Source organism: Anabas testudineus, chromosome 9 (genome assembly GCF_900324465.2).
Source record: "Anabas testudineus chromosome 9, fAnaTes1.2, whole genome shotgun sequence".
Lineage (NCBI taxonomy): Eukaryota > Metazoa > Chordata > Actinopteri > Anabantiformes > Anabantidae > Anabas > Anabas testudineus.
The window spans coordinates 27,781,865-27,853,953 of record NC_046618.1 but is presented as its reverse complement, the minus strand read 5'-3'; the positions used below and the strand labels follow the sequence as shown (position 1 = coordinate 27,853,953).

At 43.6% G+C, this 72,089-nt stretch overlaps 1 protein-coding gene across 3 annotated transcripts; it reads right to left on the bottom strand.

Annotated features, from left to right (window-relative positions):
- Positions 1-24,525: 24,525 nt before the first annotated feature.
- On the bottom strand, positions 24,526-70,127 carry LOC113151343 (transcription factor COE3-like). Of its 3 annotated transcripts, none has more exons than XM_026344285.1 (10): positions 70,049-70,127; positions 69,847-69,964; positions 65,297-65,430; positions 64,106-64,232; positions 47,778-47,866; positions 35,976-36,041; positions 35,193-35,367; positions 31,075-31,257; positions 28,000-28,089; positions 24,526-27,380 (listed from the first exon to the last, which is right to left on the bottom strand). In XM_026344285.1, exons 1-10 carry the CDS (start codon positions 70,061-70,063, stop codon positions 27,349-27,351), a joined length of 1,029 nt encoding a protein of 342 aa, XP_026200070.1. In that variant the 5' UTR covers positions 70,064-70,127; the 3' UTR covers positions 24,526-27,348. The 3 variants fall into 3 exon arrangements, with proteins under 3 accessions (XP_026200070.1, XP_026200071.1, XP_026200072.1); XM_026344286.1 differs by having other exon boundaries at positions 65,297-65,427; XM_026344287.1 differs by lacking the exon at positions 28,000-28,089.
- Positions 70,128-72,089: the final 1,962 nt, after the last annotated feature.

The following is a 72,089-nucleotide window of genomic DNA, read 5'->3' as shown; positions in this document are numbered from 1 at the left end:
AAGCTGAGAGAAAGGTTGTGGTGCGTTTAGAGGTTAATGAGGCCGCTGAGAGTCTGTCTGTCTCTCTGTATCTGTCTCCCCCCCCACCCTTCACCAGCTCTCCTGTCTCCACCCTGGTATCCCCCCCCCTACACACACACCAACACTGTTGCCTCCACCCTGGTATCCCCCCCCCTACACACACACCAACACTGTTGCCTCCACCCTGGTATCCCCCCCCCACCAACACTGTTGCCTCCACCCTGGTATCCCCCCCCCACCAACACTGTTGCCTCCACCCTGGTACACCACCTGTGACGTTTCTTCTCATTAACATTCATCCTGAGCTCGTGGAGTTCGGGGAGTCTTGGCCGACGGACCACTTCACATTATGGCCGTTATGTTGTCGACATCCTGTTACGGGTCCGACTTTGCCAAGACGGTGTCAACAATGCCCAGAATCCACTGCTGCCTGTAATGAATGCACTCCAATATGTAATGACTGACTAATCACATTATTTGCAGCCTCGACTTTATTCTGACGGAGCGACCGCCCGCATCTGTGCTCCGTCGGTAATTGCCAGGCCGGGGCGTCGAGCGCGAGCAGCATTTGCATCCTGCACTTGGGGAGTTGCATTGCAAATGATTATGCTGAATTGTTTTTGCAACAGGAATGTCCAATCCAATAAAGTTAATGATCTTGAAAGAGATGGAGGCAGGAGAGGAGGAGCAGGAGGGAGGAAACTAAATCGATTAAAATGCAGATGTTCGCCATCCGACGCAGGCCCTGATGCCGCGTTGTGTCGATGTAATTAAGCCTTTTTTTAAACTTTTCAGGATCAGCTTCAGCTTCTTGTTCACATTCATCAGAGTCTGCTCGCTTTTAGACGTCAAAAGCAAATAATCCTGCAAGTTTGTTCCTCGCCTAATGAGAAGTATCATTATGCAGCACTTTGCAGCCGAGTAGCTGTTATTTCCTTATCAATCTTAATTTGGAAACATCCAGTTCATCACAGTCTTGACGTTACATGGACACATTCAAGTTGATTTTATTTAAACAGCCCAAAAATCTGAACTCACAAATTATCCTCAGAGAGATTCAGAAAACCTGGTCTCATGTTAAAGGGAGGAGAGGGGAGATGTGGGGGGGCAACGTGACTTCAATTAAACAAAGAAAGAGGCAAAGAAAATCAAACTGTCTCCCTTTAGGTCAACAACTGATATACTGAGTATTAAATAAGGAAACACAGCTGACCTACACTTTGTGCTGCACATAAACGCCTCCTGTGCAGAAGGAGGTGCTGGTTTTAAAACCCAACTGTATCCTGCAAACAGCCTTGACTGTAGGTCTGAAATAAAAAGAATTCAAAGTACTAATACTACACTGAAGAGATGCTGTTACTAGTAGTATTTGTTATACATGATGTGTTAAATCCTGGTATTACACATGTGGTTGTTTTAAATACTTCAGTAACTGTTTAATCTACAGAAATGCAGTAATACACATCCACTGCACTAAATTCAGATACACGTAGCTCTACAGTACTTCATGCTGTACTCAGATGTACTTCCCAGCACAGCCTCTGAACACTGTGACTGTGACTGTGTGTTTTTCTGTAGAAAACAGTTCAGCAAACGTTCTCATGGTTCAAAGTCGGTGATCTGGATTTGAATGTCGGACAGTTTGGACTGAAACGTGATAATTCTGCAGTCTTAGTGTGATCATTTAATATTTGACAGCTGGCAAAGCAACATGTGGACAACATCTGCACCTCTGCTGTTGTTTCAGATGTTTCAGGGAAAACTTGTTTTAATTTTACAATCACAGCGCTGCCTCCGAATTTTACGCCAAATCAAATAAAACAGTTCACTCAAACCAAATGTTGTCTTCATTAAACATTACATCATGTGTAAACTCCTGTCTCAGTCTGATTCTGATTTGTCAGCTTCATTTAAATCCACCCTGAAGTTCCCACTCCAGACGTTTTCATTGTCTTAATTTAAACCTTGGATGATGCGGCTTCTGTTCGAGCCACTTCCTCAGTGTTTTTATTATTAGAGGCAGAAAGAAGAAGCTTCATTCTTCTTCATTTAATGAGTTGAGTGAACTTTAAGCCACGATGTTCAACTTCAACCATCATGAGACTCTGCTCTACCAGCCCTGCCTCTCCCTGCTCTGCTCTGCTTCGCTCTGCCACACTCTGCACAGCCCTTCAGGTAGTCGTCATTAAATGCAGAAGTTCTACAGCTTTTTAAGCAGAGATTCTCTGAAGGAGCCTGAGTCATAGGAGGCTACGACAGCTCCTCTTCGTGTCGAACTTCTAAATATAACCAGTGTGTAAGTTAGAGCAGCTCGTTAAATAGATATTTAAGATGGTGGGTAGATACTGGATTTTCCTGTTCGATGGTTTTCAGTGTAAAACAACAAAATCGTATCATATCCCCCATAAATCGGGTTCTAATCGGTTTATTTGTGTAGTAAATCTCACACAGCCACATCTTCATCAGCACCACCGACACTCTTTATTTTGACTCTTTTCTATCACAGCTCTGCTGCCACAGAAATCCACAGGATGTGGATTAATCCGCTGCTGAAAATAGTCCCCAACAAAATCTGAGCACATTACTGGTAAAATTAAACTACATACTTTGTAACTGCTGATTAATAACCCACTGGCTCCTACTGAAGACGTTGGTCTTTCAAATACACAGAGTGACCATAACCAAGATAAAGGACCAAAGACAAAGTGATGCGTGGTGGCCTGATCGTTCAGTCTGGGGTCTTATTTTGGAGGGGTGGGGGGCCTGATCCTATCGCAGTGAAGGGCGACGTGGACGGAGACGCCTGCGGCTCTGCACATGGGATTTGTTGACAGTAAGAAAGATGTGTAGTAAAAGCAGACTTGTGCTTTAACGGGGAAATAAAATGATCCAATAAAAACAAGATGCTGCATGAAAATCCTAACACATTAACATCTGAATATTCCATGAAAGTGAAATCAGTTTGTATAAAATTACATTTTTATGCAGCATTCATCACCATAACAGCCAGTCTGTGTAGTGCCAACACACACTTCCTGTTTGCACATGTAATTAGCTGGCCTGTGTGATTACCAGGTAAAACAAATTATGTGTTTTGTTGGCAGCAGATAAATCTGGTCTCAACTCGTCGTAATGACCCGTGTAATTTTTAAGCAGCGCCTACACTGCGGCTCTTTTAACACGTATCATTAGTGAGGTTGTATATTAGATATACATTCTGTGGCTTAATTTGGTCTCCCAGGAGCACTTGTAATGATGCAGCTGCTGGGTACAGGACACCTTTAATTTATTTATTTTAAATGTTGAGAGTAATTGAGTTCTTGAGAGATGTGAGGCAGGCCTGCTGCTGCTGCTGCTGCTGCTGCTGCTGCTGGTGGTGGTGGCGGGGCTTCTTCTGAAAAATGCATTAATTCCAAGCTGCAATCTGTTGTGAAAATTAATACGAGGAGAAGCGTCTAATGTGGAGGGATGAGGAGGAAAAAGCAGGCAGGGGTTTCTCCTGTTCACAGAGAGAACGATGGAGGAGTTATTTATCTCCCTCTGAAGGGTTATTTATTACAGACAATCAAAACGACTCCTGCGCCCTCGCAGCGTCGCAGCAGCTGCAGGTGATGATAGAAACCATTTGTTCTGCAGATCTCATCACGACGTCGCCCAGACGTCACAAACTGTTCGTCCGAAACAAAACGGTCAATAAAGGAGGTGATGAAGGTGGTTCAGCCCTCTCTGATGACGCTGCTGCTGCTGCTGCTGCTGATGATGTCACAGGTCCTTCACCTCCCTTTAGCTGCTAAACCGATCCTGGAACAGCAGCAGGTCGAGTCTGAAGAAGCTTGACACAGTCAGAGTGAGGGAGTGTGAGTGTGCACGAGTACAAACTTTGTCTGACTGTCTGTAAAAAGAAGTTGTCGCCGTGTAGCACCGACTATCTGACTTTATGAATTAATACGATTTTACTCCAGGCAACACAGAAACACAGCAGCAGGTCTTTGAATTCAGAAACTGAAATATTTAGTTTATCTAAATGCTGTATCTGCCTGCACGTTGTTCACTAACCGTCGCCCTACACTGACTTTTGTCTTCGGCACCGTTAGATTGTTTATTGCTGTATTATTGTAGCTCTTTATCTTCCTTCGTATATGACCTCAAACCTGTGTGTGAGATGCAGGTAAAGACCTCTATAGTAAATAAAGTCCTTCTCTCTGAGATGCACAGTTAAAGTTTAAACTCTGTCGCCTCGGAGCCAAAGTCACATTTCCTGTGTAGTTTCTAACCCACACTTTGACCTCAGTTCTCAGCAGCTCAGCATCAGTCCACCGTCACAGTCCATCATGTCCAGACCTGCAGAGCTGCAGCCTGTTTGTGGGCTGAAGACTCTCCACGTCGCCGCTCGACCACAGTGAGAGGAGAACGACCACAGTGAGGAGGAGGAGGAAGGGAAGCGAAGATGCTTCCTCTCTCTGGCTGGCAGGCTGCTTGTTGGCTGGTTGGGATCCTCTGGGTCTGGGCTTTGGATGGAGGCCCAGATCAATGTGACCTAAATTCAAATGCGAATTAGAGGCTGTCAGTTGGAGAGGACACTGTAAATGAGCTCAGACAGTGTGAGGTCTCTGGAGGATGTGGGAACCAGGGCCCTGTGTCCGCTGGAGATCTTTAATGAGTTCCAAATGGATATCCAGGACCCGGGTCCAGTCTCCACGCTCTTCCTGCAGGCCAGAAGCCAAGTGAATCCTGTGAGGGCCCCGGGGTCCAGCGCCTGGCACCCTGGGAACTTTCAGTAGGAAGTCAAATGGCGTCCAAATGATTCAAATTCTTCAGCAGCGTTTGTCACATCAGCAAACAAACAACATGATCCCGATCAAATCATTTTCATCCGATCCTGCAGCAAACACTGAACCAGTTTCAGAGGAACATGTTGACGAGCAGCAGCTTTACATTTAGACAAAAAACATCTGGCTGCAATAAAAAAGAGACCAGAGCTGCTCAGATAGATCCACCACATCATGTCTTAACGTCTCAACAGTTTGGTTCCTCTGCCATCGTGGAACATAGTGTTTCCAATATATTTTCATTAGTGCGTCTTTAGTTTACATTGAGTAAATTATATCTAGTATGTTTCTACAGTAGCCCAGAACAGACAAACCACAGGGAGGATCTTTCACCTTATACTTGGAAAGTGAATAGAAGAGTAGGTTGTGTTCAGATGACTGAGGAGAACTTTAATCAGTTCTCACAATCAAATGATTGATATACGACAAGTTTTTTATTTTGACTTCCTGCTACGTCTGAATGATTAATTCACGAGCAGGTGGGTGAGCTGGACAGAGGACGTCCAGAGGGAATGAGTCCACAGTCCTGTTGTGGTTCTGGGAACTAAATCAGTTTGGCTGATTACAGATTATCAACAGCTTACCCAATCAGGTGGCAGCAAATATTCAAATGGGCCAATCATAAGGCTCCAACCGCTGCTCACACACACACACACACAAACACACCGTCACAACAGTCGCGTCACAGGTAACGAGGCGAATTAACAACAGGTCAGAATCTTTTTCTGTTTTCAACACAAACCAAGAGACGCACAAATGTAAAAAATGATTAAAGAGAGTTTGAACAGTGATTAAGGAGAATTTAAAGAGACACACAGACACCGACGATTCCCAACACGACACAAACCTCTGAACCATGACTAAAAGCGTGACCACAAACTATGTGAGGGTTGTCGTCTTGTGTCCGAGGGGACACAGGAACCTTTACCTGTCTGTCTGCAGCGCTCCATGTTCTCTGAAGCTTTTAAATAGACACAGGACGAGTTTTCAGCAAGGAGCAAAAAGCTATTTCAGTCAGCAGCTACTGTCTTCACAGAACAGGACGCAGAGACACCCGGGAAGCTGCCTGAGGTGGGATCTGAACCCAGATCCACAAGCAGTGATCTGCTGGTTGCGTTTCCTCCTCGAAGAGACGCAGCTGGACAAACTGTAGAGGTCACGTACAATAAAACCTGACGAACTCCTCCTCTTTGTGTTCCCTGTATAACAGGGTGGTTGTGGAGTGTGCGCCCCCTCCCCCTGTAGAGCTGCAGTAATTAGCATGCTGATTCTGCATGTAATCAGATCACCTCGGCATGCTCCGGCCTGCTTCTATACATCAGGCCGAGTGTCGGCGTGGGACTGCAGCAGCTTCTGATTGTCTTCAACGCAGCATATGCTAATTGTTGATTGTCTCCAATATTATATGCTAATTGTTAGGAATTAGCATAATTCATTAACATTTGGGCCCTAATTACACAATGAAAAAAGACTGAGAAACACTCGGCTGTGCTCTGACTTCCTAATGTGTGATGCGATTAATGCTGCGCTCATTTGCATCCGGAGGAGCCTGAAATATTAAAAGTGCTGTTAGAAAATCCTGACTAGTCCCTAATCAAATGTTGTTTCTGCCGTTTTAAAAGGTGTTACAGTGTTGGCCCTCAGGTGAGAGGAAGCATCTTTCTTCACTTTGAGAGACTTCCCCGACATGCAAATGAGCTGCAGATCCAAATCTGCAATTAGCTTGTTTCTTTTTGGAGGAGATTTAGAGAAACAAATGAACAGAGACGCTCTTCATGGTTTGATTGTGGATTCTCTTTGATGCCTGCGCGATATCTCATATTAATAAGACAGTCAAACAAAAAGAAACAACCAAATTGCTTTGATTTCATCATAATTGTAGTCGTGGGTCTGACAGCGGCGGGAAAACATACACAAATACTTCACTGGCATACAAGTACTAAATACCACAGCAGAATAATACTAAAGCGCAAGCGTGGATGAACGGGCCTAACAGGCACAGGCCCACGAGTCAGTGAAGACGAAACAACAACCAGAAACAGAGACAAGATAAAAACAACTACATATGAACAAAATGAGCACAAGGAAAGAAAGAGACAAGGGTGGCATCAAGCAGGAGACACTGGGACCCAATGTACAGTCCTCATCATACGTATATGTAGTTTGTTTTATTTATACATATTGTCTAAATCTTGATCTTGTAAATAATTGTGAATTTGTAATATGTTTAATATTTTCCCCACTGTGGGATCAATAAAGATTTATATCTTATCTCATCTCATTTCCCTCGTCGTGGAGAAAGAGCGGAAAGTCCTAAAAACAGAAACATAGAAGAATGAGCCAGAACCTGTGAGCGGCAGTAACCTGACGCTGGTTCCTGACAAACCCCAGCACTCTAAATGACACATGACGGATGCCAGCCTGTCCAACAGTGGGGTGAAGCCCCGAGTTCAGGTTTCTCCTGTTTAACAGAAGCGGGGGCCAGACGAGGCCGGGGTCTCAGGGCCACACGTCGGGAAACGGGGCCCCTGGATGTGAACGCGGAGGCCGGGTTAAATCGGAGGTAATTGAAGCGGGCTTTTGTAAGAATCTGCTCCCAATCCACAGGAGAAGGGGAAAGAGGGAAGAATGAGAGTTTTAATGAATGGAGGCCGTCATTAAAATGATAACTATTTCCTCAGAGATCACTTCCAATTTAAATGCGGCGAAAAGAGAAAAGACGTAATTGAAAGATCTTTTTTTCTCTTCTGCCATTCAAACTGCAAATTTGAATCTCTGGGAGAAGAGGGAGGTTGTTTGTAGCTATAGCTCACGACTTCCAATTACTCGTCGCTCTGCTGCACTTAAAGCCGCGAGGGAGCGCTGGGACCGGAACGTTTTAACCCCTCAGCCAAAACCAGACGAGCAGCCGTGTTTTCTTTGGATCAGCAGCGGTCAAAGGGAACAGATCAGATAGTTAGAAAATAGATTGAAACCAACATGAAGAGTGACTCAACTGATCAGCAGTGAGGTCGACAGGGCTTGTTTTATCACAGTGGCTCATATTAACTGCACATACAGTCACATCTCAGCTAAGGTGGTGGAGGAGACATCAGGAAACACTGGCAGCAGGACACAGTCTCTGGTTCTGGTGGGAACATGGGGCCATTGTTGACGCCAAGTTATTTCAGGAGTGGAGCAAGAAATGTGTTGAAGGGGGGACGTGTCTGGGAGGTGAAGGGGGTATGACGCTGTGACTCAGCTACCAACCACCTGCTTCTCCTCTAGCAAATGGAGCACGGAGGGAAGATGGATTCCCACATTTATCCTGCAGGTGACGTAAAGCTGAAGAAGCTGAGTGAGGCTGCAGGACGACGAGCCTAAGTGAAGTAAATGTACTACAGTACTACAGTACTCCAGTACTCCGGTACTCAGGTACAACACCGGGATGACAGGGACGGAAATGGCATCTACATCTGAAATCTCCCGTGGACCAGTGAAGAACCGCCACACGTGCTGCTGATTTTTCACAGTAACTGTTCAGACGTCAGCTTTTTGAAATGCTTCTCTCCTTCGGTCTGAACTATACTAACTGGTGTCACTGGTCCTGTTCTCTCTTCATAGAGAACATTGTGTTTCACAGCTGAAGCACACACAGACACACACGGAGGGATCCTGGCCTCCACAGCTCGGAGGGAGTTCAACAAACAAACACAGGAGTGTTTTCCACATGCAGAGTTCATGAGTGTGCTAATTGTAAAAGTCATTACGGGTCACATTATCATACTGTCACAGTGCAGGGAAGCAGCGCTCGCTCTGCAGTCTGAGCTACAATCAGAAACCTGCACCAAGTCCAGAATCCCCGTTTACAATTCGGTCAAAGAGATGTCAGAGAGGAACCTGCGACACCACACACGTACAGAAGTATTGTACGAGAAAGTATTTACCAGAAAACATGAGAATGCATCAACAGAAATGATGCAAGAGCGTGTGAGAGCGCGAGCGTCTTCATTTAGCTCAGTATTCCTCACACAATCGAGAGCTCGGGCGTCGGCGTGTTTATCAAAGAAATGACTGATCATAACATCAGCCTTATTGGTCTCAACTGAAACGCCACAACCATCTTGCAGATTACTCCTTGATGAGGAAAATGCAATTAAAACGTCAAGTGCGTTTTATTAGATTCTACCCACCCTGCAGGGTTTTAGCAGCCCCGGGAGTCCCTGGATGCTCGGGCAATGGATGGCATATATAGAGCTGTGAGCAACATTAGGAGAGTCGTGCCAAAATAACAGCCGCTCGCTCCCCGATGATCCGCCTTTCATCACCATACAATGCTGAATATGTACATGCAGGAGGGCTGTGTGTGCAGGCTCATATGGAGAATTAACTGTCTCCATACAGACACTGATGGCTGAGGAAACGCGTTGTGTTTATCGTATCTTCATACAGTACACAGCACAAATACAGTTCTCTTCTCTTTCTGTGTTTCTCAAACTAACCCCAACCAAAAAAAGGCAACGTGAGCAAACACGAAGAACAAGATTTAAATTGTCATAGTTTAGTTTAAGGCTGACAGATGACGTCACAAATGTGGTGAATATTCATCCCCGTAGTTACTTAAAACACTGTTAAAACACAGATCAAACCTCAGGCCTCTGTCTCCTCGGAGTTCGATATTGCGACTCCACTGTCTGATGGGACAACATTTAGCCCTGTCTCAATTCTGCCACAGCCCTTGGAAGAATGTTTTACGGACTGATGAGTCTGTCCACTGAGAATATTTGTTTTACAGCAGCTGTTCTGTAAAATCCCTGTCTTCCAAACACATAAGTCATCGGGGCTACGGTCGAGCGTGGAGGTGGCAGTGTAATGCTGTTCTGTTCTGTAGCAGAGAATCCCGACAGAAAACGTCAGGTCATCAGATGGAACTCAAACATAACGGGGTTAAAGTTGTGGAGGGACCTGCTGTAGTCAAAGTCCAGACCTGCACTGGACATTAAAAACTACCGCTCCTCTTAAAATCCTGTGTTTAGTGTTTGTTCAGGCTGATTTCGATTTTCGCCCAGTAGTTTTCCACAGCACTGTAGGAAAAGAAAAGAACAAATATCAGCTGGAACTGACACAGAGGTCGCACGGACCGACCAGAAAATCGTTCTTCCTGTTGGTTGAAAGCTGCTGCGACAGTTCACATTCACACAACAGAAAAACAGCGCAGATGTATTTTAATGCTGAATCCACCCAGAAGCAGAGGATCTCTGTTGGACCAGTTTTTGGCCTCTTAGTGACCCACACACAGAAACACTGGACTCTGGTTCTCTACCTGTGCTGTTAAGGTCAGATATGACTCGACTACTGTGAGTGAAGATGAACCTCGTCCACACACACACACACACACACACACACTTAATGATGAGCGGTTTCTCACAAACACAACACACAGTGAAACACAAATACATTTGCAACATTTATGTCAGACTTAATTTTACATTAATTACTGTATTTGGGTGTCGGCAGCGTCCTGACCTTTAAAACAGGACTGTGTTTGGTTGCTCTCTATAACATGACGCTGACAGTGGAGCAGGAAAAGACACAAATAAAAAAGGAGAAGGAAAATAGATCTTTTTAATGGAGTTTAACAATCGGTCTCTGGTGGACTCATTAGGATGACCAGTTTGACTTATTTTACAGCCACTGGTAATTAGTATCTGCAGGAGTTATAGCTATAATCAGCCAAGTTTTCCTTTTGACTTTCTCTCCGTTAGCCATTAACTTTGGTGTTATACTTGCTCCAGGAAGGCGGTCAAATGTGTAAAAAGACAGCAGCCGTAAAACTAATAAAACTGTAGGGTTCCTTCTGGGGAACTTTAATACTTCCAGCGATATGATAATACTTTTTACTTCAAAGCAGCCATTAAAAAAAGGACAATTTTCACTGCCGTTCACAGGTTTGATGGAGCTGTGAAGGCCTTGTTGGATTTGACGGGTATTTGGGGTAACGGAGCTGGATCCTATTCGCTCTACAGGGGGTTTAATGTTCCTGAGAAATAATAAACAGCAGCAGCATCAAGAGGCTCAGAGTCTCATCGGAGGATAAAGACAAATATGTTAAATTGTTTACCAGCGGAAACATTTCGCTGTCTTATTAGTATTCTTCCTGATCAAACCAATTCACAATGGCACATGAGAAAACACTGATCTAATCTTCAGATGCGAGCTGAACGTCACTGAATGTACTGATTTACTGCAAAAATACAACTACTGCAGTATAAACAGAAACGTGTGTTGTAAGTGTAACAGGAGGAAAACCAGCTTTTACCCCAAGTCTGCCATTTAATCCACTTTAAAAAGTCACAGAACAGAAAGTGAAACGTTTCTTTTAAAATAATCGTGAAATGATCCAAATTATAGTGAATTTTCTGTTAACCTGCTTTTTAATTATTGGACTAATTAAAGTAAAACTGTCACCGAGTTAAAAAGAAGTGACGTGAACATCTTTACAGATGAACGTCTGAAGAATGAGGAGCAAAGAGCAAAACTCGTCACCTTGAGGTGGTGGACGGATCTTGTCTGAGTGATCCCGAGGAAAGACCAGACTGAGAAGTTCAAAGAACCTAAATGATTTTGACCGCTCTGGATGTTTTTGGCTTTCTGAAAAAATGAAACTACTTTTTAAAACCACGTAGACAAATTCACACGGAGCCTGAGCTGGAAAATAAATCTGTGTGGTGGTGAGGAGTGAGGGGAACTTAAAAAGGAACAGGGAGACCAGGTGAAATCAATGAGAGACAATTAAAGGAAGCTGCAGAAACAAAAGCAACGCAGGGACCGGAAGGGGCTGTCAAAATAAAAGCCAGGGACAGGAAGTGCAGGGCAGGATCGTGACACGCACATGTCCGATCATGGAGAGCTGCTGCTGATCAGAGGCTCAAACGTGTCAAACAATCGAAGGGACTGACGCTGCCGTGTGTGAGGTTCAGGTGAAACTGAACGCAGCTCCTTAATGCTACAGGTGAGAATCAGTTGTTCTACACTCCAGAAGTCGTGGTTAACATTTACATTAAGTCACAAACTATTTCATGTGCTAGTTAATGGGCAGCGACAAAAGACCACTGAGTCTCTTCGGTGGGTAGAGACAAATACTTTAAAAGCACATTTCATCATCTTCTCAGTATTGTTTCTTATTAAACCAACTCACAATGGCACATGAGGAAACAGCTGCCAATTGCCATCAGCAGGAATTATGATGCATGCTGCAGGCTTTTAAAGTATCCGCATTATAGGTGTCAGAACTCATGTTTCAAACAGGTTTGACTCCCAAACAAACACTGGGAAAGGTCGAAAATAGAAACTTCTCCAAGTGCTCATCAAGAGACAACAAGACCTGTCTGAACTCATTTCAGCGTTGTTGTCTTTTTTTATATCCTCCTCTTTTTACTGCCCATCTAATGGCTTATTTATTACGTTCATTCTTTATAAGCCGGCTCCTGTGTGGCCTCATTACGACTATAGCACTGCTTTGGAATTCCAGGATAATTATGAGCTTCATTGTTTTAATAAGAGTCTCGGTCAGCCCGGATCGCTGCTACATCTTCACAGTTCCCAGAGGGAAATATAAGAGGGCAGCACCAGTGCTGGACAGATGGAATCAGACGCACTGCAGGTAAATATTTATACGCTGCTGTGTGAAGGAGGATGCTTGAATCTCATCAACTGTCTTGTAAAAGTGTTCTGATGTGGTGTAAATCTATGCAGCTGTGCATCCACAGCCTTAATAAGTCTGTGATGCAACTTCAGCTCGTCTGCTAGCGCTTAAATCAAAGCAGCACTTTTCTTCTTATCATGAGGTAACGTGTGGAAACTCTTGGGTTCAACGTCAGTGAAGCTCATATGAAAGTTAACACAGCACAAAAGTAACATGCACATGTTCTTTATTAATTGTAAAGTACAGTAAATACCTGTGGTTTGGGAATAAATATTTAACCTAACTCCAAAACCTCTGCAACGCAGAATGTGAATAATGTGTAAATACTAATAGAGGAATGTAACGGAGTAACGGAATACTTGGACTACGTTTATCTGTAGCTACAGTATTGAAAATAAAATTCTGGAAAATAATAAAAAAAAAGTGCTAAACTGTATTTTTCAAAGGCTTTTAATAAAACTTCTGAACACAGTACTTTTTTATTTTCACAGTGTGTTATTTCTATTTTTACTAGGAAGTATCTGATTACTACTGATACCCTCACAATTTCAGATTTACTAGGAGGAGAATCATTACAATTTATAAATTACACATTAGGTCTGGGATAACCAGCATCTTCCAGCTACTGGCAGCAGCTGCATTCACAGGGGCTGTAGGTTAAACAATGTGCAGATATCTGCAAAGTAACTCACTGTTGCATTGACAAACAGCACTGGGACGTCCCCCTGGTGATGTGGAGTGCTGCATTAAAGGGGATGTTCATCCGAAACAGCCGCCCAGTGCAGCTCAGCAGGTTATGGCCTTGCTGCTCCCTGTGGAAGCTGTAAACGGTCGTTGGCGCTGAAGGACATCACCTGTTGTCCATAATGGAGAGCCCAGAATCACAGAACGATGAGTTTCTTACATGAGCTCAATGGCTGTATTATCTAACCAATTACTTACAGTGAGCGGTATTGTTTGCAGAGGTCATCTTTGAGTGGATAATGGACATCAGCCAGCTGCCCCCAGAATCCATTTGTGCCCTCCGTTATGTTGCTTGAAGCCTTTATCTGTGATCGTGTGCTCTCCTGTGACATCTTAGGAAGCTCAGGCAGAGTCTTGTGGGAGAAACGGTCCACTCCTACGCCAAATTCTTCACCAAATATCATCACTTGAAGCATAATCCTTTAAAAACAAACTCTTTTACCCCAAAGACCAAGTAGATAATCTAAACAGGAAGAGTATGCACCAGCACAAGGTTTGTTCTACTGAAGTACTGATTATGGAGGTGCTCATTAAGTGAAGGATTTGTGCTCAGGTAGATATCAAATCCCCCTTTAAGTGGTTGTTTTGAAGCTTTTCTACAGAGCTGAGGTAGAAAAAACCCAAAGCAAACACGGCTACTGCACTGACTTGGTCCGTCTGTATTTTTGAGGCAACGTGGGCGCTCACATGTTGCATATATATATGTAAATATAACTCAGCAGTTAACTCAACCAAACTGCTAACTAACATGAACTATTTTTATTATATTTATTTCATTTTTATTATGCTATTTTTATTTTATGTAAAGCACATTTTTACCAAGCCGGTGTTTTCTAACCCTTGGAAAACTGAATTATTGTTTAACTTGGAACAAACTGTTTTAGCTCATAAATGTGCAGATTGTGTCCTGATCATAGTTATTCAACATCACACATAGAAATGATCCAATTCTACTTCAACAAAATGTTATTTAAACCAGCTTATGAAAACAAAATTGATCAGGAATTACTGAGCTGTTTAATGAGACAGACTTTTATTTTGAAAAGTAAACTCTAACACTGTACTTTTGTAGTCAACGTGCCTTATTATTGGTATTGTTGTTGTTGTAGTACGTATGTTGAAAACACTAGAATAGTTTTATTTCGATTGTCTCGATCTCACTTCCTGCGGAGGTGACCACTGTTTTCCATGCTCTGCTTCAATGTTTGCGATGTGACGTCACGTCAAACGACCATAAGCTCAACGTGTTGGTCGTTGATGTTTTAGATGCTAAAACCTGTTAATGAAATAATGCTGTTGTGCAGGTGAATCCATGTTTTATTTTATCATTATCATTTTAGGGTCTTATTTGTGGCTGCTTTCAGTTCTGTTATTTTAATGACGCTGCAGTTTGCTTTTATTGAAATTGACTTGTTTAGTTTATTAGTGTCTTTGTGTTAGTAGCCACGATCCTGTATGTTGGTTTTGGGCTGTAATTGCTGAAAGACAGAACCCAGGAAGTGAGCTCAAAAGCAGATGCTGTTTTAAGAATCAAAAGAAAATGACAAAGAACAATGAGTAAAACCACTGTCAAAGAGACGACAGAGAGGTAAAAATATCTTGTCATTGTTGTGTTCTGGAGATTGTTCTGTACTGAGAAAGGCCTTCTTTCCTTCCTGTCATCTGGCAGAATTTTATCTTCAAATATTTGAAAGTTAAGCCATAAAAACCAGCAGGGGAATAATGTTTCAATAACTTTGAGAAACATGGTCCAGTTCCTGAATCGCCGTCTGCCTGCGTTGTCACTTCACTGACTCCAGACACCATTTAACGTACGGTACCACCCAGGTTTCACTGAGACCTCAGTGGTGCTGTGATTTCAGTGTGTGGCCCGTTTCACCGCCCCAACTCACGACAGCACTTGGCTGTAAATTTGCCAAAACTAGAGCATCTTCATCCATGAGGTACCTCTGTCCAGAACATGTCCGAGACCGCTCGCTCTGGGCAGGTGCCAGAGCTTTTGGTCTGTTGAGATCGTTAAAGGTGTTCGTCGCCTCCACCTCCTCCACCCTCATTAAACCTGCTGAATCCATTTGTTTAGCAAGCAGCTGAGGGAGCGATGGAGAGCTCACCCAGGCTGAGGATTGATTTATTAACACTGATTTTGGCCTCTGAGACCGTTCTGATGATGATCGCTCCGCCTCAGGAATGTCAATGGAGACGAGGAAGATTCACATCAGCAGCCGTTTGGACTTTAATGGACGATAATGTGAAGGACGGAGGATAAATCAGTCAAAAGGCCCAGTGTTTGTTCCAAAGTGCCAACAAAAAGTGTACGGAAGCTCCGTTGTGCCAGAAAAAAGGAAACATTTATACGACTTTTACACATTTATTTTTTTATGATAGTATTTCATAATTTCTTAATTAGATGTATACAGGGTACTTTCATGTACTTTCATGTTAGAATGTAAAATTTCACTTTTATTTGTCTAAAAAATCTTAGTAAATGACAAAATGTGACTTAGTTAGTTTATCTATCTTCATTTTTGACATATAGATTAGATTTCATCATTCTGACATACTAGCCTATTTCCAGTTCGGACTGAACGTCCTAACATTTAGTCAAAATCTGATTACATTATATATTATACCTGTTATATTTCCATTTTATGACTTTTTACTTTCAAACTTTTCACACACTATGGTAACTAGATTATATTATGAAGGAGTATCTGATATTGTTCTACATTATGTTAATCATTATCATTGTCATTTTTATGTGGAAAGTTAGATTTCTTTTAAGTTTTTTCACAACTTGTCTGACACTACATGTAGAAAATCATCATGTGTACTTTTTTTGATTGCTCTTCTCAGAACTTTAACCAATGGCAATAATATTTCACGATTGTCATAGATGAATGCAAATATTTTGGATAAAAATAGAAGTGTATTAGTTTTGGGTTAGTGTCATGTTGTTTTTGTTTAATATGTAATAAAATGACTCAGTTTAACTGTACAATATTAGAATTGTCAGGTTTTTTTTAGCAGGTCAGAATTTTTCCTTGTGTAACTGTTGACACTATAGTGATAATAATGGTAATAATAATGGATAACCTTTGTTCTCATCACTAGCTTACTAACTTTACATTGATTAGTTTCTTGTTCGTGGCGGGAATGAGCTTCCATACGTGCGTCTGTCCATCTGGAGAAGGTGTTTACAGTTTGACTGTCAGGAGAGAAGCTTCGACATGAGCGATGAAACACTATCTGCTCGCTGCATCCACAGATGTTTGTGCGATATTATCTTGGAGGGCTGGAGGTGCCCAGCTGTCTCTGCTGATTTTCTCTCCTCTGTTACAGTCCAAGCGCTCAGATATGTTTTATGATGAATCTACATATTTCCTCTCTCCGGGGGGACACACATTATTGGGAAGCACTCGATCTCTGCCTCCATTTCCTGTCGACTCTAATAGCTTCCAGGTGAGAGGTGTTCCTCAGCCCTCGCCTGGGAATGCTTATTAAAACTGTTTTCCTATTGATACAGTTGGTTTGATACTTACCAGATTTGACAAAGTAAAGATCTCATGTTTGGCGTAATGTTACAAGGGAAACATAAGTGAGTTCTTTGGCCTCGACGTGCTGCAAACGTAACATTGTTAAAGCGCAGGCCCTGAAACCTGAAACTGCGTCCCTCCACCACATTTGGCTTTCATTATGTTTTTGCTCCAGAAATTTAACAATAGCACCCAGGGATTAAGTCATGGTGCAGGTCACAGCCAAGCCAAACATCCTGCCTTCTGCAGAAAAATGAAGACAGATGAAGAAGGGAAGCAGGTGTAAAGTGTACACTAGTTCCTCGCCTTTTAGTCCTCTTCAGGAGGTGTTGTGCCTCAAGTCTGGCCTCTTCAAACATCTCAGCTCTGAGAAGGCCGAAATGAAAGTTCTGCACGAAATGAACACTGTTCCAGGTGTGATGTGTGTTTAATGGGAGGGGACACGGTCTGTGCACGCCCCTGTATTTATTTGGCTGGTCCTACCTGTGTACGTGTGCATGGCCTGCTACATCCCAAAAGGTAAATGAAGTGGATTTTTGGATGCTTTGCAGTGTTGTGGGAGAAGCAGAGGCTCAATCGGATCTTCTCCTCTAAATCACTGCAAAATGTTGTAGGAAGGAAAAACAACTCACACCTTCATATCAAGCAGCCCCGCATCCTCTAACCAGCGGCAGGTCCAGACAAGACCTGAAACAAAGGTGTTGGACTCCAATTTACAGTTCAACTTTAAGGAGATGAAAGAACTAGAAGAGCCTGTTCAAATACACCACTTCCTCCACTCTGACATGTTGTGGTAGTAAATTAATGCCACAAAGTCCCAACAAATACACTGATGAAGCTCATGAAGGCGACAAAAGTTCACTTCACTGAAATAAAAGTTTTTTATTGTCAGGATGTGTTGATCATTCAAAACCATGTCGGTTCTCCATGTGCTCAATGTTCTACCTTCGTTTATAATCGTATGTCAGGTATGTACAGCTTCAGTCTGACAGGGGGGCACCAGGATTTTTTGAAGGGCCCGTGCCACCACTGGCCCCTCCTCTGGCCCCACCCCTGTATATTTATGCATTCGTTCATAGATTTACAGTATTTAATGTTTGTTTGACATGTTTCAGTCTGATGTTTGTCAGGTTGAATCTTCTGCAGATTTCTCCGTCAGCCTGACCGTCTCATCCACTTTCTCTCTCTGTTGTTTATGTTGCTAAGTCCTGGAGGTGGTTCAGCGGGGACAGACTCCACCAGAGACCAGGACCAAACCACAGCCACACCACACGAGGTGAGTGATTGAACCAACAGGTTTAAAGTAAATCTTTTAAAAGTCAACCAGAAATCATGAATTGATCTACAAATGTATCAAAAAAATAAAATTCCGATGAGAAAATAATGAAGGAAACAAATTCTCTGTTTCTCTCACTCCAGACTCTGAATATTTCTGATCCGTTTAAGAAAATCCTGTGAGAACTTGAAACCAGATTTCCCACCAGTCAAAAATATCAACCTCTCATTAAAAACAACTCATTAAGTTACCACAGTGTCTAAAAGGTTAAAGGTCGAAAAGCTCAGTCATTTCCTGCTGTAGTTTGTTCTCAAACAAACAGGAGGTAATAGTGGCTGGGGACTACTTTTAGCGGCGAATTAATCCACGTCCACATGTAGTCATTTACCAGAGGCTTTAACACAAAGTAAAGATATTTTAGGCAAATGGAAGAAGAAGAAATGTTTCAGCTGAATAAGGCAGAAGATTCAGTTAGAAAGAAAAATGTATTTTTGAGTGTTTAAAACGTTGGAGCTTGTTCCACCATCTACTCGATTACTTGTGTGTAGTGTGTGAAACCACCTGGTTAACAGTAACTATTTGTATTTATACCCTGACTGTATTTCTATCAAAAAGAGAACAGACAGTGAATCCGGAGCTGCTGTAGTTTTTGTTTTGGTGCTGAAGGTGAAATGACCCAGTCTGCTCCACCTCTTTGCTCCTGGAGCGGGGTCAAACTGGAAATGTGCAGGAATCTGGAGTGTGAACGTATGAAAACAGCTGACGTACATTCCTTTTTTTTTGCTGCATGGGATCATTTTATAACTTGTATTTGTTTGAAGCACCACCCATGGCACGGGACCCCCACACCGCTTAGATGTCAGTTTAGACGCACACTCAGTCAGAAACATCTGCTGCAGCAGCTGTGGAAGCTCAACACAGTTATGAACCACTTTTGATTGACAGCTTGTCCTGGATCAGTTACACTGTGAAAGCAACAGTTGAACCTGACGCACACTGACAACGATCCAGTAACACTTGTCAGACCTGAGTCTGCGTGTGTGATGGTGGCACAGATGTCAGACCTGGTTTATCACTCGGTGTGAACACGTTCATCGTTGAGAAGATTAGAAACAGTGTTGAAGTTGTTATTTCTGTATAAGCAACATTTCCTCATTTATTCATAAAGCTGAAAGCCGAGATGTGAGAAAATCAACAAGACCTGAAACGTTTAAAAACCAGTAAAGATGTCTCAACTGTTCATCTAGTCCAGCAATCACATATTCAAATATATTTACAGATATACCGTACAATAGGTCAGGGCGAAACATCGCTGTAATCGATTACCTCAGTTTATTAATTAAGCAGATTTCAAATTATTCTAACTTTAAAAGTAATTTAAGGTTGACAACGAGGAAAAAGCTGAGATATTAAAATGAATGGTTGTTAACATCAGAACGGACTGATTCCCAGTTAAATCACCAATAATCAGACCAGACGAGCAGAATATTCATAACCACCTGTCCTGATACCTGGAATGTAGAGAAGCATGAAACCAGGACAGAGGTGGAGGTGGGTGGGTGTCTTAACCACTCAACGTCCCCCCCATGCTAAAGACATTCATTTCACTGAGTCTGACAGACACCTGAACCAGGTCCAACAGGTAAAATCAGCTGACCTGGCCGTACCTGAAGCTTTTCTCCTACTCATGTGGATCCATCTGACCCACATTCTCAGCATCATTGGAGTCGATGTTGAGCAACACACAGTTTCTCTGTGTCCACATCAGAGTTCCAAAGCTCGTCCAAAGCCTCGTCCTTCCCAGGAAACTCGGCTGGCGAGCCCGAACCTTTGGACGAGTGATTTACATACCTTCTTTGCAGCTCCGAGCCGAGTTGGCGAGGGCTCCGATGTCATCATGAGGGCCGGGGCCTGGGTTCTTCCTGTGTGAGATGACTTACAGTCCCCCCAGTCCTGAGTCCTGCTTTCTAAAAACACACAGAGAGAAAGCTAGAACTGGGCCTGCAGTGGTATCGCACTGACATCATCAGCTCACAGGAAATGGAGTAATTCTTCAGCAGATGTACGGAGAGCAGCAGTGACTTAACGTCACTTAACTTCATTCCTCTCCCAAACTAAACACACCTGCACTAACTCGACATCACCTCCTCCTCCGACTGATTACAAAATATTTCAACTATTCATGAAGCCGAGACATCGGGAGGGGACTCTAGCTCGTGTTCTTCTCTTGTTTCTCACAGCTGTGAAACAGCTTTTTGTCCTTCTCTCCTCCCGTAGATCTCAGGAGATAGTGACGACTCATTTTCACATCTCTACCTCTGCCAGATTTCCTTGATCTCCTGGAGCTTGATCCAGTGAAGCTCACTGATCTGACCAAATCGTTAAAGCTTTGTGTGATGCTCCACTTGACCCTAAGCCCTGAACCCAATCAGCTGTCTCCATTTCTACCTCAGGATTTTCCCTCGGACTTGTTCCATAGGTGAAAAGCGACGCAGCTCTTCTCCTCTCATGAGTTGACTTGTCTTCAGCTACTCTTCTCTCCCTGACTTGGTCTGGTTCTCGCTGGCAGCCGCACTGCTGCTTTTGGCCGAGGATTTGCGGACTCAGGGAACTTTGCAGGTTTTCAGTTTGCTGCTGCTGCAGCCTCGGGGCGCTAGTCTCCACTAACGAGCGCTGCGCAGTCGAGGAACTGACATCACAACTCATCAAGGTCGGTGCTGACGGTGGAGTGAAAGTTAATTGTCTCTGTAATGTTGCCTGAGCAGTCTGAACGCTGCCAAACCCCCTCCCAGTCCCCTCCTCTCTGCTGCAGACTCTGATACCGGACCGTTCTGGTCCTTCAAGATAGAAACCAGACTTCCTGTTCAGAGTGGCAGGTCTGATAAAAACCGCTGGTGACCTTCAGAGTTTAAAAAGCCCTTATCACTCTCTCAGCTCAAGTTTTTCTGTGTCCTGGCCTGATGCTGCTGTTTGATGTTCATTTGACTTTTACATGTGACACTCGCTGAACCTGGACACATCCCAGCACATGAATAAAACAGTTTGGAACAAATACTGTCCAACTTTGAAAACACTTGTTGCTGTTCTGAAACTCCCAGTTCACACACGTCATGTTTAGCTTCACGTTTTCATAGCAGCAGATTTAACTGGTTCCTTGTCAGAAGGTAATTACCTGGTTGACTTGATGGTGATAAGTCCTTAGCCATTCAGCTGAAAGGATTGTTGCTCACTGAGGAGGGTGAAGTAGAAGCTGTGCTGATGTAAGGAAACATCTCAGTGATAGGAAGCTGTGCGCTCTATTTTCCTTCTTCGTCTGTATGAACCTCCACTTCGCATATTTGTCGTAGTAGATGAGAAAAATATTTGCAAAGAGGCAGCAGCAACTTGACGGCTTGCAGGTGCTGAGATATCGGCCTGTGGACCTTTCTGCAAAATATGATGTGCTGTTCACAATTTGTAGCAAATCCACCATCTTATCTCTGCAGAGTTTAGCATGACTGTTGGTTTGATCATTAATTAGCAGTTTTACAGCTTCATCACATCCATGATCAGGACTTCTGACCATCACCATTGATGTGTTCACTGCATTTCATTTCAACACCACCTTTTATCTCTACATTTTATCCTTGTTGACAGTGTCAGTTCTTTATAGTAGGTCACTCACAGCGACGTCTTCTGATCTAACTGCGAGGGGATTGTACTCTGCCGATCAACAGACAAATCTAAATATGATCCACGCCGCTATTACATGTACTCTATAATATTGTTTCGTTTTCATTTCCGGAGCCATTGTGGTGTACAGTTTATGACTCATTTTTTGGAGGACAGAGTTGTCAGATTAGCGCAGCGCTGTCACTGTGGACCCACTTGATTTAATACTTTTGATCAGCTCCTTGGACTGTGGATATTTATCAGGTTAAAGTTGATGGAGATAAAACACAGCTTTGCTTTTAATGATTTAACAGGTCACAGAAAGGAATCCATTGATGTGAATGAAAACGTAACACTTAAAGCAGAACATTTGAGGGAACATGCTCCCAGAGAGGGGGCCGTACTTCTCAACCTCTGTCTAAACTTTACGACTGCAGATCTACTGAAGGATTCCTGCTCGTCAACTCAAACCTCCTCATAAATCCTCCTGAATCATCTCCACCGTACAAACCTTCACGTCATCATTAGACCTGTTTCTATTTTTACCCGGCTGATGTTTTTACCTGCTGTGGAGCTCTCGCTCTGACTAAGGGATTGTTCCTTTAGCTCAGAGCTGCAGTGATTGATTTGCATCAACTCGACTCAAAACATCGATCCGAGCTCAGACTTCAGGATCGTCGGCTAACAGTTTCATCATTAACTGGAATCGTTGAGGCTGTTTAATCTCTGCTGGAAGAACCAGTGCTGGAAAAGCTTGTTTCTCTCTCTTCAGTCCAGTTTGGACATTCTGCTGCTAGACTGTAATATTTCCATTATGGACACTTTCTGCCTTTATCTAACAGCTACACTTATTTGTGCCTTGGTGCAGGCTGCTTACAGATACCATTGCACTTTAACCTAAAATATTTTATACGATTTACTCAACCTGGATGAGACTTTCTTGAAAAACCTCCATGCACTTGTTTTCTCAGAGGTTCTCTCAGGTTCTTTAGTAACTCGTAAGTAGACTATGAGCTTTAAATGCTACTGACACATGCTCGACCTTCAGAGATCAGTATATCTGTGATGAAATCATTGTAACTTTACAGGATTTACTTGGACAATACTTCTTCGTAGGAAAGACAAACAACTAAATTCTATATGTTCTCCACTAGTGACACTGAAAACTGTTTTACAGACTGAAGCTTGTACTTTTGTTTACTTGCTGCTACATTTGGATTGTTTTTCATGTTTTCTTCGACGCTTCAGATACTCGGCTCGACACACACATTATGGTGTCTTCAAACCCTGTTCATGTCCCCACTTTGTGACCTTCATTTGTGTTGTTCTCAACACAGTAGACACACTAGGGACCCTATGGCAGTGGTCTCAGTACCAAATGTGTTGTGTTGTACAGTGGCGTCAAAAGTATTAACAAATATAATGTACCTAAAAAAAACTCACAGTGCATGTGGAAAAAGTATGTGAACACTTCAATAATGACCTCAAAAAAGCTAATTGGAGTCATGTATTAGCATACCTGGAAGAAAATTATTTTGAGGGTGTGGACTAGAACTACTTCCACTGACAAAACCAGTCAAACTTTTTGAGTTTGCTCTGCACAAGGAGAACACACTTATGTGAACCATGTCTCATCAAAAGGAGCTTTTAGAGGATCTACAATCAAGAACTGATGATTTACATAAAACTGAAAAGGGCTACAAAGTGATGTCAAAGAAACCAGTCAACAGTTAGACAATCTACAAATGGAGACACTTTGGGACTGTGGCTATGTTACCAAGAAGTGGGCAGCCGGTCAAAATGACCCCAAGAGCACAATAAACACGTATTAATGAGGTAAAGAAACAACCAGAGAGACAGATAAAGATTTGAATGCATCCTTGGAACAGGCTAACATCTATGTTCATGAGTTATCAGTAGGTAAAACATTGAACTAGCAGAGTGTCTATGACAGGACACCATGAAGGAAGGTTCTGCTTATTAAAAAGAACATTGCTGCAGCCTGAAGTTTCCCAAAGAGCACATTGACACTGCACAGCAGTATTGGAAAAATGTTTTGTGGACTGATGAAACTATATTTAACTATTTGGAAAAAACACACAGCACTACATCTGGTAAAAAAAGGTCACTGCATATCATCATGAAAACACCATCCCAACTGTAAAGTATGGTGGAGGAAACATCATGATTTGGACCCGCTTTGCTGCATCAGGGCCTGGACAGTGTGCAGTGATTGGGGCGAAGATGATATCCCAAGTGTATCAAAAAATTCTTCTGCATAATGTGAGAATGTCTATAAGTCTGCTGAAACTCTGTAGAAGTTGAGTGATGCAACAGGACAATGACTCAAAACACACAACAGAATGACTTCAGAAAAACCAGAGCAAACCTATAGTTGGTTTGCTCTGGTTTTCCAGTTGGTACAGTTTCCTTTCGCAAGTCCAAGGGAATGAAAATATATCACTCTAGGCCCCAATTGAGTTCTTCACTTGATGATCAGATTCTTACTGCAGACGATGTTAAAGTTAAGGTCCATAAACAATCAATACATATGTGCTATGTAAAGCACGCTAACGTGGACAAGCACAGCTGCATTCTAGCGTTAGTGTAGCTCCTAACCAGCTGTGCTCCTAATAGTTCTCTAAACAACTTAATTGAAGTGTAGATTCTCCGCAGTCAGAGGTGGTCAGCAATAAATAAATAAATGGTAAATGCTAGATTCTGCTTCTACAAACCACCAGAAGTGCCAGAGGTCAAGCCAAATGTAATCTTTATTAGACTGTTTCTGTACAAAAAGCACTGATCACAGGAAAAAACAAAACCAAAAACATGCACCTATTTACAGCATGGCCCGAGACAGGAAAAGAGAAAACCCGAGGGTTGTATTCTAAAGACATTAATTAAACATTGTGCTTTGATATACTTTGATGATATATTTCATATTTCACAAAGATGCAGTACCTCTGCCCTCTTTCACATTGAAGAAAAACATCGAACAAAGTTGACTCTGTTTTTTAAACCTCAGCTGAAAACCAGAGCGGTGAGAAGCAAATGTTCTACGACTGTGACAAAATTAAAAAAACAAAAAAACGATCCAGCAAGCTGTTTGGAACGTGGAGACTAACGCCGGAGTGAGTGTTGAGCTGGGACGTTCAGTGTGACAGTGTCATTCAGCTGAAAAATGGCTTTTCCCAAAGACACTGAACAGATGTTCGCCCACAGTTTCTGTCGCTCCTGCTGGGTTTGCATAAAAGTCCTGCCCCCTAGTCTGGTCTCTCCCTAACAATTTAAAGACTGGGGTGATTCAACCTTGTGTTTATCACCTCATACACTTGGTGCAGACAAATAAAAATTCTCACAGTTCAATTGGAGAAATCAAATTCAATTCAACAAAAGCTTTTCAAGATAAGAAAAGCGACTTTGTGTTGGACTGTGGTCAATCGTAAGGCATCAAACTTTTAGTTCTTTAAATCTGCCAAACTTTTCCACGGCAGCGTGGAGGACGAGCCTGCACTACAGAACAGGAACACAGTTGCATAAGTAAATGACGGAGATTGTGTGCAACAATGAGAACAGCACCTTCAACAACAACACCAACATCGATGGACGTTTCCTTGAGATCAGTGAAAAACTCATCTGCTGCCCGTTATTAAATTGCACTGTTCTCAGCTGAAACAAAGACCAGGATCAGGTCTCATGTCGAGATGAAGAAAATATTACTTTCTAAACACTGAAACCAAGAGATACGCTTGGTCCAAAAGTAAGAGTGGTGGAATATAAGAAGGTTCAGAAATATAAAAATTTCACATGACAAGGATTTTGCCATTTCAAGGCGGCAGAAAAAAACTTCTCGGTGCATATCGTTCTTCTTTTTTTAACTTTTAGCTTTTTTCTTCTTTTGCTCTTATTAAGTGCCCCAACGAAAAGTAGTGCATTAAGAAATAACCATGATTATACATTTCACAATAATACACAAAGGACAAGAAGAACCAGGGGGAACACAAATGATGCTGTTTACAAAAAGTTAAATATCATATCGGAAAAGCGTTTTTATACAAAAGTGATGAAAGCCTTTTTTTATGTCCTGCTTCAAAAACAGGGTGACGTGTCAGGATGTTTTTTTGTCTTTACAAAAGGGTTAATTCCTCTCACTTGTTCACTCTTTTTACAATATCTAAAAGGTATTAAGACATCAAATGTGTTTACATATATACTTGAGACTATCATTCAGGCCTAAATCACAAAAGGAACTCCCCAAAACATACTTTATAAATACATAGAAAATAAGCACAATCAGAGGAATAACAAGAGAATCTGGTACCTAAATGCGAATAAAACAGCTGCAAGCTTCAAATCTACCACTCGACACCCGCGAAACAGAACTATTGTACTGAGACGTCCAAAAATAAGAGAAAACCAAAAAAAAAAAAAAAAAAAAAAAACGAACGGAAAAATGGAAAATTAAAGAAACCTCAGGCTGCCCCGACTTGGTTCAGACAAACGTTAGTGTAACATCTTGTTAATTCTCTTAAAATTAGAAAACAACAGCATTTTCCTCCTTTTTTCGAATATGAGACAAACATAGTTAAAAGCTATGGTACAGAAAGGAAAATGCCTGAAGACGTGATCTTTATCAGCAGCCTTTAGACTCTGGGTTCTGTAGGAAGGGGAGATTTCAGATTTCTGATTGGAAAACCCGGTAAATCTAGAAACCGTCTGACGGTTCATCCAACAGTTGAACAATTAGATTTTTCTTGGTTCTTGGACTTGGTCCAACTCAGGTTAGACGTTCACTGAGAGCTTCTGATCCGACAAACGCTGACACAATGTTAACTGATCGAGTGCAAACAGACTAATGATGCATAATACAGAGTCTAATATCGCAGCTCAAATATGGTCAGATGCTCGTCTGCAGCTTGTTGGACATGTGGAGAGTATTAATAGTGATAGTTCTGTGTCATAAGCTAACAGGACAGCTTTTAATTAGTTTTTAATGTGCTGTTCTCACAGCTATTTCTGCCTTTTTGATATAAATGAATTCAGACTAGATGTTCAGGGTGGGGGACTGAACTCAAGCTCTGAGAAGCCTGGATCAGCTAAGGAAACCGCTGGTCGGGTGAAGTGAAGATTTAACGTCTTTCAGTAAAAGAAGCTCCCAGTGGACTCGCCTCCCTCCTGTCTCACAGTGGTTCAAACTGATCTGAGACCTGTTCGGCCTCCACAGACTTCTGAAGTCGAGCTAACCTGTTTTAAGACTCGGCACAACAATACTCAACAACACGTACGTAGTACTGCAGACGCCTGCCCTCCCACCCGCAGTTCACATCTCTGACCTCTGGGGGCGCGCCGCCTCAACACGGAGCCGCTGCAGACGTCAGAACATTTTCACTAAACGTCTCGTAAACAGTGACGCTGACGTCCGCAGCGGCTTCAGCTTCAGTTCTTCTTCGTTGGTGGATTAATCCACGGCTTTTGGCTCGACGCCGATTTCTCTTCTGGTGCAGTGGTGAATTCTGGGTCAGTCGCACTGAGGGATGATGTTGTCGTTATTGTTGTGGCGTTTCAGGTGAGGGAGGAGGGGGTCTGACGGCGTCTGGCTGAGAATCCTCCTCACATGGGGGGGACGATGAGACCTGCCATGGCTGAAAGACGACCACACACAAACAGACGGATTCAGATTCAACATTTTCAGTAAAATATCACCGACAAAACGTTTTCAGCACCTCATTCAGAACCGACAGAACGACTCAGAGCTCGTGTTGATGGTTAAATCTGATATTTAGATGAAACAAAAATGAAACAATTCGGTTATAAAATCAAATCAAATCACGTCATTTCAAAGTTCAAATCTGGGAGCCCCCCCCATGTGAAGAAAATGTCTTTCTTTCCTATTATGACTCCATTTTCAGTTTGTTGCTAGAATACAGCAACTCACAATTCAATGATGCTGGATCCAAGAAAACTGTTGAAATGTTTGAAACCAGTTTAACTGACTGACTTTTAAAGTGTAGCAGGACTAAACGTTAACCTAGGACCTAGGATCTAACCCCCCAACCCACCTCAAAAAGTGCCAGACGTTATGGATCAACTTTGACCATCAACTGTTTTAAACCAGGATCAAACACGTAACAAAGAAATGAGAGTTTATCTTTACAGTGACGCAGGACGTCGGTCTACGTGTCCAGGTGGGACATGGACGAGGACAGCACAAGACGGGGGTGCTGACAGGCAGGAGTAGGGGTGGGGGGGTGGGATGCTCACCCTGGAGGTTGCTGCCATTGGTGGTGGTGCAGGTGGGGGGCGGGGAGGTCTGTGGCCGCACGACAGGGGCGAAGGCGCTCTTCTGTTTGACTGCAGAAATCATATGGACAGGAGAGAATGAATAAGGGAGCAGAGGAGGAAGAGGAGGAGGTGAAGAAGACGAGGGAGCAGGGAGGGGGGAGGCGGTGACGTAACGAGCAGGCAGACGGACAGAGGGGGTGAGTGATCGGTGGAGATGAGGTGGATCATGCAGGAGGAGGAGGAGGAGGAGGAGGAGGAGGATCGGACCGAGGACTGAGGAACAAACATGCTCCGAACACAAACATCTGGCAAAGTTGATCCATAACCTGAAGGACTTGTTGTCTGTGTCAGCACCAACCTGATCCGAGCTGAGCGCAGCAGCCGCTTCATCCACACAAACCGCACAGGTGTGTGTGTGTGTGAGTATAAGTGTGTGTGGACAGTCAGTAAGGTCCCATCATCTGTGTTTGCAGGTACCAGAACCGTCTTATCTTAGTTCTACAACTGACGTCTGGTTCAGAGTGACACGTTCTCTCTGTATGTTCAGTACAGACGGGGGTTGTGTCTGTCCCACTAACTCTGGGACAGACATTCTGACTCTGTACTGATCCGGTCTGTCTCTATCAGAATTTGGTGCAGGAAAACGCTTCAGGACTCCCCTGAGGATCATTAAAGTTTCCTCAGGGTCACTACAGACACAGGTACAAACTCCACACTTCATGCAAACAGCTACTAAATCTACCTTCAGCTGTGACCATTTTATTAACCAGCAGTTACCTGAAAATTAAAAATCCACAACATCTGCTAACATTTAATAGATTATTAAAATTTACATTAAAGGTCAAAATCTGACTTTATTTTTTTTCCATGATTTAAACAAGTCCAGAAAATATAGTATATAAAATATATATAATGTATCCATCTTCAGTGCTGCGTACTTTAACATCTGGCGGTTTAATAATTTATATAATAATAAGAGTTTTCCAGGTGTTTTATCAACTCTAGGCAGAGGCAGGTTGGATGTTTGCTCCTGATTTAATGCTAAGTTAACTGTGTCCTGACTCCAGCTCTGTACTGACCATCGACATGCGGCTGACATCTATCTGAAGGAAGGACAATAAGAGTATTTAAGAAAATGTTGAACCCGTCCTTTAAGGGTTTCCACAGAGTTTCTAGACCACAGTGTGTCTGTAAATGATTCAAGGACAGCATCTGAAAATGGAACTGTAAAATGAAACGGGCGAATGTAAATGTGATTTATCGCTTCATGCCAGCAACTATCAGTCTGTCCTGGATCGCTGCTTCTTCTCCCTCACATTTCCTCTCTGTTCTGGCTCCTTCTGCTTGTTTTTCTGTTTCTTTTTCCAGCTGATATTAATGGATTCGGCCCAAAGCGTGAATGCATGAATGCATGGAGGATGCGGTGAGGATGTTAGTGTGGTTAGTGGAGGAGGATTAAGGGAGGGGTGAGGAGGAGGATGGACAGGGGGACAGTCAGCGGAGGGAGGGATGTAGGAGGTGAACAATGCGTGGCGGTGTTCAGTCCACACACACACACACACACACATTCAAACCCTCGGCGGAGGGAAACTGTAGCTCAGCCAGGCGAGATGTGAGCCCACCTTTTGTTTAGTCGCCAGGGACAACAACATCACCTGGCACGGAGACGCAGTTTGAGCTCGCTACCTTCTAAACGAGTCTCGCTGAGACTCGCTGAGCTCTTTGATACAGAAGCCAAAACAAAGGAGCGCTCCCCGCGGGCAAGTTTCGACTTTACCAGTCTCCAAAACACACCTGCGCCTTCCAAGCAACAGCTCCGACTCCAGGCATGTTAATCAGAGCCGAGTGTAAAGTTTCAGAGGCAGAGGAACAACAGGCCTGACTAAAAACTACTGAAGCATCAACTCGTCTCCTGCAGCGGAAAACACTTCACTTTATTATTCTCTTCACTGGAACTGTTCATCACAACCAGAGCCTCCACGACAAGCAGCAGCCACCCTACATTCTACTGAGTCCAGCAGTCCGAGACCACACTGGCATGCTGTCATATTTTAATTTCAGAAAGGTTGGTTTTTACAATTTTTAAAAATGCAGGGAGTTAAAAGAGCAGGAAAAATGTCCGATTCTGAACCCGGTACGACATCAAACTGAAGAATACCTGTCTGTAAAAGCTGTGTGTAAAAGTTTCCGTACTACTCAAAGAAGACAGACAGACTACACAGTCTCTTTCTGACAGTACCTGATCCAGTTTCCACAAATCCTAACAGAGTCCTGCCCTGCCCCCTGAGAAACCTTCGGCCCACTTGTCTGATGGTCTGACTTAGTTCTGACGTTTCTGCTGAGTCAGCAGCGTTCTGCTGCAAACTGAAGACTCGGTCGTATTCGAACAGGTGAACAACGGCTGGATTCACCTGAGAGCCACCTGAAGCTGAGCTTCACCGGCTCAAACTCAAGGAGTAAACACGGTCAGTGACACTAAGTTTCCTGTCTCGTCCGCTCTACTGTGAAGGTACTGCACTGTTCTCAGAACTTTCATTTCAACTTCACCTTAACTGCTTTAACTCTATATATTTCAACTGACCCGTGAAACCAATTCACACTTTAACTCCTTTCATAGCTAGAACTCTACACACCATTGGCACTTGGATAAATACTCAAACATAACTATCATCGGACATTTTACACACCACTACTTCAAACCAATTCAATATTTCAAATGGCACTTCAACTGTTTTCAGTGTTTCATGTCTACTTGTACAACTGACGCTTATACTCCTTTTATTGATTATAGGTCAAATCCATGGCCTGACACATTAACACACTGCTACTTCAAAGAATACTTTAAATCCATTACTTCAGTGTGTTCACTGACACTTCAACTCCTTTTATTCATAATACAACAACTAAAACCTATGACAACAGCTCCAGTCTGCTCTTATCTGTTCCTCGAGGTCCTGAACTGCACAGCGGGTTAGAAATAAATGTAAATTCTTCCTGCTGACTGCCTCTCAGATGGATGATGTTTGGGTTTTTGGGATTTTTACATGCACTCACTTGCGTAAGCAGAGTTGGCAGTGGTGCCGTTGAGGAAGCTGGGGGATCCTGGTACACCGAGGTTGGTCATCCCCGCTCCGTATCCATTCATGGTGGACGTGATGGTGTTGTAGTTGGATTGCTGAGGCGTTGAGCTCGGCACGTAGCCACGAGGAGACACGCTGTTGGAGTTACGGGAGTAACCTGAGAGGAAAAAGGTCAATGCTTGAATTTCTTATGTTACACTTCATTGTTCATTCGACTGGTTGCTGCATGAGGCCCAGTGTACTTAAATTAAAGTCCTGCATTTACATTAAAGTATAGAAATATCATCAGAAAAAAGTACTTAAAAGTATCATGAATACAAGTATTAAAAACACAAAATACTTTTAGGGATTATTCATGTTCACACATGATAAAAGGCAGCAATATGAAAATTGTCAAAACAATTTTCATATTGCTGCCTTTTATCATGTGTGAACATGAATAACTTGAACCTGAGCTGTTTCTGAACTCGTCTGTACAGGGCTGTAAGTCACAGTTTTTATGTATATATATACTGTATATATATGAATTAAATAGCACAGTATGTTAATTAATCCACCTTCACTATGTTTGTTTGATCCAAACCTAGAAATTAGTGACAACACTGCTCATTTTAATTAGTAACATTAGCAGCAAATCCTCAGATCAGAGAAACTGGAACGAGGAAATATTTTTCACATTTACACAAGAAGTAACTTCAATAATTATCACACAAATAACATTTCTCTGCCTAAATCTACAGATTGTTTCAGCTCTGCTTCTACTTACTGATGTGGAGTTTATAAAATGCAAAGCTTTGTTATAAATTAACTCTTAATTCATGCTCAGGTAAACTGTAAATCATACGGGCAATGAAGTACGAGTATGAAGTAGCGTGAAAAGAAAAATCCAATAACTAAGTACATGTACTTAGTTACTTTCCACTCTGTGTTTGAGTTAAATCTCGTCGTGGTGAAGCTATAATTTTCCCACCCACCCCACAGGCGAAGTCTGCCCTTCATCTCTCACCTCTGCTGCACTGTACTTACCTCAACTCTCCTCTACTCCCCCCTTCCTCCCCCTGTGCTCCTGTTGAATTGACCCTTATCCAAGATGCATTGAATACCAATGTTCCCTGCAGCACTCAGCCTGACCTTTAACCCCCTCTTGAGGCTCCCGGGTTCCCACCAACCTCACTGAGCGGAGCCAACAGAGTGCCAAGTAGCAGATTACAGCCCAACCCCTCCACCGCCACTCTCCACTCTCGTCCACTTTCCCCCATTTCCTGGTTCGGGCCAACGCAATTCCCAGCAGGAGCGACTGATGGAGCGCTGCCCGGGGACGAGGGCGAGGAGAGCTGGCGATGGGAAACACATGTGGAGGAGAACAGTGCAGGGAGCGGTCGAGAGCTGCAGCACGTCGGAGCACACACTAAATGTACGAACTGTACTTTAAGAAGAATAATTGCAAAAAACAGAAGAAATGGACTCCAGTCGTATTTGTTTTGGTGTGTTCCTGCTCCCAGCAGCGTGGGAAGCACATTTAATGCAGATCACATCCTTCGACCTCACACTGCACAAATGGAAACATGTGTTTGATTTTAGGAGCAGTTGGGTTTCACTGCAGCCCGATGATTAACCGGCTGACTGACCATTTAGTTTCACAGAAGAACACGTCGCCGTCACAACCTGCACGATGGTTCTTTAATTAAAAACTGGACTGGGCCAATAAGAGGAGTGTTCCTGCAGCTGCGAGAGGCTTAAAAGAATCAAATCATTCCCAGGTTTCAGTGCTGAGCTGCAGTTAATCCCTGTCCTAGTATCTAGGAAGTTAGACCGATATCAGATCGTTTATGATGAAGTTATTTTCTTCCAATTAGTGACGTGTGGGCAGGTTTTCATGAAGTCACTTTACTCACCATCATCTTTCCTCTTGTCCCTGTAAATATGATAAAAACTGCACGTTATGCACCGTGTCATGGTCCTTGTGTTAATTTACACACATTCGAAGTCTGTGTCTGAAGGAAACGGTCGACTGTCCATCGTGTGAGGATATGTTTGTACATATGTTTGTTGCTAAGCTCCTGTAGTTTATTTGAGTGAAGCCGTTTCTGTATTTCTACATGAACACGTCCGTTTCAGTAAATGCAGCTGTGAGATTCATTCCAAACTAAATCTGGTGCAAATATTTCAACAGTCAGCGTTTTCTTTTTAAGTTTTGTTTACCACTGCTTTCAGCTGATCTCCTCATCCTTATTTGACAATCAGTACTTTCAGTAGCAGTCTGCTACTCACTGTGGAAGACTTCATTCTTTTTCCTGCATTAAACTACGTTAACCACGCTGTTCACTTTGATTCAGATACAGTACTGAACCAGACTAAATCTGGTTGGAGCCTTTTCAGATTAATTCATTTAAATAAAGGTAATTCTCTAATTATTTTACTCATAATTAAGTACTTTGATTAACTTTGATGAGCTTCCATACATTGTGCTCGTACGTGCACGTTTCAGAGGAACTTTTGTAGTCGAGGGTGAACAAACATAAGGATGTTAAATGACAGTGTGCGACCTCTCTGGAGGTTTTTCGGGGTCCTGTAAAGTCTCTTTTTCTAAATTTGGCTCTTGTGCACCACCTCCGCCCATCATCTGTCAGACTGAAGCAGAGGAACAAAGACCAACTCCAGAGGATAAAACTGAAGTAAAAAAATAATCCTCCACTCTGGAAGAGATGACATGACGATGAGCAGGCCGAGCTGCTCTGAATTCGCACTGTAAATTACCTGCCTCGTCCGGCTGATAAGGCCTGGGCTTGGGAGCCGCTGTTTTTATTAATGTTTTAATCACGGCAGATAATTGCGAAGGGCACAAAGAGCCGTTTCATACTTCATAACAGCGGGGAGGACAGCAGTGGTCACATCCTCTGTGTAATGTTTCCATCTGAAGAGCACATAAACTACCGACTTATGAATTTTTACCGTGGCTGCCGCAGCCTCGTTTCCCATGACCTCATAGATTCCTGTAAGGTGTTCGCCACCGGCCGATGTGAAAAGCAGACTACGGTTTTGGGTGGAGGAGGGAGAGGAAGAGGAGGGGGGTGTCCGGAGAGTGAAAGCAGCTCTATCTGCTTCTTGTCGACGGGTGTTCACAAGATGTTTGCCGCACGTCTTGCTGAGTGTTCGTGACAGGAGCAGAACGGACTGCTGAAAGGAAACGAGGAGGAGCTGTGTTGATGCAGCGCTGAAGGTCTCCTGAGAACTGGACCCTACAGTTACTGATACCATCTTCTTCTTCTGTGCCAATAAACTGTTTAATCAACCAATTTATTGTGTTCAACAGAAACACACACGGACGTTGTTCTGGTCTGACACACAAAATACAAACGTAGCGAGGAACCAAACAAAGAGCAGGAAAGACGAGTCAGGGAGATGAAAAGGACGCTGCTGTCGTAAAGAGGTGTTTCCCTGTGTGCGTGTTGTGAACTTTATGGGGAACGTCTTTCATTTTGTGACGCTGACCTCGACACTTCTCAAACTGCAGAGACAGTTTGTTTGTTTCTGCTCCTTAGAGATGTCGTTAAACAGCAGGAAGACCAGAACCAGAACAGAACCAGAACTACAAGGACTTGGTCTGAACTCACCTGAGGTCTGCCGGGTGAATGTTGGACTGTACTGGACTATCACCACTGGTTTCTACCAGGCTACTGGTACTGGACTCTGAAGTCTACTGCGGTCCAGTGAACTGTTCTGAAGCCTGTTGGACCCGACCTCACCCTTACTTTATTGAACTTTACTCCAAACTCTGTTTACATATGTGAAGGTGGAGGTCAACTCCACTCTAATGTACTCCACTGATCTTCACTGCAGGGTTCCGGACAGGTCTCTAATGAAGACGTTAGAACTCACAGCTTCTACTGAAGAACATCAGAGCACATTTCAGATCCGTCCTATTTCTGTTTCGGTGTGAACGTTAATGTTGTTTCTTCTACACTTTTCACAGAAACTGTAAAAGAGCTGATCCCTCATTTAGAAAAGGAGCCGTGTTTCTGACTGGTTTATGGTTCTGGCCCGGTATAACCCGCTCCCCTCTGAGGACGATGTGTACTGACGAGCTCTCACCCTGGTCGGCCTGCGAAGCCTCTGAGATGTTGACGGCGAGCTGACTGCTGAACGAGTTCACTCCCATCATCCCCGAGTGAGCGGCGGAGCCGGTGAGAGACGGCAGCTGGTTGTGACTGCGAGGAACGCTGTAGAGGGCCTCGGTGAGGTCGGCCGCTCGCTTCAGGATGATCTCCTGCACACAGAGGAACCAGTAGTGACAATAAATAAACACTGTGTTTTCACATTACAACAGCACAAAGCTCGTTCTTTAACATTTTGAATCCTGGTGTAAAACACTGGGAACTTAGAGGATTCATTCACTCATTTGAGACTTAGAACTGTGGTAATCCGAACTCTACCACCACAAAACAACATCAATATCAGATGATTCTGCAAAACCCTGGATTATGTTCAATGACAGTGGTATTAAGACGATTTCCTGTAGTTCATGCAGCAGCTGTACTTCCACCACCACCTGCAGCAGATGAGGTGAAGCTCCTTCTCTCATAAATTCACATTATGATATAATCTGTAAACTTGGATAGAAATGGGTCTATGTCCGAAACAGTATTAAAACAAAGAGTTTTTACAGATGGTGTGAAAGATGACGGTCAGAGGTAATGAAAAGAGAAACGCTGACTGCAGCTTTGTTACAGATCCAAACTCTGTGGTATTAACTGGTTCAATTAAATGAATTAAGTTAAATGAATGCTGGTTTGTTCCTGCAGTGTGAAGCTGAGCGTCACTTTCAAATCGGACTTTCCGTGGAGGTCAATGGTGAGACGGCAGCTGCTGACTAACCTGGTTGTTGTGCGGCATCCCGTACAGAGCTTCGACCAGATCAGCCGCTCGCTTCAGCAGCACCTCCTGAAAGAAGACCAGATAGTTCAGGTTTAATTTTAGGAACCTTCAGCAGCCTCGTCTGGACCTTAAAAATAACCCAAAAACAGACTTCAGTCAAGTTCTAATGAATTAATCTGAATCAGATTAAATGCTAATTAATTTAGAAACTACTAAAGAACTGCAGACATGACACTGGAGAATTCTCCTGATGGTGTAAAACCAGGTCCAAACCAACAACACAAGCACACAGTCTGTTACACCAGAGGACAGGAAACGACTTAAAACATGAGAAAATCACAAACTTCTAATAAACTTCCAGTTATAATACATTTCTTTCTCCTACTTTGGAGGAAGCGTCGTCTTTTTCCTATTTTAACGATGATACATTTAAATTCTGACACAAAGAGGAAATAAGAGCTTCAAAAACACTAACGCCTGCATGTTGTTTAGCCTCTACTAACATCTCGCTCCCGTCTGTGTCACATATTCTGTCACCGTAACGCGGCTCGGCAGACAATCGGATACAGAGGGATGGAGGGATGACTGTTTGTACCCAGAGGGAAGGAAACGAGAAGAAGCCATTAACACAACGGCTGCGGACCACACACACACACACACACACACACACACACACATCTGTTTATCGGATTTAACCCCTGACTCCCTTGCTCTTATTTGCCCTGGGGCAGTTTTCCCATCAGCCCACAGGAGAGGAAATGACCAATCTGAGCAGCGGCAACGGCTGTTGTAACAATAAGGTCTGATAATCAGATAAATAGAAAAACTGATCGAGGAAAGAAAAGAAGGAGGGCTGAAAGTGAAAATGAAGTATGAAAGGAATTAAGGAAAGGAAAAAAAGAAGTACATGGTGAAAGGAAAGGTACAAGGAAGGAAAAGAGGAAAGGAAGGAGGCACTAGCAGGAAGGAAGGAGAAGACATGGAACTCCAAAGGAAGAAAATAAGGAAACATAAAGGTAATACTTGAAAAAAAGGAAGAAGAGGGAGAAGAAGAGATGATGAATACGAAAGAAACAGTAAAAGATGTAAAGGATAAATAAAACAGAAAACAGGTAAAGGAGTGAAAGCAAAAGAGAGAAATGAAAAGAAGAAAGGAGCAAAAATAAGGAAAGGAACAAATGGAACATGACAAGAGGGAAACATAAAGGAGGTGAAATGGAAGAAAAGAAACAGAGGGACACGAAGAAAGGATGGAACGACTGAAATGAAAAAGACAAGATGGGAAAGAAATAATGAAGAGACGTGGAAAGAAAAAGGACAGAAGAAAGAGACATGCGGGAAGAAGAAGGAAACACAGCCGAGGAAGGAAGGAAAGGAAGCAAGGAAATGTTAAAGTATACAAGGTCCCAGGAGTGTGAATCAAGGTGTTTTTTCACACCACAGCTTCAGGTGCAAACACACGACAGACAGAATGCTGAGGCTGATCAGCTGATGGAGGAAGAGGAGGAGGATGAAGAGGAGGTGCTGGGTCCCCGAGGAGCAGCAGTGGGGAGGTGGAGGCCTCTGCTGGAGCTCCCCGAGGAATTACAGCGCCGAGGAGGATGAGACACACACAGGGAGAGAGAGAGTACATTTAATCAAGTACCAGAGTATTAGAGTATTTCCACGTTGGACTACTTTTACTTGAACAGAATCTTATGAACGTAATAAAAAAGATGTTTTATTCTGTCAGAACATAAAGACAAAAGAATTCCAGTCAGTAATATTAGAACCGAGACAGATCAAATCATAAATATCATACGGAGAGCTGAAATGATACAGATGGTGAAATGAACTGGAAACCATGAAAAGACCCAAAGGACTGGATTAGAACTACTTCTACTGTACTGACGCAGCGACTTCTACGTCCATTAAAGCCTCTGAACACTTCCTCCTCCTCTGATTCTTAGTGTGTAACCGACCCCGAACTGTTGTTCTCTTTTATAAAGGCTTTGAAGTGAATATTAGACATTCAGACTGAATCACCGAGTTTCATGAAGACAGAATCTGATGGGGAGAGATTACAGGGGATTTTTATATTTCTACTGGAGCTGCAGCATCCAAACAAACGTTTCCAGTGAGTCAGACGAGAAACAGTCGCTATAAACCACATTGTTTTCCTCCCAGCCAATCAGCGTTTCCTCAGCGCTGGCAACAAACCGGCCTTCGACGGGGAAACACACACAGAACACGGCGAAACACACGGAAACACACACAGCACTCGTTTCCCACGACAGGCGATGACCTCGGAGGAGACGATCCAACACGCTGAGATGGAAACAGAACAACATCCAGAGTTTCAGAGGTTTTTTCTCCCAAACAGTCGAAGAGAAAAGAATTAACCTGAAGTAAACTGTGAGTCTAAGAAATAAAGACACCGAGCAAACGGCAGAGGAGCAAAAGGAGGAGGGGAGACGAGGTTTAAGTAATAATATAAATGACTATATAATATCAGAAATCAGTCGTTTCTATTGGACGAGTGCAGCAGCAGGTGAAAAAAAAAAGCACGTCTCAGATTTGAACCATCTGCATCTTTAAAGTAACCGAGGCTGCAGGAAAAGTATGAAGGAACTCGGAAATACTCCAGAAATACTGTTAAGTGCAGGAACGATGCTGCATTCACAGCCTGTGGGACAGATAGAAAAGGGCGGTGTCACTGAGACACACAGAGTAGGGATCAAGGGCCTTTCTCCAGGGAGGGGGGGCAACAGACTTGATCCTGAAGGTTTGACCCATCAGTTCATCACAGGAGAAACTGTCCCACAGCCACTCAGGAGGTGGAGCACATACAGGAAGTGGAGCTCATACAGGAGGTGGAGCACATACAGGAGGTGGAGCACATACAGGAGGTGGAGCACATACAGGAAGTGAAGCTCATACAGGAGGTGGAGCACATACAGGAAGTGGAGCTCATACAGGAAGTGAAGCTCATACAGGAAGTGGAGCTCATACAGGAGGTGGAGCTCATACAGGAGGTGGAGCACATACAGGAAGTGGAGCACATACAGGAAGTGAAGCTCATACAGGAAGTGGAGCTCATACAGGAGGTGGAGCTCATACAGGAGGTGGAGCACATACAGGAAGTGAAGCTCATACAGGAGGTGGAGCACATACAGGAAGTGGAGCACATACAGGAAGTGGAGCTCATACAGGAGGTGGAGCACATACAGGAAGTGAAGCTCATACAGGAGGTGGAGCACATACAGGAAGTGGAGCACATACAGGAAGTGGAGCACATACAGGAGGTGGAGCTCATACAGGAAGTGGAGCACATACAGGAAGTGAAGCTCATACAGGAGGTGGAGCTCCTACAGGAGGTGGAGCACATACAGGAAGTGAAGCTCATACAGGAAGTGGAGCTCATACAGGAAGTGGAGCACATACAGGAAGTGGAGCACATACAGGAGGTGGAGCACATAGAGGAAGTGGAGCACATACAGGAGGTGGAGCACATACAGGAAGTGAAGCTCATACAGGAGGTGGAGCACATACAGGAGGTGGAGCTCTGTGTGTGTTTTCAGTGAATGAACAGCCTCCTGTCAATCACCCCCTCCACCCAACACTGTGAGTGTGTGTTCCTATAAAAATCCACATGTGACATATTAGATCATTGTTGGAGTTGTTATTAACAGTTTCTCTCGGTGTGTGTATTCACTGTAATTCAGTTTACTGTGTCGTCAGCACGAAGGTTTGAATAGAGGATGAATAAAGTGAGCTCGTCTCGTCTCATCTCCTCTCCTCTCTCCTTCATTTCCTTTCCTTCCTTTGTTTATTTCATTTCCTTTTTCTTTCCAAACTAAAACCTAAAATCAGCTTCACAGGTGAACGTTCTTCTCTGAGTGTGTGTGTGTGTGTGTGTGTGTGTGTGTGTGTTTGTAAGTGCCTCTGTGTGTGCTGCTCCTCTGGCTTCATTAATCTCCATTAGAAAACAGAAGTTAGTTAACGTCTGCTTCGCTCGGCTGCAGCAGCGAGACGCCACGAGGCAGCAGCTGCCTGTCTCACACACACACACACACACACACACACACACACACACACACACACAGCTCATAGACACTAGACGCAAAAGACTTGTCTATGTTGAGTATTGCTTCACTTTACTGCTTTAGCTCATGTTAGTGTGTGTGTTAGTGTGCACTGTGTGTGTGTGTGTTAGTGTGCACTGTGTGTGTGTGTTAGTGTGCACTGTGTGTGTGTGTGTTAGTGTGCACTGTGTGTGTGTGTTAGTGTGCACTGTGTGTGTGTGTGTTAGTGTGCACTGTGTGTGTGTGTTAGTGTGCACTGTGTGTGTGTGTTAGTGTGTAACTGTGTGTGTGTGTGTTAGTGTGTCACTGTGTGTGTGTGTGTTAGTGTACACTGTGTGTGTGTGTGTGTGTGTGTGTGTGTGTGTGTGTTAGTGTGTGTGTGTGTTAGTGTACACTGTGTGTGTGTGTTAGTGTGCACTGTGTGTGTGTGTTAGTGTGCACTGTGTGTGTGTGTGTTAGTGTGCACTGTGTGTGTGTGTTAGTGTGCACTGTGTGTGTGTGTTAGTGTGCACTGTGTGTGTGTGTTAGTGTGCACTGTGTGTGTGTGTTAGTGTGCACTGTGTGTGTGTGTTAGTGTGCACTGTGTATGAGTTAGTGTACACTGTGTGTGTGTTAGTGTGCACTGTGTGTGTGTGTTAGTGTGCACTGTGTGTGTGTGTTAGTGTGCACTGTGTGTGTGTGTTAGTGTGCACTGTGTGTGTGTGTTAGTGTGCACTGTGTATGAGTTAGTGTACACTGTGTGTGTGTTAGTGTGCACTGTGTGTGTGTGTTAGTGTGCACTATGTGTGTGTGTTAGTGTGCACTATGTGTGTCCTCCTATTTTCATTAGGTCCTGACAGACACAACAGCCTTCTCAAGTTAATGACGCCTCTGAGGCCTCGCTGCTGGAGAGCTGCTGCTGCTGCTGTGTGAGAGTGTGTGTGAGAGTGTGTGTGAGAGTGTGTGTTAGAGTGTGTGAGAGTGTGTGTTAGAGTGTGTGAGAGTGTGTGTGAGAGTGTGTGAGAGTGTGTGTGAACGTGCACTTGTTCATTAGTTCCTGGCCGCTCTCTGATCTGTGAATCAGACACTTAGTGAGTACGACAACTGCCCCGACCCCCCCCCACAGAACAATAAACCACATATTCCAGCAGAGCAGCAGCAGCTGTGGTCCGATCGAAGCAGAGACCAGAAATCAATCAATAACTGATCAGCTGATGAGCTCTGAACAGTGTGATCTTCAGCGTAACTGTGACTTTATTTCTTGTAATGTGGTGACAATGTGTTACAAACCTCAGACACTCGGATACTGAACTTTTCCTCCAGAAACCTGATCCGGAAGAACAACATAGGTTCTGGTTCTGTTCAGACTCTCACAGCTTCTTGGTTTGAGTCAGACACAGATGTTCTAGTTAAGTACAGAAAAACTTCCCACTGACTTCAGGCAGTACTAACACCACACTGGGAAAAGACTTGAGTGCACATGAAGCCTGCATTTCAAAATAGTAAAAATATGGGAGTGAGATATTTAAAGTAAAAGTACTTTAAAGTAAAAGTACTCTCTGTGTCTGCTGTATTATTATATATTATGTTTTTTTTATTACTCGTACATTTTACTTCTTCAGAGAAATGATCGTTCTGTTTAATTCGCTGATTATTTTCTCCTCTAATTAAACGACTGTTTAAACGAACTGTGGAAAAACGTTCGATTTGATATTATTAAAAATAACTTTAACTAGTGACCAGTCACTTAGCTGATGAATAAATCTGTCATTTCAGGTCTACTATGTTTACTGTTCATCTCTATACTACAATAACCTTCATTTGTAAAGAAACCTCAGATAAATGTAGTGAAGTACAAATTACAAAATAGTAAAAAATAGTAAAAATACTACAGTAATTTAATTACTCTCCACTACTGCCAGATAAATATAACAAAATATTTTCCAGATAAACAGCAGAAAATAGATTCATTAAACAAAAAGATTTAGTGTCACTTATTCCTGACTCGTCCACTTTCTAACAACGTGACGTCTACAGCAGCTCCAAAATGTGACTGGAAGGCTGATGGTTCAATTCTCGAATTAAAGTGAAAAGGCAGCATCAGCCCCTCCCTCATCAGCACCACTGAACTGAAGCATCTACCCCGAGACGGTGTCCACAGCTCAGACTGTGGTTGTACGGAGCAGGTTCCAGGTGAGAATGTTCCCCTGAATAAATGAAGGTTGAATAAAACTGATGTACGACTTGGATGGATGCTGCAAACATGGATTACTGAAAGGGCCCAGAGGCCCGAGAGGTCAGCGACCCCCTGACACAAAATGATCACAAACATATAAAAACAGGTCACTAAAAAGAAACCAGTGGAAGAAGGTTTGAAATAAATTAAAAAAACGAATTTACCCCAAAGAGATCGGAACGACTAGAACATGATGGAACAGAAGAAACTTTCTACTCAGGACTAATTATCCAAACATTTGCTGAGTGAACTGAAAGCAGCAGCTGTACAGTACGTACGATCTGTAACACCACGGCCATGACAGCAGACAAACTGTTAAAACCATGGAACGTCTGTGTTCCTCCACTTCCTGTAGATTTCCCGCTCTGACTGAACAAAGTGATGTTTGTGTTTTTATGCATCAGATCCGGTTTCTGCCTCCGTGCTGCTGCTGGATGTGTTGTGATGTGTCAGAGTAGCTAATTGTCTCCACGCTGCTTCACTATACATCCACATTCACACCATTACACACACATCAGCTGCTCAGCCACACCCTCAACACACACACACACACACACACACACACACACACACACACACACACAGACAGCCAGCGCCATTGGATTCCTGTCAGAGCGAGTGCCGGCAATCAGAGCGCCGGGTGCTTTAACGGCGCTGAAAGGCCTGCCCCGATCGATACGGTAATGCACTGGCTCCCAGTTATCATCATCATCTCTTATCACTGACCCACACCTCTGAGAGGGGGGAGGAGGTGGGGGTTTGAGGGAATATGGAGATGGAGGAGAGGTGGAGAGGCAAGGAGGAGAAGAGGGTCTCTGGGTGTTTCCATTCAGCTGGGAAGAAATGGATGGATTGGGGGGAGGAGATGAGGAGGGGGTGAGGGTGGATAACTGGACAATAAAGTCAGCTGATTGGATAATTTCCTTCAAGCCAATGATGCTAAAGAGCTCATAAAGGGCTAATCTGCTAAATAAATCAAATGATCCCTGTTGTCACATATTTAATCTTGATCCTGGTCTCGTGTGAAACAGAAACGGGTTCGCTGCACACCTGAGGCCTGAATCTTCAGGATTCACTAGGAGCTACATGGGAAAACATGGTGAACTGTCCCTTTAAGGCCCTTAAAAACACCAGACTGTTCCCGTTCATCTAATCTGATGATCAGACGTCTGCAGAGTTCAGCTGGGTCGTGTTCAGATGAAGAAGAACGTGGAAATGAAAAAATTCCTGCAGGTCGGATCATTCATTTACATATTTGGGTTTTCACAGATAAATGAATCCATCCTGTCTGAAACCATGTGGGTTCAGACTCTATTTTTGTTTTAGAGTTACAGCATCAGAATTTATCTGACTTCACGAGTCACCGGCTTCAGACAGAAAACAGCTGAAAACTGCAGTTTTTATCCTCTGGTAGAAAGAGTATTTGTGATAGATACTACTACTACTACTACTACTACTACCTATACTACTACTATCATCCAGTATTATAACATGCTGTATATTATTCTGACAGTGCTGGAAGAAGCACAGTTTATTTACTGAGGTAAAAGTAGTACCACAGGGTGAAAGTATAGGTATTTAAAATGTCACTTTGGTAAATTCAAACTAAACTATTTTGCTTAAAAATACTTTGCTACAAGTACCACGTAGTTTTTATGTGTCTGGTTTCACAGTGAGTGTGATGATGCAGATAGAACATGTTCACCTGTGTGTGGACACACGCCTACACAGCAGCTACAGGGAGTTTAAGGAGGCATCGAGGAGGTAGGGGAAGATGAGGAAGAGGAGGAGGAGGAAGAAGAGGAAGAGGAGAATGAGGAAGATGAAGAGGAGAATGAGGAAGATGAGGAGGAGGAGGAGGAAGAGGAGGAAGATGAAGAGAAAGAGGAGGACCTATAGCTGATGACCTGTAAGGTGAGTATAAAGTATCTTCTTTGTTCTTTTCTCTCTCCTCTTTCCACTCACCCCAACCGGTCGAGGCAGATGGCCGCCCACCCTGAGTCTGGTCCTGTACAGTACATTTGAAAGAGTCTTGAAGGGCTGTCCCTGTCAGAGGGGAATATTTCAACCACCTTCCTTCCTAACTCAAACCAGGGGGTAGAGTTATAAAACAGGAAATGGGACGTGGCCTAGCTGCTTGTTTTGGCAGATGTATGTATAGTTAACACCTCCGTTAACGAGCAGCTGCAGTCTGGGGCTGGGCTGATGGAGTCTCGGTCTCTCTGGAGCCGTTTAGACCCGAGCTGAAGTCCAGAATGTGGAGATTCGACGGCCCCTGAGCCGACCTCGTAAATTAGATGCTGTTGTTTTAAACACTTTTAAATCAGGTGAAACCTCTTAGTATCACACTGTTCCCCCCCCCCCCATTAAAAACCTCTCTGAGGCTGCACCCTCGTGGCCTTCCTGCCCTTGCCCTTCTTCTGTCCATCTTCTTCTGTATTACTCCATCTTCTCCCCCCTCCCTCACTTTTTTTCTATTTTCTTCCATTGGTTTCTAGGGGCTTAATTACGGGGGGCCGGCTCCGTGGTTGAGGAGGTGCGGGGCGAACAGGGATCAGTGTGACCCTGGAGAAGAAGCCACGAGACAGCGGCCTTAACAATGATAAATCACCACGAGCAGGGATACAGATACAGCCCCCCCCCCCTCTAAACCCTCCCACAACCAACCACCACCGCTGATCTCTATAAAATATGGATGGACCTGAGCAAGAGGAGGACAGCAGCATCACGCCGGACCTCCACATTAGTGATTATCAGGTGGAGAGCTATTCTAATGAAGTGGGACACGAGAGGGGGGGCACTGTATTCACAGTAAATGGGAATTCAGATCATGAATTGAACAGTGCTCATTATCCTCATGAGAGCAGGAAACCTCCTCATTCATGAAGTGGGGTGGATGAATAATCCCTGAACACATGCCCCCCCCCCCCCCCCCCCCCCAGTCCAGGTGGGGGCACACAGTGATCCAGAGATAAGATGGAGCACACCGAGCATGTTTAACCCCCCCGTCATGGTTCAAAAATCACCAGGAAAGAAGCAGGAGGACGATTCTTCTCTGTTATTATAATAATTGCTGCTCCGTTTCTAACGGCAACGCTGTGTCGTCGTCTCAGCGACCGAGTTCTTACTTTAGTTCATGATTTAATTCATTTTAAATTAATGTAATTAATAATTAAATCTGTGATCACACAGACCCGGAGTGTTTGTTTCACTCATCCTTAAACTGTGTCTTCAAATGATGCTCAGACAGCGAGACAGGTAAGAGTCAGTTCGACGGGCTGTGAGGCCAAACGGTCACTCAGGACCACTGGGGGGTTCCTCCTGGATCAGGTTCAGCTTTCTCATTTCATTTCCAGTCTGGCTCGGCTGCAAGTGGACACCTCTGCAACAAGCAGGATGATGGAGGTCACATGCAGACGACCTGCAGCACTGAGTCAGTGTGTTTCTTTAACCTGTGAGGAGTCAGCATCTACGACTCCGGATCTGTTAACGTCGTAGGGACGTAAAGTACTTTTAGTATGTTAGTATACATATTCTCATATCAGTACTTTTACTGTAGTAAAATATCCCCTGCGCTGCTTCCTGTCTTTGTGCTAAGACCTTTCTCCAGATTTCCCTGTTCACCACTTCTGTTCAGCTGATCTCTCTCTCTCCCTCCACCCTGCTCCCACAATCCTCCACCTGACGCCCTGCAACAAATCCATTTGTTGTCTGTCGCTCCGCCTGTCCAGAAACAAGAACCTCTCTGTCCAGACATCTCTCTCCGTCCCTCCCCCCGTCCGCTGCAGGTGAAAACAAAAGAGAAGTGACAGGCGGAGTTAACCCGTCGCTGCTCGGTCACCTGATCCCTGCACGGCGCTTTTCCTCTCGCTGTGATTTTTCTCTTGTTCAAACTGAGCTCTTATTGAGTTTTCTCTTGAATAAATAAATATTTAAGAGGCAGGCAGGGAGGGGGTGTTTGACTTTAAATCAGGCCATCAAAGGGGCCAGACAATGTATGCTCACCATTAGTATCAATTTACAAATAAACTGCTTTTTTGGTGACTGGATCTCCGATGTCAGATTTTGATAAATGGTTTCAATTTGGCAGCTGCTTTCGAGTGTCAGAGTCCATCTGACGCTGGCGGCCGGCCGCCGATGCTCGCTGCCTCAGAGAATCTGCCTCAGTTATCCTCACAGCCGGCAGCCGCCAAAATAATCTCTTCATACTAACCAGAGCACCTGACGGCTGCGCGGCTGCACCGGGTCTGTGCGCATACAAATGTCCGGCTGTGGAGAAAAACTGAAAGCAGGATCCTGTTTTGTTTGTGAGGCAGATTTTATTACTGGTGTTTTTCCACGCAGATCTTAAAGGAGCAGTCTGGTGTTTTTAACATTAACTACAAATCACACACAGTTTTCCTCACTGCTGACTGTCTTCCAAAGGCTGTTTGTGTTTAATAGAGTTTTAAAGGTGATTTTGTTTCGCTGCAGGTTTCATCTTAGTTCACCTGTACAGACTTTAAACCTGCTTCCAATTCAGCTGTAAACTCACATTACCTAAGTCTTATTAGTGGTTCAGCTACTTGTCTGCTGAAGTTATTATTCTAGTTTGATTAAATAATGACACAGTATGCCTCAAAGATGTACAATCACCTGAAGTGAAGGCATTTACGAATTTCCTATAACCACATTTATACTTTTTCAATTTTCATTTTAACACTGTCTTTCAGTTCGAACACTTAAAGTGGCGCAAATCTCTTTAGGAACTTGTTCTTCAGCTGAAACGTACAGCTCAACTTATCCCTTCCAATTCCCTCAGCACTTAAATTTACACTTCAGATTTACTTCAGGTTTAACAACGAACTTTCTGCAACACAATGCACAGAATGAGTGAACACACTGTCAGACAACTCCCTTCAGGTTTTACAGGTCACGATGTTACAGCAGAAAATGGCTCAAAGACAAACATTTAAAATAGTTTGTCAAGACATAAACAGCAGTCAAACACCGACAAACCAATCTACTCATCACCGCGCTGACTCTCCGTCAGATCGTATTTTACCATCTTCCTTCGATGCCTCTCAGCCAGAAACTCACCACCATCCAAACCTTCCTCCTCGCCAGCCAAGGGGAAACAAAACACAGCCAGAACAGCAGCGGCAGGATTTGCTCCCATAAACAGCTGTTTCCTGTTTGAAGGATCGGGAACAATCTGGCCCACTGGCAGCGAGGAGGGCCGTGCTGTGCCAAGAGTGTGCCGAGCAGAACCGACAAATCCAATCAGCCTATTCAAGTTTGGTCCTGTGCTGCATTAAATAACACAAGAAACCTTCAAAATTCATGCAGTGCAGGTGGTCCATGGCTTCCACAGAGGGACAAACAGCCAATTCAGATTGAAATCAGCCCTTAATGTGGCTGTAAAACCTGATTAAAGACTCAAATAGCTCTGACAGACAGGTGCATTCTGGGTCATACCTGCCAGACCAAACACACTTCTGAGCTGAGCACACAGCAGCCGCTTAATGACTGGTCTCCACTGACCTTAGGTAACCTCTCAGGGTCCCCGGGGTGGCGAGGGATGACCTTCTGTAGCCTCTGGAAGCCGTAGTCTATGGTCGGCTCATTTAAGGCTGCAGGACAAACAGAGAGAGAGAGAGAGAGAGAAACTGTGGTTAGAGTGAGATGAATTCAACCCGACGCACAGGCCAACACTGAAGAGCAGAGCCACACACACAGGTCAGATTTTTATGTTCAGAGGGTTTTTGAATAAAATTCAACAATTATCTGCTGAAAATAGTCTGAATTAGGCGACAGGCTGCAAAAGATGAGCCCCCCCCCCCCCCAGTATCTCCATGAACCAAGCAGACATCACACCTTAAACAAAACGCAGTGGCAGAACAGACCCAACATGAAACTCGTCATACTGTTTGACAGGTTGGAACCTCTCTGGGCACATTCGGGTCTTTTTGTGGTTGTTTCATGTTATTTTGTTTTGGGGTTTCGCAGAAAAAGGCCTTTGAGTACAGGACACTTTGTAAATGTCAGAGGTACTGAGGTCTGATACTCGGCCCTGGTCTCTCTGCCTTCAGTCTGTTGGTTCTTATTAACAGCGAACACCAACAGAACAGAGAGCGAGCTGTTGATCTCTCTCTTCCTTATCTCCTCTGCTGTTTATTAAGTGAGAGACCTCACACTCCACCTGTCCTCCTCGCTCTGCCTTTTCACTGCTAATTTAATCCACCAGGCCCCTTTTCTTTTCTTTTTTCCTCCACTCATTTACTTCTGCAAACAATCTGCCTTCCTCCCCCTCTTCATGCCTCTCTCCCTACACACTGAGCAGAGATGGAGAAACACCCGGAAATGAGTTGGAGGAGATACTTCTCCATAATCAAGCCCATTAATCATAAAAGGCTGTCAAATTTGACTTTGGGGACAATTTGTCAGCCGATCTTGCCCACTCCGCTTTTGTCATCGTAGGCTCTTGTATCCTGTAAGGATGATTGACACACCAAATGCCGGTGAGTAGAATAGCTAGTTTGCGCTAATATGCATAACCGCGGCTTTCATGAATAAGAATAAGGCAGCTATAGGCAGCACAGAGGGGTCTCCTTCAAAGGCCCCGCTGCCGTTTGTCGCCAGCGCTCCAAATAGATGTTATTACCATTATAACAATATTTGTTTTCTTTCCTCGGGAATGGGCGACTGCGAGCTGCTAAATCAAATTTGTCTGAGCTAGTTTGGAGCAGCGGAAGGCGGAGGAGAAAAAGGGCTTTCAAGCTGCGACTGGGGTGGGGATGATATCTGAAGGGTGACAGAGCGCTGAGGGACGTGGCCCTCGCCGCAGGGGCTGCCATGTTGGATTTCTTGCCTCCCCGCCTCCCTGAGAGGAAGCAAAGAGCAGCGCGGCCTGAATCTATTACCTCCACCCGCCATGAATGAAAGAGGGATTCATTGTTGGATCCCAAAGAGACTTTTTGGGGGGATGCAGAGCAGCAGAGGATGAATGGAGATAATGCATTGGGACGACAAGAGCAGCAATCAGCAGTGAATCCCAAACCGGATTGCCTCCCGACGCATACATACATCCCAACTTATAAAACAAGTGAAAGGCACTATGGGAACGGCTGTGATTGAATAAAAAACCCATTTACACTCAGAGAGGAAGGAGGGAGATCTGTGATGTTTAACTCTTTGTCGGCATCAGAGGAGGAAACAGGTTTCTGACTGGTGACCTCTCAACAGATCAGCTGCTGCAGGACGCAGCTGACACAGCTCACGGACACGTTTGTCCTCGTGTGAGAAGCTACTTAGAACCAAGTCAGTGTAATCCAGCGGTCCTTCAAGAAGCTGGTACTGTTCAACTGTAGGACTGTGTTTCTGTTATTTACCCTCACTCACTGGGTTTATTTGCTCTTCAACAACCCAGTTACGATTGTCTTTCTCCAGCAGCTCAGACTCAACTGTCATGTAAACAGAACCCTGGTTTCTGTGATCAGGGTGGGGGATCAGAGTAACCGGATTTCTCCAAGTAGATTTTCTAACGCTCAGTCCTCTGCCATGTATACGTGTAACTAGGTCTCTAATTTCACATCGGCGGTCAGGAAAAGTCGTGGAGTGGTGTGTCTGGATGAAAGGAGAGATCTTGACACGGAGAGGTGCCTCGTCGTCTTTAAAAGAAATCTGACTGAAACTGAGACTAACACAAAGTGACTGTAGACGTCTAACGTCTGTCCCCACTGTGTAGTTCAGACAGTTGATGCTGCGAAAAAGAGCCGTCCGCCAGGAAGCAGCGTCACTATACGGTGAAATCTCTGAACATGCTTTAAAATAAATAGAGGAGCAAGCTGAATACAAGGATTTACAGCAACTGGGTCTGAATCAACTTGTGTAGAGTCATGGTGCAGAAATGAAACCGCTTGGTTAATTTAAACATTTTCTCTGTTTTCTAACCACCAGAAACTAAATATATATATATAAAAACTAAATATTGTGAGACTTTTGAAGACAACAGAAAACCAAAGCCTTTAAATACTTTGGCAGCTGTTACTTTTGCATTATTTGTATTTTTATGACTTTTTAGTTAACTATAATTTTTTAATTATAAATACATAGGTTCAATTCAAAGGGCTCCCCTCCACCCTGCTGGGATTTGAACCGGCACTAAATTCATTAAATGCAGAACTACCTCACGTCTTTCCCTCAGTATTCAAAGAGATTCAATGCTGCTGGGATTTGAACCAACAACCTCCTGAAGTCATTTCTCCTCAGAGATGGGGCAAAGAAAGAAACAGAGGCTTTTAATGAACCTCTGGACAGGCGGCTCTGAGTCGATCCCCCCTCATATAAATGACTTAGAAATGAAGCCCATTACTTCCTCTTATTAAAATCTCGCTGCACTTTGACCCCACGCTCCTATTGGCTGCCTGCAGGGCCCCGAGTCCCTCCCAGCCAATCGATACCGGCTGCCTCCCTGCAAAGAGCCCGAGTAATTGGAGAGCGGCGGCTGGCAGAGCGAACCCTGACCCCCCCACACACACATTACACCGCCCATATGAAGACAGATTGCCTGATTTAGTGTAAACATATGCTGCAATTCCAGGCATCAGTGCCACTTTCTCCATCGTAATTTGTATTGATTTTTCTCTCTCTCTTTTTCTCTGCGAGGACGTTTTCTCCTGCTGTCTGATGTTTCTTATAAATCAGAAAAGGAGGAGAGGAAGATAATTCAGAGGTGAAAGGAGGGAGGGAAATGGGGGGTTCTTTATATATTTAATCAAGTATTTATCGCTCCCTCTGTTTGTTTTTTTCTCTCTCCTCGCTGTGAAAGTGATCAAACGGTTGGTCGGCGTCCTGCTGATCCGAGCGCTCTGGTATTAGGCGATTAAGTGACTGGGGAGAGGGAGAGAGGGAGAATAAGAGGGGGAGGCAGGTTACATGTTAAACTAATTTCTTGACGGAAGATTTGCAGCGAACAGCGGGTCAGACCTCTCATCGTTCAGCTGGATTTTTAGACATTTCACATTGAAGAAATGTGTTAAAACTGGAACACCTGCAGATGGATTCATGATCAAAAACTTCCTGCTTGATTGATAATATCTGTGGGATCAGAATTATTAAAAGGAGCTTTAACAGTCAAATAAAAGCCAGTGTCACACACATAAAAGAGAGATATTTTACATACGGTAAAATGAAACAAGTTAAACCCAGAAGACAATATAAAATAATAGGAAGGGAAGACAGTAAAAGGGAATCACAGCAGTAAAAAATACTGCAGAATCAAAGTCAGTGTATAAAAACATAACTACATAAGTATTCAGTTACAGTTACATTATCTTATGGGAATAGTTCTGTTCTGTTCTAGATGAATTTATGGAGACAATTAACCAAAGACTGATGAAAAGTCCCCTTTACTGTGATATTAAATTATCTGATGGTAATGTTAGCGTGTTTAACCCTGTTTTATGTTTGCAGACAAAGCTTCTCTGGATTCATCTGATTCAGATTTAAAACATATTCATTGTGGTGGCTTTTGATCTACACCTCGTACGATGTTGTCTGGATGGTTAAAAGCTGAAAAATCACTATTTGCCTGTTTTAACAAATACATAGAATCTATGTTTCACTGGAGTCTACTTATAAATCAAGTCCAGGTTTATATAGGCTGTCTAAAACCATGAAAGCCCTGTCACTCAGTATTGTAACTTAACTTTTCTTTGACATTTCTCTTTGATTTTGGTTTTAATGACATATTTTGCCTTGAAGCTCATTTGTAAATCTCTTTGGATAAAAGCATCTAATGACTAAATGTAAATGTAAATCTAAGTTAGATTAAAACCATTTATAAAGTAAAACGCTGATCATTCACTACCTTTCTCTGCTTTGTCCCTGTTGCCTAGATATTTTAAACAGTGGGTTGGACAAAATAAACCATCTAAGGATTTCACCTTGGACCCAGAGAAGTCCAGAGTTACACTCTACTGCCATGATTCTGCAGGATTAGCAGTTTTGTTTATTACCAGAACCTGTTACTAGTCAATCAGTGTTTATTTGGTTTGAGAGGCTTAAATCTGTGATTGACACTGTGTGTTTTTCACACTGCTCTGAAAGAACAAAGTATTAGAAATAAAAGATAAAACTAAAGTTGTAATTAATCTGTGGACTCTAACAGTTCCACTGGCTAATAACTGATATCCCACAGAGCTCAATCCTTGGACATCATCTTGTCATCACTGACAAAGGTGAGGAAGAAATTAAAATTAAATTAGAAATGTATTTAAACAGTGTAATGAAAGCACAAAATAACTGAAGATACAATGAGATGTGGTTATCAGTATGAGCCACCCTGAGGGTGTAAAATAAAGTAATGAAACAACCGAGGAAAGGTGGGAGTTTAGTGGAGGAGCCACGCCCAGGTGTCTCTCTTTATTGGCTCCGCCTCCCGGTACCCGACTCATCAGTAAAGGTCAGGGGGCAGTCACGCTATATCCCATAAAAACAGCTGCTTTCCAACATTAACCATGACGATTTGAGGACGATCTTTTCTTTCAAGTTCAAATTGAGCTCAAACCACGACTCTCACCTTTCTATACAAACGACCTGATTCAATAGTTCAAGAAAGACTCTACTTATTATGGTATATTTGTGGCCTCTTTCTCTGCCTCTGCATAAAGCTGCTACAGGTGAGTCTCACCTGTCCCGCCTGCGACACACTGAGAAACAGATACCGTGAGGCTGATTTTCCTCCTGCTCTCTGATAATTCAGCACTTCTTACTGCAGATGCTGGCTGATAAGAGATCAGAGGATCAGAGCTCTGGAGGGAGGATGCTGGATTAGTGGGACATCTCTGCAGGCTCATTACCCCGCTCGCATCAGCTCCCACAATTTAACAGGCCTCCATGCTTCAGAGGAGCATGTATAAGCCTCTGTTTACATCCTCCTCCTCATGACTGTTTACATTTATTTATCTCTCGCTATTTTTCATTTGCTGCTTCACATCGCCGCTGGGCTCTCTGAGTGGGAATCTGTTTTTCTACGCGGCTGGTTTGTACATATTTACCAGCCGGAGATGAAACATGCACTTTGGGACATCCTTGCACACCTTTACCTTTCTGTTTGTGCAGTGATGGCCTTGTCAAAGGCGCAGTCATGTCCCCGCAGCAGCTCTGCGTGGCTTCCTCCTGTATTACACTTATCATTTCAAATAGACTCCATATTCCACAGAAAACATGCGGCTGAGTGGCGACTCCCCTGATGCTTTTCAAGACGCTTTTCCATCCCACAGCAACATGTGCCACAATTTCCCTTCTCGCCCAGCTGTGTGATTGATGCAGGTCAGCACGCCGTTTGGCCTCGCAGCCCGCAGATCAACGCTTCCCCACTTCCTTCAGGGGTGGGGGTTTCTGACAGATGCACAACATGCCGAGTCTTAAGTGGACGGGCTGATTTGTTTTGCTGCTTGTCAAGTGGCCAACCAGCATCAACGGGGGCTGAGGCTGTTGACAAGCAGCCGTAACACCCTGGATGCATCCTTTCACTGGCTTATTGATCTGCTTTATTCCAATTCATCACTCAGTCACAGAGGAGGACGACATTCATTCCTGGATATTTACCAAGTCCTAAAAACCTTCAACTTTTCAAGTAGAACTCTGGTGGTTACTTTTTCATTCCCATCAACGTTGATCCGAACGAACACTCAACACTTCAATGGTTTATAGAGTTTCATTATACTCTATAGTCTACTATACTCAGGTATACGGAGTTGAGGATCACAACAGGTACAGGTACATAGACCTGGAACAAACAGAAAACTCGGCGGAGCCGTCATTTTCATGCTCGTTTAAATGTAAAAGTGTTATTTGTAAAATTGAGTTGGGAGTGGATTTTAAGATATAACTCCGCCATCACACCACCACACCTGTCAGGTGGAGGCTGTTCAGACTGGAGTTGTAGTAATTAAACAATTAGTTGAGAATTAACTAGAATTAACCAGATAAAATGAACTATTTATGATATACTATACTATATTATAGAAAATATCAGATCAGTGCTTTCTGATTATCATCAATCCTGTACAGGACCATACTTTAATTAACCATAAGCTAAAGATAAATATTTTGTACAGGTGAAGATTGTGTCTGACGCTCTCGTGAAACCAAACCTAGGAGTGGAAACTAGACCAACATTTAACTCTGAGCATCTTCTGACAATCACTGTGAGATATCAGGGCCCTGCACTAAACTTCTGAAGCTCCTTATAGCTAAGAACGGATCAGAAACATCCCCCCTCCTCGCTCCATAACCTAGATGAACATCTTGCCGCCGTCCTGTGGCTCTCGGGACTCGGGTGACAGGAGAACACCCACTCCCCTTCTGCTTCCTCCTCTGAGAGCTGCCGCTGACGCAACGACCTCTGTGATTAGAGTGAACATCCGCCCAGATCCAGCGTGTTAATCAGTGAATAATTACCTCCTTGTGATTAGAGCCGAGCAACTGGGCTGAGGAGAAAAAGAAGAGTGCCTCAAAGAAATAGGCCCCCCACCTGAGAAGTTATTATTTTCTGGAGTGGCAGTCTAAAATGCCCCTGCAGAAACAGCTAATTACCCGACATTAGTTCCACAAGTGCCCACTCCCTAAGTGGAGCGACGCTGCTGTGCTCTTTGATATATGAAATGTGGTGCGTCTCTGCAGAGAGCGGAGGAATCCCCCGGCGGAGAGCACACTTCTGCTGTCTATTAAAAGATGAGAGCCGAGATCAAAGTCGAGGAGAAGAACCCACTCGTGTTGTTTCATTAGCGCTGTCTGATAACCGCTCGGTGGCCGAGAGACGCCAACGCCTCGTTACAGATCTCTGAGCATGGGGCGGGTTGCTGTTGGGAGGTCAACAGGGGTCACGTAGAAATAAACACCGCAAGAAACAAATACAGTTCTTCAAGTGGACGTCAGACTGTGTCGGTGTCAGCCTCCTAACATATATCTCTAACCTCCAACAAAGCAAAAGGGTCTGCTGCCATCACTTACAGAAACATATTCATCTGCTCTCGGCCTGTAACAAGTACAATCAGTGATTTACACCAATCGTCATCTACAGTACATGTACATGTGCTCTGATACAATCAGATACTACAACAACAGCAGCAACTGTCTGTTTTAATATGAATTAATTCTAATTAACAACAGGGCACAAAGGGTCCTTCAGCTCTGACCTCACCTTCAGGGTCGTTAAGGTCACAACAACTGCTACGTAATTTATGTTTGACACGTGAATCGGTGGTGTGTGTGTTCTATGTGTCCTCACAGGCCTTCAGGTTTATTTACAGTCACACCTTCAGATTTCTGAAAAGTTGAGAAAGAAGCGTTAACTGTGAAAACTCTGACACAGACCGATGTATTTATCCCATATAAATCTCTTTTATCAGCTGTTTTCCTCCATATCAAGTCACCATTTCCCAAGCTGAGCTGTACTTATCCTCCAAAGAACTGCACACTATATCCAACTCCGTTCACCCGGTAAAATACTACAACATCTAACACTGTAGTATGTTGTAGCACTGTTTCACACACAGCACTTGTTTTAAACACAGGAAACACAAGTGTGAGTGAAAGTCCTGCCCCGAAACTGTTCTTTAGTTAGAGTGTGTGAGTCTCGTCAGTATAATTAAAGCATTCACAGAACTGAGAGGAGCATCCCCGTCACTGCAGATCTTTTACAGAAGTCCTGATTATTTTCAGTTATTTCTTTTGTGAAAATCAGAAAAGAAAGAAAATCTACTCTCATGTCAGACGTTGAAATGTACTTTATATATGAAAAGTTGTTCTATTTCAGAACTGGTTACAGGGAGTTTTCCTTCTATTTCACAGACTATGTATAAATGTGGGCTATAGAATTCAAACCCACACATTCACAGCATCTATTTCTTGTATTTATTATGATGATTTATTAATGTTTTTGCAGAATAACCTCTGACTTTATGTTGCCCACCTACACACTCTTTAAGGGCCTGAGCTGCCTGTCAATCACAGTTTAAAGTTCATGAAATTTCTATGAGCATCGATTGCAGCAGAGGCGAGTGGAGAGGGGGTGGGGGGGCAGAGGGGGAGATATGGGTGAGGCGGGTGTTAGGGACTCCATTGATTGATAAGTGTTTTTGCTTTGAATTTCTCTCCTCACTCCGGCCTCTCGGCTGCAAACGGTTTGACACGTTGTGAAGTGAAGCTGCTGCACTGCAGAAATAACACAGGTGTGACTGTGGCTTTAAATACAGGTGTAAGCCTTTAAATCACAGGTAACGTTTCTCTTAAACGTCTGTCAGTGTTATTTGGGGCATCGGGCAGATGTGAGCTGTCAACACAGCATCTCAGAAGAGAAGGATGTTTTGACTCATTATTAAAAAGTTTAACAAAGACACACGAGTTTAGAAAAAGTAAAGTGACAGAATCCGTTTGGAAAAGTCCTAAAGAACTGAAACAGACCCTCTGGGTTTAGAGTGCAACACATCTGCTCTGGAACAGGGGCTGGGACACTTTTCTGGAGAGAGGAACTGTCTTGACCACTGGACCTGCTGCAACCCAAGTGTGGATAAGTGGAAGATAAATCGACAGAAGAAGGCGAAGTGACAAACTGTTGTCCCTGTGACGACCTGCACCGAGCAGTTCCTCTGCACTGAGCTCTCAGTCTCCTGTGAACGCTCAGGGCCACGCAGCAGCTCCTATCAGCGCCTTCGGAAACACAGTCAAACATTTTGTGCTCCTCCACCCCCGACACACATGGAAAACATTAGCAGATTGTTCCATCGGGGTCTGCTGAGGGTCTGAACGTGTAACCGAGAGGCGAGCATTAAATCGCTGTAAAGAAGAGGTGGAGGGTCTCTCTGTTCCAGTTCGTCCTCTGCACAGGTGAAGCACCACTCACTAATTAACTTCTGAATTTTTATTGTTTAATTACTGTCACAGTAACACATGGAGGCAATTATCTGTAACCGGCTGAGGATCGGTTTACACCTACACAGAGAGGAGGAACCGACACTCATCATTTACAGGCTTTTATGGTTCCACTCACAGTGACGTCTGGAGGAAAATAACTGAAAACATAATTCACATTTTAGTTTCTTATTGAGGATCAAACTGACAGTGACAGTGTCCGTTTTCCATCTTCATTTCTTTCTTAAAGTTTGACTATAAAATAAGAAGCATAAATACATAATACACATGTGCTTCATATGCTTTTCCCCCGTCTTTGTCCCATGAAATGACTTCGTTACTCAACATAATAAAGTTATTCACATTATTATTAAGTATTTACTGTATATCTGGGATTTTTTTCATTTTACTTTTAAGTGAAATTATTTTAGGTTTTATTGAAATGATTCATTACAGATTTGCTAGGTAATCAGTGGATATTCATTTAACTAACGTTCAACCCAACACATTTCTACCTGATGTCTGCTCCACATCTGTTGAATAAAGTGACTCACTGTGATTTATCTAACATGTTTTTTCTTTTCTTAAAAAGCATGAAGTTTGACTTTCTACCTCTTGAAAGTGAAAAAGAGTCACAAACAACACTGGAAGACGAGGGGGAGGGCACTATCTCAGCTGGTATTTGACTTTTATATCCAAACAAAACCATGAAATCCACCGGATACTTCAGTTATTACAGAAAAACTATTGGGCCTTTAAGTAGCATTTATATGTAGAGCTGCCTCATCTCATGGGGATGCGAACACCCCAAGAAGAAGGAAAGACACCACACAAACTCTGTTCTGCTCTGTCAGATGTTAGAGAATTATCATTGTGTGAAAGAGTTTAGAACCCGGACTCCAGGGTGGACTAAGACACGGAGACAAAACAATCCCAAACAGAACAACAACCACAAAGTCTTACAACCAAACTGAGACTCTGAGTGAACAAAAGCAGATTTAAGAAAGTGGAACGGTGGTGCTGTTCTCTCTTTTCTCAGAACCCATCCACGGCTCATCTAATCTGGACTGAAGGTTTCTAAGGGGCTCTGACGGCCTTTGTGGAAAGTGGATCAGTTTCAGACACCAGCCGTGTTCAGAGGATCGATTCAGGCTCTGTTCACTGAGAGACAGAAAACCTGGATTTACCAAAGACGGATCAGATCAGAAGTCCGACCCAGCACTCACATGTCCCCACTAGCACAGAAGGACCTGAACTGAAACATAGAGCAATACACAGGAAACACGTCTAACTGGAACAGTTTGAGTCTAGATCGACCAACAAGAGCCTTCGTCCGAGGAGCCGCCGACTTCTAGCAGAGGAACCTGGTTGTTTTTTATCAAGTAACATACATTACTGTTGTTAAACCTGTAAGTACATATAGAACTGAGCAGGTTGAGTGTGGCAGATGGTCCAGCTCTGCTCTCAGAAAGTACAAATCAGCCGGTTTCCCACATTTTCAGAGGAAGGTTTTGATGAAGGAAACATAAAACGACCCAAACTCCAACAGAGCAGCAGCAGCGGCAGCAGCTGTCTGATGGGATCCCATCAGTCTCTCACAGCAGCCACACCTCAGCTCCCATCAGGCCTCAGCGAGGTGGGGAGGTTTGGGTGGTGGGGGTGTTCAGGCGTGTCGAGGCCTGTCGGAGTGAACCCCCCCCCCAAAGCCCCTAAAGGCAAAGGAAACAACCCTCCACCCTGCACCACACATCAGTCCATCCCTAACCAGGATCACATCACACGGCTGACTGCAGCGCTCTGAGCTCCTACTGGTGCTGAACCAGTTAAACTCCAGACTGGCACAGCTTTATCCTCCTGGTGGAGGAGAACCTGAGTCTGGGGCAAACATGAGCTCCATATCAGGAATCGATATTCTCCTTCTGTCTGTTCAAACCCCTTCACCCCCCTCTCCGTCCTCCTCTTCAGCTTAATTTCCTCCTTCCAGGTTTTATCCTCCTCTCTTTTCTCCTTTCACCTAAAACTGCCTCCCCTCCTCCATTTCTCCCTTTCTTCCTCCTCCTTATTTCTCTGTCTGAATCTCTGACTTCATCATCTCAGTTTCTCTCTCCCCCTGCTCCTCGCTCCTCCGCTCCCCCGCTCTCCCTCTCTGGGGCTGCAGATCCCCAGGTGCAGCTGCAGGAGGAGGGAGGTGGAGGAGGGGGTTGAAATTAATGAGAGGAGCCTGGAGGTATTGACTTTCCTGGGAAAACACAGCTCTCTAAAAATCAGTGGCCGAGCGCCGCAATAACTCAGCACCCATCGATCCCACAACACCTCCTCTCCTCACCCGCCTCCCCTCACTCCCCCCAACAGGCCTCATTGACCCGAGCGTTACAAGCGTGAGGCCGCCAGTGTGGACCCAGCAGTACCACTCAACACCAACAGCTGAGCAGAGAGGATGATGAAACCTGGTGCACAAGAAACTGCAAAGTGTTGGAATGAAAATACTACAAATGGAAAACTACAAGAAAAACTACAGTTGAACCGTGAGACTGGAGGGAGGGAAATAAAACAACAAGCCAGCGCATTAAAACAAACTGTGTTTTATGGGACGACGTCATTTCTATTCACATTTTCAGGAGCTAACTTGTTGCCGGTGGAGATCATTAGAGACGGATTCGACTCAGGTGCAGGAGGAATCACTTTCACTCTCCTCTCAGGCTTCTTGTCATTCTGCTCAGCGTTTTTGCCTTTGGCCAATTTTTCTGAGCGAAGCCTCAGGATCAGATGCTGAAGCTGCTTTAAGCTACAGGGAGGAAGAGAGAGGGGAAGTCTGGGAAAACACTCTGCTCGTCACGTCACCTTCAGCTGCACCTCCTCGCTGTGGAGGCAGCGTTCACCATCATGGGTTTAACAGAAATGCTGCTCTGTGATTGGCTGCAGGTCTGTTCCAGAGTTCAGGTCGACAGTTTAACCTGGGTTCTAAATCAGAGGTAAATTATTAAACTGTGGGGCAGCAGGCAACAAAACCAATGCTCATGTTACACTGCAACTTAGCTCATGGAAAAAACCTGGAAAACTCTTTACGCCTCCTTAAGGACCTCCACCAACCTCATTTAAAACCCCAGGAGACACCAGCTTCTCATGCAACCTCCTAAAAGGACCAATGAAACACCATTAATGATCCAAGGGAACAGCATTAAGACCTCTGGACGACTAACATCTCCTTACAAACCCCTTCAGAACTTCTAGGGACTCTTCGAGAACCCTTACAGACTCCTCAAGGCTCTCCTTGAGCCCTCTGGAAGCTCATTATGAATGTGGAAACTGCTCATGACTCCTACACCCACTTCAATAACCACTTGAACCCGCTCAGGAAGTCATAAAACCACCTTAAATGTCATTAAGAACTCCTTGAGCCTCTTCAAGGATTATTGGAAACGACTCAACTGATCTTCTCCAGGACCACCAGAACCTTGTTTTTCTGAACTTCAGACTTCTGGGAGCGGGATTAACCCGTCTCAGGTCTGAACTGTGGACTGAAGGCTGTGGTTGTTGTTCACCAACAGTTTCATCTTCTAGAACTAAACGTTCTCTCTCCTCTGTCGTTTACCTGGTTTTCTCCAGGAAACCGTAACACGATAAAACACACTCAGAGTCTGGGTGAGTGTGTGTTTAACTCCTGAAGGAAATGACATCAGCTGGAGCAGGATGCTTTCTCTCCTGCTCTTCAATTATCCACAGTTCACCTGTTTAGGATGTAAAAGCTCATTTCACATGCGTGACCACAACACACTGTTGGCACAACGAGCGCGCTCTCACTCTTAAAATATGGACGTGTGAATCAGATGATGTGCGTGCACAATACGGCCGCGTTCCTGGCAGGAGGAGCGGGGAGAAGAGGGAACTGTTCGACTTTCTGATGCAGCCACCTGTCAGGGTTCGGCCTCACGATGCCTTCAGGGACACGCGGTTTTTGTTGTTTCCTATTAATCAAGCTGAAGTCAGATGTTTGTGTTTCTTCATTCGATCACAAACCTAGAAGCCTGAGATTTAAAGGACCAGATTGAGTTTTTACAGTTACTACAGGTTTAAATGACAGTTTCTCACTAAACAAGATGTTTTCATGTTACAGCAACATTGATTCACGTTATAATTAGGGGTTAGTAAGTTTATCTAATACGTTTATCGGGTACATTAAGCTGAAATTGAGTCAGTCCTGCAGTAAATTCTCCTCCATGAAGGTGATGACGTTTGGTTCCTGCTCTTTTTTAAGAGGCTGTAGTTTGTGCTGCTGTTTCTGTTGTTAAGCTTCACAGATTATTGCAGGACTGTTTGATTAAAATAGGTTTGTGTACCTAATAAACTGGACACCGGCCGTGTCTTTAGTAGAACAATTTGTCCTTATCTGTGACATGTGTCCTAATACTTACAACAACTTAATGACAAACTCATTAAAACATCTTTACAACATTTAATATCTAGTTATGACGTAAAGGTTTTGAGAGGGTTTTAAGGTGTTACACTCTTTACTGTTGAAGCGACTCTGTAACGTGACGCTGAGAGCTCATCATTTCATTATTCATTCATTGTCATATACAACATTATTTATGGAAGTAGTAAATCTTCAGTTATGTGGACGTATTAGTCTACACTAGGTATTGGCACACAGCCTTTGTACTGCTGCCATGTATTTAATTTTCTTTGATTTCTTAGTAATTTATGGGTTATGGTTGTATCTGACTGGATTTTCCCAGCTCTGTTCGGATAACACAGAGATTTGTTTTAGGCCTGTTTTGTGTGTTTTTTCTAAGCTTCTTTCTCCGACTTGGATTAAAAAATAAGACGGTCATGTAAAATGAAATATTACATCACACTGTTTTTGTTTCATTTAGGTACCTTCATTTAAATTTCTTTCAGAAACTGAGGAGGCTTCTAGTTACCGATTCTTCTCTCTTCTTTTTATCTGATCATATAACACACTTGGCTTTGCCTTAAAATTTCATCATCTTCATGATGCCTGTGTGATCTGGATGAAGACATGAAGGTTAAACTCCTGCAGGCCCTCGCTGCGTGTTTCTGAGGAGAACAACAGCTTCTATTCACAACACACCTCCATATAAAAGCAAAGCTTGCAGCTCTTGTCAGTCTTATCTGTAAATGGGATCACAGATTAGCATTGCAAAAGGAGGTGGAGGCCAGGCCGTCCATTGTGAGCGTCCGTCTCGTCCCTCCTCTGCGTCGTCCCGCTGTTGGAGGAGGCAGCGCCTCCAACAAAGACGAGAGCGGGAGGAAGGAGGCAGTGATAAACTGGTGTTAAACAGAAAGCATGAACACGCTCGCCTCTTTCACGGCCCGACGCAATGACATTTACTTATCACACTAAACAGTCTTACATCTGACCTTTCTGCTACTTTGAATGACATCTGGATATTCTGACGGAATAATCGAGGACAGTAAAAGCACTGATTTGAGAGACAGATAGAGTCATTGGACCGCATGTGGACCTCTGTGCTCTGTGTCCCTCTGTTATTTAGTAACGTTTTCTTTTGTGGGTTCTGTATTTTCCAGCGAATTTACTGGAAACTTTCTTCATAATTTCCCATGTGAAGAAGTTCCTGATTAAAACAGTTTGATATATTCAGGTTTTAAGATGAGAGATATTTCTCTATGTAGGTTTCATTTGAGCACACACTAATTCAACCACTATGCAGCATAAATGCCAGCTAAATTAAAATGTTCTCATCACTAAGCAGATCTATGATCCGCAGCAGCAGCAGCCAAACAACAAATTCATGGATCCAAACTAAGAAAAAACATGTAGCAGTTTCTGAGCCATTACACACTTTTTTATTTGTTTATGACAAAATCTTAAAAAATAATAAGGTTTTATTTGGTCATTTTCCAGTAATTAGCTGTTAAAGTACTGGTTCTATGTTTAGACAATTCTAAGGAATGCCTCCAGGAAATACAAGACCCATTAAATAAAATGTTTCCCTTCACCATGTTTGGACTACTACAGCATCTCTGTACGTGTACGTGAAAAGCAAAGGTCCAAACTCCAAATACTTGTTAGGTTGTGTATCTGACACGTTATGTTGCTGCCCACCTGGACCGGGACACACAAAAAAGAGGTTTATGACCTTAATGAGGCTCTCCTGGTAAAATAAAGGTTGAACAGAAAACCTTCGGCATGTAGAAAACTGTTTACAGAGAATAACAAACTTGATCCTGTCGGCATCAACAGGACTCGACTCTAAAGACCTTAAACCGCTCCTAAAATCTCCCTATTTTAAACCTAGAGAGCTGTAGTTAAACAATACAAACTCATGGTGTTTGTCCAAAATATGTACGAACTTCCAAAAGTTTCCAAGATATAAAATACTTCAGGCTGGATTTTGGGTAAATGTGTCTAAAATGATGCAGAATAAAGAAAAAGTCTTTATGTTTATGCTTTTTGTAATTTAGAGTTTAAACCCTTCATTTTGTGTTGGTGTTAGTCTCCAGATACTCAGCTGTTCCCTTTAAAGTGAAGGTTGAAACACGTTTGGACTAGAAAGCTCTAAAACATTTCCACTACCAGGAAAAACGAAATAAATATGTTTTGTTAAGAATTTGAATTGTGGTTGTTGAACACAGTTTAAATACTGAGTTTTAGACGACAAACATCACCACATAATCGAATGAATAAGGAACTGAAGTGTCCAGAATCTAAACTAAAAACCAAGAGCAGGAAACAGGAAATGTTTGGAAATAACTGAAGAAAATCTGGAGCTTGTGATTAAGATTCTATGAAAAGGTTTGCTCAGCACTAAAATCATCATCGCTCATAAAACCTCCCAGAACCTTAAAGGTAACGTTAGAAGAATGGAAAGACGTTCTGCAGCAGCAGGACCTGAAGTAAACGGACAGGACTAGAGACAGTTTTTATACTGCAGAGTCTATGAGCATAATGAGGGAGACTCGGGCCTTACCGGTGTACACAAAGCGTCCCGGTGCTCCTTTGCAGAACTGTTTGGACTTGTAAGACAACGTGACCTCCACGACCCCAGGGATGTGACGAGGGGGGGTCTGGACCCGGATGGCATGAGGGGTGATCAGCTGGATCAGGAAACATAAACAAATACAGGGAAACCCATTAAACGAATGTGTGGCACAGCTCTTGATTCAAAAAGGGAAGTTTGGACTTTTAAAAGTGGATTTTTACCCTCTTTCCAATAACTGACTGAGAACGAACGAGCACTTTGTGCATCACTGTTCCTCTTTGACATCAGGACCAGTTTCCGAGTTGTGTTTAACAGTTTAAAAGTTCTGAACGTCCACGCTAAAGAATGGGCTGAACAGTGTGCTCCCACAGTAACTGTACTAGAGTAACTGTACTGAGTCTCAGTCTCTCTTAGTTCTACTGGTCCAAAGTGACACAGCACAACATGCTGGACGTCAGTGGCTCAACTCTACTGGATCTTTTTGGCTCTTCGTTGTCCAATGGTAAGTGCCAGTGCTACTTTTTTATTATTCTACGGGCTCTAAACCAACTCAGACAGCAGTGTTCATACAGGTTTCCGAGACTCGTACTGATGTGGCACCTCATTTTTAATACGTGCAGTAACCTGCAGGATAAGATGTTTCTTCTATAAAAACTTTCCATGGAAAACATTCCAATCTTGCTCCAATCTGGGTCAGCGTGCAGTCTGTGTTGCTGGGCTTTGGAGTCCGTCTGCTCGCCGCCAGACGACGGTGATCAAAGTGCGGAGTGTGTGATTTGAAGCGAACAGCGTGTGGGGGTATATCTGTCTGTCTCACACCTCCTTCCCTCTTTCCCCACCAGGTGTTCTGCTCTTGTGGACCTGCTTCAATATTTCATGCTGCACCGTATGCGCAGCTCCTCCTGCAGCTCAACACTCACTACATCTACATATTTTTGGGGACGTGCAGACCTGCCACAGATACAGACGCAGGTGTTTCTACGAATGTGTGCGTAGATGAAGAAGATGGAGAACATGATGCACGGCATGTGCAGCTGCTTCCAGCAACATCCCTGTGGCAAATAATGTTTTATCTTCTGTAAAATCTGGAGATCTGGAGATCAGTTATGAATTTCAAAATAAAATTCGGTGTCTTCTTTAAGTTGATATTAGTCACAGAAAACTGAATTTTATTCTCACCTCGCTCCAGACCAGCATCGTGCCGAAGACAACTTGCAGGCCATCGAAGAAGTTGTCCCCGATGAGGATGACGGTGGCTCCACCGGTCGTCCAGCCCTCGCTCGGACTGATGGCTTTGATGCAGGGCGTAGCTGCTTCGGAAACACAGACGACACGACAGAAACATGAGCAATACAATTAGAAAGACAGCCAAACAATATCAATGATAATCAACATTAAACTTAAACTGACACGTTAACAGTTCAGATTAGCAAACTAAGTATGTAGCTAAGATCTAAAAAACTGGCTCATGTTCAGAAGTGAAATCAATTGTCTTTAAGCCTACGCTGCTAAAAATTCACTCTGACAGTTTGGTTTAGATTTGAAACTTTAACGGATCTGTTGTGTTAAAGGTGGTTCAACAGGAAGTTAGGACTTTGGTTTGGTTCAGCTCAAACTACTTGTTTCAGGTCAAAATAGCAATTTAATGGTTTCGGCAGGTTAGGATTCGCTAACCCTTTCAGAGATGTCTTGTTTAAAGATTCCGGTCTGTAGAGAACCAGTTTTAGTGTTTAATAATTATGACATCATAGCCGAGCCTACTGTACTGTACCTACAGCTTCACCTGAAGTTCACTGACCTGCAGTTCCTTCTGTAGTCTTCCAACCGGTGCGGACTGTCTAGCCTACAGAAGGAGCTGGACATGAGTGAACTTTGTGACATGAGGTTCACTTCAGGTGAAGCCGAGGTTACTTTAGGTCTCACCTGATTGTGACATCATCAGTCGTGTTTTAAAGACATTTTAGGGGGAGGACTGGCAGCAACTGTTTCTCAAGACATAAGACTGAGCCAGGCCGAATGCATCTGGGTCCGACCCTGTCGTTACGACCATCTCCCGTTTACAATGAGCAGTACTGTTGTTCAACAGGCCTTTAACAGGTAAACTCAGGTCACATAGGCATCACACGTTCATCTTAGTGTGTTTGTTTGTAACCATTTTACTATCAGACACTTTTCACCGCGTGTTTCTGTCACTGAAAAGTCTGATTTTGAAAAGTGAAATAAACTTTAAATAGTTACACCGACCCTGACTGTGACCTCTGACCTCCCAGCAGCTATTGATTGAATTTACACTTCTTTCAGTCACGTTACCATCCGCACAGCCTGGTAGTCCACCACTAACACATGCAAAGTGATTGGTTTTTCCAGTGCCACAGGGATCAATACAGGGCTCCACATAAACAGCGTCTCCGAGATGACTAGACTTCTGTCCGCACACAGATTAGTCGAGTCAGCCAGGCGGACGGACGGACTCTGATGTGATGTGAGGAAGCAACGCTCTGCAGGTTTACGTTTTCCCGGACTGTTTTATTAGGAGGATGATTTGGTCTTCCAGTCAGAGCTCAGAGTTTTCTATTGTGTACTATGTGATCTGATCTGTAAAGCAGCGTTCTCTCTATTCAACATTCCAGTTCCAAATTTCACCACTATTAGCAGATTAATGACCTTTAGTGCAAGTTACTGGCAGTACGAGCTCATGGAAAAGGAAAAGAGACGAACATCTCTTATTTATAGATGATACACACTTAAACATTACTTTATTATGTTGGTTTATTTTCCAACATAACATATTTTCCTCCTGTTTTCTTTATATGCTACTTTATATAAATGTTTATTGGTCCGTTCGTTTCATACTGAGTCTTTTCGCTGCTCACATACACACTACATTTGGTTTGTAGAAGACTGACAAGAAAAACGTGGAACATCCCCAGACTGACACAGGATGTGACAGTAAGGTCCTGATTAGCTGGAAGAACAAAGGAATAGTTGAAGTTAAGCTACTGACTTTAGGATCTGTGTGGCCCCCTCCAGTTACAGCATCAACTTGAGAAAGTCACTCCGAGTTTCCAGATGAAAGGAAACACTCGGCTCGGCCTCCCCAAACCCTGCAGCTGCTGCAGAGGGTCGAGGCTTTCCTGCTCCGAGGAGTCGATTGTCATCTCCTTATTAATTTCCCTCTTTTGTCACAGCAGTAAACAAACAGTCCAGAGGGTCTGCGGGGGGGGGGGGTTGACTTTCCAATCAAATGAATAGAGCACAAAGGCGAGGAGCAGGCGGTGGAAAGTTTTATCAAGGAGACGGGGGGGTTGAGGCATGGTGACAAAGGCGGGAGCAGATGTTGAGGCTTTTTATCGCCTCTGAAAACATCCCAGTCTGGAGGAGATGAAAGACCCCGAGCTTTCCTCCGCGGGCTGAGATATGGGGCTGGCTGCTAAACAACGGGCCCCTTTTGGCCCCTGCAGGACACCGTACACAACGCTTGGCGCCTTCTGAGCGGAAATGCCTCTGTACATGAATGTTTAAGTGCTGATTTGATGAAGTTTCATCAATGTCTCAAGGTGTTTCACAGGTGAGAAAAAACAACTCAGGTTGATGAATGACACATCTGTGTCAGATAGCATTTGTTTTATCCCTTTGGATGAGTCACACGAGTGGGGTTTGCCACATAGGACAGCACAGAGCAAGTTAAAAGGTTTGGGCAATCACATCAGGTCAGCTTACTCTGCGTTTCCTTTGATCAGCAACCTTATCATGTCTGAATGCCCTCACTGTGATAAACACCACCCATCTGGTGCTGCAAGTAGGTTAAACCAAACGAGACAATGATATCACTGGCTCCTGGAAGACTCTCAGAACTTTAAAACAAGTTGAGGGAAACTGCAGAGTTAGTCGTTCGGGGAGAGAGAGGGGCAGATTTTCAGTCTTACTTGTGCCAAATTGCTTTTAGGGTTTGTTTTACTCTTTTGTATGTCCCAGAAGGGTGGGGCTTAGCTAAAGGGACCAACTGAGAAGTGTCCCAAAGTCTGAAGAGACGTGTATGAGAGGAAGTTAAGTCTTCGTTTCTAACTTTGTTACCTGACTCTTTCTGATGCCCTGATATGTTAATCCCCACCCATCTGGTGTTCCAAGTGAGATAAAATAAGTGAACAGCTGTGCTGTCTTCTCATGAAAAAGCCATTTTAGTGTAATACAGAGCAAGGTGGTGGAAAGTGGGAGACAAAGACATGACTGTCACCTTTTCAGGTTTGTTTTAATCTGCTGTATGTCCCAGAGGGGTGGGGTTTATCTCACACAACTAAATGAACGTCAACAAGGCGTAAGACGTACAGTAAGTTCATCAAAGAGAGTGAAGCGTCTGACACTGATAGAATAAAATCGTCTGGTCTGGTAAACCCCACCCGTCCAGATGTCCGTGTATATTAAAACAAGTGAACATGTTACGCCATCGCTCCTGGAAAATCTTCAAATCTTTAATGGAGTCGGGAGAAACTGCAGAGTGAGGTGGAGATGGTTTGATGAATGAAAAGATGGAACACTCTGGCTTGTTGGCATGAAATGAAACTACTCATAGGGTTAGTTTTACCCTCTTGGAAGTGCCAGACGAGTGGCGTTTGCCAAACAGGATGACACATCAGGAGTTTTAGACAGACCTAAAAATGTACCTGAGTCAGTTAAGAGTTATGTTTCAGTGGCTGACATCTAACCTGCCAATATCTAAAACCCCATTAACCCCACCCACCTGGTGTCCCAAGTACAATGAAACAAATAAGACACTTGTGTTGTAAGTCCTGTAGAAACGTCAAACTTAGAAGTGGCTGATGGAGAGGACATTAGAGACGGTGGACAAGGTTTGCCTGCTGTCAGATGCTTTTACAAATCAACTGTGAGTTTGTTTTACTCTTCTGTAGGTGCCGGATGGGTGGGGTTTTCCACCTAGGACAAATCTGAGCACTGGAGATTTTGGTGAATTTTAAAATTCACTATTTAACGTTCCTGTGACTCACATTTTTCTCTTTTTCTTTGAGAAACCTGGTACCAGTACTGGCTAAGCTCCACCCTCCTGGCACTCCAACTAGAGCAAATCAAACGAGAGACTTATGTCATTGCTCCTGGAAGTGGCTCACTTTGAGCGGGAGGGTTTTATTAGAGCAGGGACGGGGCAAAGTGGTATTAAAGTTTACAGCTTCAGAGGAAAATGTTGCAGCTGAGCTCCAGCTCTGCGAGTCGAGTTTCAGAGCGTGAAGTTTATACGTGAATGATGCTTTTTATTTGGTGGCCGAGGATGCTGGGAGAAAGTAACGTTTGTTCTCCAGCTCCTCCCGATGGACCAGGTCGGAGAGTCGCCTGTAGCTGAAGGGTTTCACAGAGACCGGCTGTCCCTGCTTCACTGTTTTCTGCACCTTAGATCTTTGTATTTTTGGGCTCAAACACGTCTTACTATCAAATGTAGCTTTGATTGAGTTTTTATTAAAGGGCCATTCCCCAGATTTTACACAGTCAGTTTGTGTGGAGATGGACCATGTGCAGGGTGTCTTGGTAGTAACAGCAGTTGGGAACCAGCGTGCACTATGAGCTGTTAGAAACTGCTCTTCACTAATAAAATAATTTTAGCTAAAGCCCCTCAACTATGTTGTTTATGTGATGTCAGAAAAAGAAACCAAGAAACACACAACTGTGAAATTCCACCGAGCATCGAATGAAGACGTTAGCTTTCTTCTGAACGACCTTACCTTCGGAGGGGTCGAGGCGTCTCGCACGACGACCGTGTTTAGAGTTGTTGTGGACGAACATGTTGTCTGACACGGCGAGCACGTGACCGTCCACGTTGACTGTAGTGGAAACCACCACCTGTACACACACATAGACACCTGAGCACCATTTCAAGCTGTCTCCACTCATTAATAAACCCTCTGCCACAGCTCAGACGCTCACCTGGAACCTCCTCATGTCTCGGGGGTTTCCTGCATTTTTCAAACAGTTCTGATTGCACTTGAGGAAGAACTTCAGGAAGAATCTGGAAGCAGAACAAGACAAAGACAGAGCCGATTAGTGTCAGAGCACGTTTGTCCGTGTTTCGATGCTGCAGACTCCCAGTCTGATTAAACCAAATCGAATTCATTAAGATCTAGGTTCAGAGAGAAGAGTGAAGGTAAGTGATGCCGGGTTCAGGTTTTTCTTCAGGGGAAAAGTTTTTCACTCACATTTTATAATTCAAAAGACAAATATATGGTTCATCAGAGAAATTCACAGCAGATGATTAAAGGTGTGGAGATCAATCAGAAGCTATATGAGCACAAACTATTGTAAAATAATAAAAGTCAGTAAATAAAACACCACAAAAATGTAGCATGAGAGACGCACACTGGATTTGACAAACCAAATACAACCATCTACATTATCCAGTTCTACTCACTGAGTTTAGTGCTGCAGAAGGTCAAGGAGCTGAGCAGTATTTTTATTGTTACATCTGAAATGTTCGGAGTAGAAGTACCTCGAAGGTGTAAATGAATTCAAAAATAGTAATTTATGATGAATCCCAAAGAGAAATTACACAGAAAGTAGATGAATGCACTAAACAGCAGCTGCAGCAGCACGGACACGTGTCCTGAACAGGTGGAGCCCTCTGACAGTTACAGAGCTCTGGTAAAAGACTCCTGGTAAAAGGTTCCAGGTTCCACATTTCTCAGAAGAACCAGAAAGAGCCTCCGTCAGTGTGGCGCCCCCCCCACACACACACACTTTGGAAACGATCTAAACACAGTCACTGTGTGGATTCAGTCTCTCAGCAGATGGAATTATCATTCTGCTTGATAAAGACACGTCCTGCAGACTTAAGGCCTCTCATTAGGAGCCCCCCCCACCCCCACCCCCTCACGTGTCCGATCTCTTACTCGCTGTGTTGATTTACTGCGTTTTTTACGGCAGCAGAGGAGTATTGATTGGGAATGGATATCAATGAGGACATCAGTAATAAGCAGCAGCTTCAGATGGGGGGGGGGGTCAGAATGGATAGCTACCTTAATGCATTTCCCACTGCCTTGTAATCTGTGCACATCCATCTCTCGGACTATAAGCCCCCCTCTCCTCCCGTTCCTTTTTAATTGCCACATTATCACAATAATAATCCGGGCAGTTAACAAGCGGCAAGGTCGCAGACAGACATGTCACATTAACCAGGGGATAACCTCAGCACAACACCCACACCGTGCTCCTTATTCTACTGCTACTGCAAGGCATGCTGGGACTGCATGAGCAGGAGGAGGGGGGAGGAGATAAATGGGGGCTCTGTGAAGTCGGCATCGATTTCCACCTTAATAAGACAGTAACAGTATCTTTAGCTCAGTTCCACTTTCTGTTCTGATTAAAAAACACATCATCAAATTTTACCTTTAAAACTATTTTATTTTTTCAACAATAAGGTTTTTTAAGGGATTTTAATTCAATTCAATTTTATTTATAAAGCTCCAAATCACAATCCATCTCAAGGCTCTTTAAATATTACTGTGCACAGAATTCTATAGAAGAACCAACAACCCCACTGAGCAGCACCAGGAGACAGTGGATAAATCTGTTGTGTATGCTGATTTGATGGTTTCAATTTACGAAGCAGCATGAAATAATTAACAAGAGTTTGACCTCTGACAAGAATTAAGAAGATATTACTAAGTTAAATTTAAGAAGGTTTACATACTTAAAATGATAGACTATTATATACTACACTATAATCTCACTTTACTCCCACTAATGTTCCAAATTTAATGTCAGACTCTGGCTCTAAAACAAAGCTGGTTTGTTGTAATTTGGGTGGACCGACCCTTTAAAGAGACGAACTGAGCAGAGCAACAGAGCTGGAGAGACGTCGGAGTGAGTGTGAGTATCGACTGAAAGCTGAGCTGCTGCTCTGGAGCCTCTAATGCCCTTTATGGCAGCGAACAGAATAATATGGAGCTCCATTCAGATGATAGCGAGTCCT

Coding starts and splice junctions, on each gene's coding strand:
- LOC113151343 (XM_026344285.1), bottom strand. Junction 35,368..35,975: donor GGATGCCGCACAACAACCAG/GTTAGTCAGCAG, acceptor CTCTGTGTGCAG/GAGATCATCCTGAAGCGAGC. Junction 31,258..35,192: donor GGCTTCGCAGGCCGACCAGG/GTGAGAGCTCGT, acceptor TTTTCCTCTCAG/GTTACTCCCGTAACTCCAAC.